At 47.3% G+C, this 60,000-nt stretch overlaps 1 protein-coding gene and 1 pseudogene across 1 annotated transcript; both read right to left on the reverse strand.

The window, feature by feature from the left end:
* Window positions 1-1,088: 1,088 nt before the first annotated feature.
* Window positions 1,089-41,269, reverse strand: LOC149438476 (IgGFc-binding protein-like). Its single transcript, XM_089659814.1, has 14 exons — window positions 41,191-41,269; window positions 28,133-28,473; window positions 20,734-21,295; window positions 16,367-16,965; window positions 14,874-14,960; window positions 13,839-13,913; window positions 13,551-13,655; window positions 13,065-13,169; window positions 12,734-12,838; window positions 12,074-12,178; window positions 11,355-11,925; window positions 7,725-8,320; window positions 3,530-4,097; window positions 1,089-1,096 (listed from the first exon to the last, which is right to left on the reverse strand). Exons 1-14 carry the CDS (start codon window positions 41,267-41,269, stop codon window positions 1,089-1,091), a joined length of 3,906 nt encoding a protein of 1,301 aa, XP_089515940.1.
* A 7,271-nt stretch (window positions 41,270-48,540) lies between these two features.
* LOC149438477 (protein mab-21-like 2) overlaps window positions 48,541-60,000 on the reverse strand; it is a 21,785-nt pseudogene continuing 10,325 nt past the window's right edge.

A 60,000-nucleotide genomic window follows, 5' to 3' on the forward strand; every position in this document is an offset into this window, starting at 1 on the left:
TGGCACGCGCACTTCAAGAGCGGAAGAACATCACTGGAAGACGACGAGAGAACAGGAAGACCTTCAACAAGCTCAAACCCTGCTATTTCATCATGGATACCGAGGTAAAACAAGGAGCAAACCTGAAATTCCGCAAGAAGCTGGGCAAATCTGCACAGAAATGTTTTCCATGATTTGGCAATTTACCGACGATGCTGCAGCGAGTCATTCAAGGTGTTTTGAGTGGCACGAGCACTTCAACCACGGAAGAACATCACTGGAAGACAATGAGAGAACAGGAAGACCTTCAACAAGCTCAACCCCCCTATTTCATCATGGATACCGAGGTAGAACAAGGAGCAAACATGAAATTCCACATGAAACTGGGCAAATCTGTCACGGAAATGTTTGGCATGATTTGGCAATTTTCGGGTGATGCTGCAGCGAGTCGTTCAAGGTGTTTTGAGTGGCACGCGCACTTCAAATGCAGAACATCACTGGAAGACGACGAGAGAACAGGAAGACCTTCAACAACCTCAACCTCTCCTATTTCATCATGGACACCAAGGTAGAACAAGGAGCAAACATGAAATTCCGCAAGAAGCTGGGCAAATCTGCGCAGAAATGTTTTCCATGATCTGGCAATTTTCCGACGATGCTGCAGCAAGTCATTCAAGGTGTTTTGAGTGACATGCGCACTTCAAGAGCGTAAGAACATCACAGGAAGACGGTGAGAGAACAGGAAGACCTTCAACAAGCTCAACCCCCCCTATTTCATCATGGATACCGAGGTAGAACAAGGAGCAAACGTGGAATTCCGCAAGAAGCTGGGCAAATCTGCCACGGAGATGTTTGGCATGATACAGCAATTTTCGGGTGATGCTGCAGCGAGTCATTCAAGGTGTTTTGAATGGCAAGCACACTTCAAGAGCGAAAGAACATCACAGGAAGGCGACGAGAGAACAGGAAGACCTTCAACAAGCTCAACCCCCGAAAAGACTCTCTTCCTGAAAGATGAAGATCCAGCTCAAAGGTCGCCATTTTGACAACATTGTGGAGATCCAGCCATTTGGCAAGTTTCACGCAGAATTTCACGTTTGCTCTTCTTTCTAACTTTCTGTCCATGATGGAATAGCAATCATGGTCAGAATAGCACCAGTTGCACAGCTCCCAGTGTACACAGGACGATGTCTTATGGCACACTGGCTTATGAAGGTTGGTGCTTCTTGTGACTGTGTGTGCAGCCTTGTGCTGCCAGTTGTTGGCGTGTTACAAAAATAGTCTTGACTTTTTTTGATACCACCTCCCACATGGAAAAAAAATATTTTTGAATTAAATTTTAAAAATATTCTTCCCAAATATATTGACATATATTTGAAATGCTACAATTTTAGCCATATTCAATATATTTCAATTTAAAAAAAAAATATATATATATATATATATATATATATATATATATATATATATATATATTGCATGTTGAAAAATGTATTTGAAAAATATTCTTCCCAAAAATATTGACATATACTTGAAATGCTAACATTTTGGCCATATTTTAATATATTTCAATAAATAAATGTATATATATTAAAAATACATTTCAAATATACTGTATGTCTTTATGAATACAAATCTACATTTTTGGAATGCATTTACAAATGTATGTAAAAACATATGTTAAAAAAAATCTGAAAAATCTGCAGCTACAAGTATCAACCCAGTATATTTTTTTGGGGGGATGGGCTTTAATGTAAAAGTGATCCTAGTGGCTAACTAGCCACCGCATCTCTTTTACAGGAGGTGAAAGGTGTCCGGTTCTGCCGGCTGACCATAGAGATGAAGGATGACTCGAACATCCCCAATCATGTCTACGGTCCCTGTATTACGTATCCCCCCCTTATGTATTATACATGGAGATCATACCCCCCCTTATGTATTATACATGGAGATCCTATCCCCTCTTATGTATTATACATGGAGATCATATCCCCCCTTATGTATTATACATGGAGATCATATCCCCCCTTATGTAATATACATGGAGATCATATCCCCCCTTATGTAATATACATGGAGATCATATCCCCCTTATGTATTATACATGGTGATCATATCCCCCCTTATGTATTATACATGGAGATCATATCCCCCCTTATGTATTATACATGGAGATCATATCCCCCCTTATGTATTATACATGGAGATCATATCCCCCCTTATGTATTATACATGGAGATCATATCCCCCTTATGTATTATACATGGAGATCATATCCCCCCTTATGTATTATACGTGGAGATCATATCCCCCCCTTATGTATTATACATGGTGATCATATCCCCCTCTTATGTATTATACATGGTGATCATATCCCCCCTTATGTATTATACATGGAGATCATATCCCCCCTTATGTATTATACATGGAGATCACATCCCCCCTTATGTATTATACATGGAGATCATATCCCCCCTTATGTATTATACATGGAGATCATATCCCCCTTATGTAATATGCTCACTTTAGCACCCTCAGCTTGGCATTGCATGCCATTATTAAGCTTGTGATCTACCAGAACCCCCAGATCCTTCTCCACCATTGACCCCCCCCCCAGATCCTTCTCCACCATTGACCCCTCCAGATCCTTCTCCACCATTGACTCTCCAGATCCTTCTCCACCACTGACCCCCCAGATCCTTCTCCACCATTGACTCTCCAGATCCTTCTCCACCACTGACCCCTCCAGATCCTTCTCCACCATTGACCCCTCCAGATCCTTCTCCACCATTGACTCCCCCCCCCCCAAGATCCTTCTCCACCATTGAACCCTCCAGATCCTTCTCCACCATTGACTCCTTCAGATCCTTCTCCACCATTGACCCCCCCCCCCCAGATCCTTCTCCACCATTGACCCCCCCAGATCCTTCTCCAACATTGACTCTCCAGATCCTTCTCCACCATTGACCCCCCCAGATCCTTCTCCACTATTGACCCCCCAGATCCTTCTCCACCATTGACCCCCTAGATCCTTCTCCACCACTGACCCCCCCAGATCCTTCTCCACCATTGACCCCCCAGATCCTTCTCCACCATTGACCCCCCAGATCCTTCTCCACCATTGACTACCCCAGATCCTTCTCCACCATTGACCCCCCCAGTTGTACACACCATAGTATGTATAATGCATGCATATTCTTAACCCCCAAGTGCAGAACCTTACTATTATCAACATTAAACCTCATTGGCCCCATTGGCCCCCAATTACACAGAGCATTGAGGTCGGCTTGTAAGTTGGAGACATCCTGTAAGGACGTTATTCCACGGCACACCATGGCCCCACCGAACAACCGTACATTTTTTCTCTCCATCAGCCCATCCCCCACAATTATTACCTTTTGAATCTCTTGATCCTCCCTCTTAGATTGCAACCCCTAACGAGCGGGGGCCCTCTGACTCCTCCTGTATCAATCTGTCCTTGTACTGTGTGCCCAAGGTGCGGTGTAAACCGTTGGCGCTACATAAATCCCGTATAATAACAATGACTTACCGCAAAACGTGGCACTTCTCCACGGCAAGACGTTGACACGAGCGGATTGGCAAGCCAGGACATAGCTGTGGATTATATTACAGAGCAGCTCCTTCCGTTTTTCCTCAGATTCAATGTCGCACAGATCTTTTTTACAATTACTGAAATACTCGTCCGGTTTAATCCGGTCGTAGCAGGCACTCAAGGGCCCATCGGGTTTAATCAAGAAGCCGCAATACGCTTCCGTTGCCAAAAGCGCTTTCATTGCCGAGCTGCACGGCCGGCAAATGTTAAAATAGCTGGTACAGTTAATACTGATTTCCCAGAAGAACGGGGAAATGTTCCATTGTTGCCCGGAGTTGGAGTTGTCTGTAGACAGTTGGACGTCGTCGCTTGGATTGCCATTAAAATTTCCACATAAACCCTCCACTTGACCTTGGTAAGCGGGCGAAATGGAAATCATGATGTTGTAGCTGAGATCGAAGCTCAGTTTGATGCCGGCATCGGTTGAGATGACGGATTTCGTGCCGTGGCTGAAGGCCTCTACCTTTTCTTCCTTGAATGGAAGATTGTTAAGCATGCCATTGACCTACGAGAAGGAAAGAGGAAGTCAATTTATATATATTAGTCTGTAAAATGTAGATTAACCCCCGGATCGTCCCGGCTTGAAGAGGAGTTCCTGCGCCGAGAGGTGGGCGGGACAGGGCGTGGCTTAGTGTCATGTGGCCGCCGTTACGTCACGGCCGGTCACTTGATCGGGAATGGTCCCGATCGAAAGAGCGGACTGGGACCTTTCCGTGAGTACCTCACATGTGTGCTGGGAGCGCGTAGGGCGCGCGCTCTCAGCACATATGTTTTTTGTTACATGAACGCAAATGTGCAGCCGCTCGGCGTCTAGGCGTGAAGGGGTTAAAGTGATTCTAATGGCTTTTTTTTTAACCCCTTTGCACCGGCGCCTCCCGGCCCTTTAAGGGTTTCAGAAGCCGGAAGGCAGGGCGGAGTTTAGGGTCATGCGACTGCAGTGACACGCCGTCACGGCGGTCACATGATCAGGAAAGATCCCAATCGAAAGAGCAGATTGGGACCTTTCCGTGAGTACCGGATATGTGTGCTGGGAGCGCGCAGGGCGCGCTCTCTCAGCACATGTCTTTTTTTAATAGAATGCAAATATGCGGCTGCTCGGCGTCTAGGCCCAGACGCCGGGAGGCCACACATTTGCGTGCGGCTGGCGTGAAGAGGTTAAAGTGATTCTAATGGCTTTTTTTTAACCCCTTTGCACCGGCGCCTCCTGGCCCTTTAAGGGTTTCAGAAGCCGGGAGGCAGTGTGGGGTTTAGGGTCATGTGACACGGTCACGTCACGGCGGTCACATGATCGGGAAAGATCCCGATCGAAAGCGCAGATTGGGACCTTTCCGTGAGTGACCTTTCCGTAAAGTATGCAGGGCGCGCGCTCTCAGCACATGTCTTTTTTTCAATAGAACGCAAATATGCGGCTGCTCGGCGTCTAGGCCCAGACGCAGGGAGGTCGCACATTTGCGTTCGGCTGGCGTGAAGAGGTTAAATAACAAACATGTCTATACTGTATGTTGAAATGCGTTTTTATTATAAAATATATGAAAAATATTTAAAAAAAAATACTTTTCATATATTTTGTAATATATAAAAAACGCATTTCAACATGTCGATTAAAGTGATTCTAAAGGCTTTTTTTTTTTTTTTTTTTTTTTTAAATGACAAACATGTCTATACTTACCTGATGACCCACGCGGAGGAAAAATAAATTTGAAATATATTTTAAAAATATTCTTCCCAAATATATTGACATATATTTGAAATGCTACAATTTTGGCCGTATTCAATACTTTTCAAAATATATTTCAATTAAAAAAAATAAATATATATATAGCTAGATATATAGATATATATATATATTCTGTATGTTGAAATGATTTTTAAATACTTTTAATATATACTTTTTAAAATACATCTTCAAATATACTGTATGTCTTTAAAAATACAATTAATCTACATTTTTGGAATGCATTTACAGATATATGTTAAAATGTCTTTAATAATTTTGTCCTGATGACCTCACCTGGTATACACCATCTTACATTATATACTATATTTCCAAAAGTATTGGGCCGCCGGCCTTTCCACACACATGACCTTTAATGGCCCCCCAGTCTTAGTCCGTAGGGTTCAATATTGAGTTGGCCCCGCCCTTTCCACACACATGACCTTTAATGGCCCCCCAGTCTTAGTCCGTAGGGTTCAATATTGAGTTGGCCCCGCCCTTTCCACACACATGACCTTTAATGGCCCCCCAGTCTTACTCCGTAGGGTTCAATATTGAGTTGGCCCCGCCCTTTCCACGCACATGACCTTTAATGGCCCCCCAGTCTTAGTCCGTAGGGTTCAATATTGAGTTGGCCCCGCCCTTTCCACACACATGACCTTTAATGGCCCCCCAGTCTTAGTCCGTAGGGTTCAATATTGAGTTGGCCCCGCCCTTTGCAGCTATAACAGCTTCAACTCTTCTGGGAAGGCCGTCCACAAGGTTTAGGAGGGTGTCTATGGGAAGGTTGGACCATTCTTCCGGAAGCACATTTGTCAGGTCAGGCACTGATGTCGGGGGAGGAGGCCTGGCTTGCAGTCTCCGCTCTAAATTATCCCAAAGGTGTTCTACGGGGTTGAGGTCAGGACTCTGTGCAGGACAGTCAAGTTCCTCCACCCCAAACTGGCTCCTCCATGTCTTTATGGACCTTGCTTTGTGCACTGGTGCGCAGTCATGTTGGAACAGGAAGGGGCCATCCCCAAACTCTTCCCACAAAGTTGGGAGCATGAAATTATCCAAAATGTCGTCTTAAGAGTTCCCTTCACTGGAACTAGGGGGCCAAGCCCAACCCCTGATAAACACCCCCACACCATAATCCCCCCTCCGCAAACTTTACACTTTGCACAATGCAGTCAGGCAAGTACCGTTCTCCTGGCAACCGCCAAACCCAGACATGTCTATTAAAATGCCAGAGAAGCGTGATTGGTCACTCCAGAGAACACGTCTCCAGTGCTCTAGAGTCCAGTGGTGGCGTGCTTTACACCACGGCATCCGACACACTTGGTGATGTAAGGCTTGGATGCAGCTGCTCGGCCACGGAAACCCATTCCATGAAGCTCTCTACGCACTGTTGTTGGGCTCATCTGAAGGCCACACCAAGTTTGGAGGTCTTTAGCTATTGACTCTGCAGACAGTTGGCGACTTCTGCGCACTGTGCGCTTCAGCATGCGCTGACCCCGCCCTGTCATGTGACGTGGCCTACCACTTGGTGGCTGAGTGGCTGTTGTTCCCAGTGGCTTCCACTTTGTTATAATCCCACTAACAGTTGAGCGTGGAATATTTAGTAGCTAGGAAATGTCACGGATGGACTTATTGCCCAGGTGGCCACCTATCACGGGACCACGCTTGGAGTCACTGAGCTCCTGAGAGCGACCCATTCTTTCACCAATGTTTGTAGAAGCAGTCTGCATGCCTAGGGGCTTGATTGTATACACCTGTGTCCATGGAGGGGATTGGGACACCTGAGTCACATGATTGGGAGGGGATTGGAACACCTGAATCACATGATATGGGGGGGAGTGGAACACCTGAATCACATGATATGGAGGGGATTGGAGCACCTGAATCACATGATATGGAGGGGATTGGAGTACCTGAACCCAATGATTGGGAGGGGATTGGAACACCTGAACCCAATGATTGGGAGGGGATTGGAACACCTGAACCCAATGATTGGGAGGGGATTGGAACACCTGAACCCAATGATTGGGAGGGGATTGGAACACCTGAACCCAATGATTGGGAGGGGATTGGAACACCTGAACCCAATGATTGGGAGGGCGGGGACAATACTTTTGGCAATATAGTGTATATTGTATCCTAAGGTATGGGTGAAGGGAGTCTTCCATTCCACAGAGGAGGGGGGGGAAGAGTTAAGGATGGCATCCGGTTTCTGCTACCGTCTTGTTTTTTTTTTATTTTTTTTTGTACTGTTGCTGTTCTACCATATACTTTTAAAATTACACAAAACTCATAAAAACAGAATTAAAAAGGAAACTCTAAGTCATTTTCTAGCCAATAAAAGTGCATATTTTTACATGTAAGCAAAAAGTATCAGAATCGGCCCGTTCTATTAATAGGATTTGTAAAACGACTTACTATAATGACGCCTTCTCTGTTGTGTTGTAATATAAAAACGAATCCATATATTTCCAGGGCCACAGACTTGGTGAGTGCCATGCATTCCTCTCCCGATCTTTCATTGTTGAGATATACAGCAAAAGGCACCAAGCGGGGATTCGATACGTTAGACGCGCTGAGAATATAGGCGCAGTTGCCCCCAAAGTCGTAGGTTACGCCATCGAAAGTCTTATAATGTGAGTTTCCAAATATGTAACATATGCCTGGCTCTTTCTTCGGCACACAACCTGGACGTCCTTTAACAATGGCGCATTCTTCATTTTCATTACAGGAAAATGCTTCGCATGCTAAATTTTCGGGAGCTGAACATGTGCAGGTTTTGTCACATCCCTCGGTGATGAAGGTGTCTCCCAGCTTGTAATACCGATCTTGGAAACTGCAGCCGCACTTGTCTGGAGTAACGCAATCTTCGCCGCTGAGGATATAGCCGTCATCGCAAACGCAACCCTTGGCGCATTTAGTGCTGCATCCCAATGGGGGGGAAAATGATTGACAAGTTGGTTGACAACCAGATGCGCAAACCCCGTAGTGGCTGTTTGGTGGACATGGGACAGCTACGAATGACAAAGCAGAATAATTCAACTGTCCACAAACATTTTGTCAAAATTTTCGTAACAAAAGGAATCTCGCATGTCTAATTAAAACATGTATTTTTTGTTTTCATGGTAACATACCATCTGCACATGTCTGACAGTACTTAACCACTTCCAGTCCGGACACTTTCACCTCCTTCCAGTCTGGACACTTCCGCCCCCCCTTCCTGTCCGGACACTTTCCCCCTCCCTTCCGGTCCGGACACTTTCTCCCCCTTCCAGTCCGGACACTTTCTCCCCCTTCCAGTCTGGACACTTTCACCCCCTTCCAGTCCGGACACTTTCACCCCCTTCCAGTCCAGGCACTTTCCCCCCCTTCCAGTTCGGGCACTTTCCCCCCCTTCCAGTCCGGGCACTTTCCCCCCCTTCCAGTTCGGGCACTTTCCCCCCCTTCCAGTCCGGACACTTTTACCCCCTTCCAGTCCAGACACTTCCCCCCCCCCCTTCCAGTCTGGACACTTTCACCCCCTTCCTGTCCGGACACTTTCCCCCCCTTCCAGTCCGGACACTTTCCCCCCCCCCCTTCCAGTCCGGACACTTTCCCCCACTTCCAGTCCGGACGCTTTCACCCCCTTCCAGTCCGGACACTTTCCCCCTCCCTTCCAGTCCGGACACTTTCTCCCACTTCCAGTCTGGACACTTTCACCCCCTTCCAGTCCGGACACTTTTACCCCCTTCCAGTCCGGACACTTCCCCCCCCTTCCAGTCTGGACACTTTCACCCCCTTCCTGTCCGGACACTTTCCCCCCCTTCCAGTCCGGACACTTCCCCCCCCCTTCCAGTCCGGACACTTTCCCCCACTTCCAGTCCGGACGCTTTCACCCCCTTCCAGTCCGGACACTTTCCCCCTCCCTTCCAGTCACTTTCTCCCCCTTCCTGTCCAGACACTTTCTCCCCTTCCAGTCCGGACACACTTTCCCCCCTTTCCAGTCTGGACACTTTCCCCCCCTTCCAGTCTGGACACTTTCACCCCCTTCCAGTCCGGACACTTTCTCCCCTTCCAGTCCGGACACACTTTCCCCCCTTTCCAGTCTGGACACTTTCCCCCCCTTCCAGTCTGGACACTTTTTCCCCCTTCCAGTCCGGACACTTTCTCCCCTTCCAGTCCAGACACACTTTCCCCCCTTTCCAGTCTGGACACTTTCCCCCCCTTCCAGTCTGGACACTTTCACCCCCTTCCAGTCCGGACACTTTCACCCCCTTCCCGTCCGGGCACTTTCCCCCCCTTCCAGTCCGGACACTTTCCCCCCCTTCCAGTCCGGACACTTTCCCCGCTTCCAGTCCGGACACTTTTACCCCCTTCCAGTCCAGACACTTTTACCCCCTTCCAGTCTGGACACTTTCACCCCCTTCCTGTCCGGACACTTTCCCCCCCTTCCAGTCCGGACACTTTCCCCCTCTTCCAGTCCAGACACTTTTCCCCCTTCCAGTCCAGACACTTTCCCCCCCTTCCAGTCCGGACACTTTCCCCCTCTTCCAGTCCAGACACTTTTCCCCCTTCCAGTCCAGGCACTTTCCCCCCCTTCCAGTTCGGACACTTCCCCCCCTTCCAGTCCCGACGCTTCCCCCCCCCCTTCCAGTCCGGACACTTTCCCCCCCTTCCAGTCCGGACACTTTCACCCCCTTCCTGTCCAGGCCAATTTTCAGCTTTCAGTGCTATCACACTTGAATGACAATTGCGCGGTCATGCAACACTGTACCCCTATGAATTTTGTAGCATTTTCTTGAGACAGATAAAACTTTATTTTGGTGGTATTTATTCACCACTGGGGTTCTTATTTTTTTTGCTATGTAAATTAAAAAGTCCAAAAATTTTGAAAAAAAGTGTTTTTGTTATAAAATTTTGCAAGTAAATAGTATTTCATCATAAATCTTGCCCAAAATGTATTCCGTTATATTTTTAGTAAAAAAAAAAAAAATATCCCAAATTGGTTTAAAACCAAAAATTATAATTGTTAAACTTTTTTTTATATATATATTTTTTTTTTATATTATTTTTTTTTTTTACATACTGTCACCCTAGCAGTACAGTATCACCATGGTGACACTGTACTACTTGTGGGGGATGATCAAGATTTTTTTTTTTTACACTGATTGCTTTTACACCCATAAAGGCTGTAAAAGCAATCATTTCTCCTTCTCTCTGACTGCATTCTTGCAGCCATTGAGAAATACTGAGTGAGCTGTGATTGGTCACAGCTTGTCACATGGTAAAAGGCTGTTGTGAATAGCCCTGTACCATGTGATCTCTGTGACCTCTGTGATCATTCACAGATTTCACATGTAGTAAGCAATGATGTCACAAGTGACATCTTGCTTACTACTCTTCATGTGATCACTAATTGGCCAATCAGTGATCACATGATCAGGACCTCGTACAGAGGTCCCGTCCGATGATCGGTGTTCCACTGTGTCCGGAGGACGCAGCGGGCACCGGATCGCAATACTGCTCGCTCCCAGGGACAAGCAGGATGTGGGGAGGCCATTTATAAACGGTCATCTGACCCTGCAGTGCCACCGTCCAGCCGTTTATATACAACGGCCGGATGGGAGGTGATTAAATACTGTGATGACGTCACAAGGGGGCTCCCTTGTGACATCATCATGCTCTGTGATTGGCCAAAGCATTGCACCTGACCTGTGGTCAGGGCCATTGCTTTGGCCAATCACGATGTGAGAGTTCGGTGGGCGAACAGCCTGCCAGACGCCCTTACCATTCATGTGTTTGCCGAACACGCAACTGACGTTCAACTCGAACATCTAGCCCCTTTCTAATGATAAGGAATATGGGATCAGATTTCCACGGCACAATTTAGAAAATGCCACATGAATGAAGTGAATGAAAGAAGCACCGGTCTCTTTAAACATGTAGAACATTTTACTGTAACATTCACCCGCCACGTTTCGGGGATCTGCTTCCCCTTCTTCGGGATTGATTGAGATTTGTAAAGAAAAAGTGAGGGAGAAGAAGATACTAGACATCTTGTCTACTCACGACAAAACAAGTCACTCCTCCATGGTTCGATGATTGCACCATATGCTTGGCACATAGTGGCATAAGTCGTTATGACTTGGCATATGGCATCAAGCCTCCCACGGTAGAAGCAAGCATCATATACGCAATCCTTAAACGGGTTCTCAGGGTTAATTTTTGCATGGCAGTTCCGGAAAGGTCCCGTTTTGTTCAATAATATGCCACAGCCATCGTTCATATTTCGCTGTTGTATTGTTATGTTTTTAAAATTGGGGCACACTGGAGGAGGAGGATCATTACATTCAGGTGGTTTACGCTCTACTGTCCAGCTCCTTCCAAAAACATCTGCGTTGGTAACAGTCACATTGTCTCGTGTTACAAAATCGTTCTTGGGGTTTCCATCGAAGCCACCACACAGCCCGCCGAGAGCGCCCGCGTATACGCCCGGGACCGTTACTATGAGGTAACCACGCCAGTTGAATACAACCTTCAGACCAAACTTCGTTTCGATAACTGCATCAAAGCCGGCTTTGTGGATGGAGAGGTCTTGCGAGTCCCCAACATAGGGGAAGTTAACAATTATTCCATTTACCTGGAAGAAGAATTATAGAACAATTTTTACTAGATGTATCATTTCTACCGTTACTAATTAAAAATTCAGGCAAAAATTTTGTGAATTGGAGATTTTGGCAAAAGAAAAGACAAAAAGTCCATCTAATTCAACCATTAAAAAAAAAAACCTTAAGACCCAACTTTGTTTCAACAATTACATCAAAGCCGGCATTGTGGATGGAGAGATCTTGCGTGTCCCCAACATAGGGGAAGTTAACAATTATTCCATTTACCTGGAAGAAGAATTATAGAACATTTTTTACTAGATGTATCATTTCTTCTGTTACTAATTAAGAATTTAGGCAAAACTTTTGTGAATCGGAGATTTGAGCATTTTTACTAGACGTGTAATTTCTTCCATTACTGATTAAAATTCAGGCAAAACTTTTGTGAATCGGAGATTTGGGCAAAAAAAGACAAAAAGTCCATCTAATTCAACCATTAAAAAAAAACAAAACCTTAAGACCAAACTTTGTTTCAACAATTACATCAAAGCCGGCTTTGTGGATGGAGAGATCTTGCGTGTTCCCAACATATGGGAAGTTAACAATTATTCCATTTACCTGGAAGAAGGATTATGGAACGTTTTTTACTAGACATCTATTATTTCTTCCGTTACTAATTAAAAATTGAGGCAAAACTTTTGTGAATCAGAGATTTGGGCAATTTTACTGGACCTATCATTTCTTCTGTTACTAATTAAATTTCAGGCAAAACTTTTGTGAATCGGAGATCTGGGTAAAAAAAGGACAAAAAGTCCATCTAATTCAACCATTAAAAAAAAAAACCTGAAGACCAAACTTCGTTCCAACAATTGCATCAAAGCCGGCTTTGTGGATGGAGAGATCTTGCGTGTCCCCAACATAGGGGAAGTTAACAATTATTCCATTTACCTGGAAGAAGAATTATAGAACATATTTTACTAGACATGTATCATTTCTTCCGTTACTAATTAAAATTCAGGCAAAACTTTTGTGAATCAGAGATTTGAGCATTTTTACTAGACGTATCATTTATTCCGTTACTAATTAAAAATTCAGGCAAAAATGTTGTGAATCGGAGATTTGGGCAAAAAAAGACAAAAAGTCCATCTAATTCAACCATTAAAAAAAAAAAAACCTTAAGACCAAACTTTGTTTCAACAATTACATCAAAGCCGGCTTTGTGGATGGAGAGATCTTGCGTGTTCCCAACATATGGGAAGTTAACAATTATTCCATTTACCTGGAAGAAGAATTATAGAATGTTTTTTACTAGACATCTATTATTTCTTCCGTTGCTAATTAAAATTTAGGCAAAACTTTTGTGAATCGGAGATTTGAGCATTTTTACTAGACGTATCATTTCTTCCATTACTAATTAAAAATTGAGGCAAAACTTTTGTGAATCAGAGATTTGGGCATTTTTACTAGACGGATCATTTCTTCCATTACTAATTAAAATTTCAGGCAAAACGTTTGTGAATCGGAGATTTGGGCAATTTTACTGGACCTATCATTTCTTCTGTTACTAATTAAAATTTCAGGCAAAACTTTTGTGAATCGGAGATCTGGGTAAAAAAAAGAAAAAAAGTCCATCTAATTTAACCATTAAAAAAAGAAAAACCTGAAGACCAAACTTCGTTCCAACAATTGCATCAAAGCCGGCTTTGTGGATGGAGAGATCTTGCGTGCTCCCAACATAGGGGAAGTTAACAATTATTCCATTTACCTGGAAGAAGAATTATAGACCATTTTTTACTATACATGTATCATTTCTTCCATTACTAATTAAAATTTCAGGCAAAACTTTTGTGAATCGGAGATCTGGGTAAAAAAAACAGACAAAAAGTCCATCTAATTCAACCATTAAAAAAAAAAACCCCTGAAAAACAAACTTTGTTCCAACAATTACATCAAAGCCGGCTTTGTGGATGGAGAGATCTTGCGTGTTCCCAACATATGGGAAGTTAACAATTATTCCATTTACCTGGAAGAAGAATTATAGAATGTTTTTTACTAGACATCTATTATTTCTTCCGTTGCTAATTAAAATTTAGGCAAAACTTTTGTGAATCGGAGATTTGAGCATTTTTACTAGACGTATCATTTCTTCCATTACTGATTAAAAATTCAGGAAAAAAGTTTGTGAATCGGAGATCTGGGCATTTTTACTAGACGTATCATTTCTTCCGTTACAGAATTAAAATTTCAGGCAAAACTTTTGTGAATCGGAGATCTGGGTAAAAAAAAAAGACAAAAAGTCCATCTAATTCAACCATTAAAAAAAACTTTGTTCCAACAATTGCATCAAAGCTGGCTTTGTGGATGGAGAGATCTTGCGTGCTCCCAACATAGGGGAAGTTAACAATTATTCCATTTACCTGGAAGAAGAATTATAGAACATTTTTTACTAGACAGGTATCATTTCTTCCATTACTAATAAAAAATGTAGGCAAAACTTTTGTGAATGGGAAATTTGGCCAAAAAAAGACAAAAGTCCATCTAATTCAACTATTAAAAAAAAACCCTGAAGACCAAACTTCATTTCGATAATTGCATCAAAGCCGGCTTTGTGGATGGAGAGATCTTGCGTGCTCCCAACATAGGGGAAGTTAACAATTATTCCATTTACCTGGAAGAAGAATTATAGAATGTTTTTTACTAGACATCTATTATTTCTTCCGTTGCTAATTAAAATTTAGGCAAAACTTTTGTGAATCAGAGATTTGAGCATTTTTACTAGACGGATCATTTCTTCCATTACTAATTAAAAATTGAGGCAAAACTTTTGTGAATCAGAGATTTGGGCATTTTTACTAGATGTATCATTTATTCCGTTACTGATTAAAAATTCAGGTAAAACTTTTGTGAATCAGAGATTTGGGCAAAAAAAAGACAAAAGTCCATCTAATTTAACCATTTAAAAAAAAAAACCTTAAGACCAAACTTTGTTTATTGCATCAAAGCCGGCTTTGTGGATGGAGAGATCTTGCGTGCTCCCAACATAGGGGAAGTTAACAATTATTCCATTTACCTGGAAGAAGAATTATAGAACATATTTTACTAGACATGTATCATTTCTTCCGTTACTAATTAAAATTTCAGGCAAAACTTTTGTGAATCGGAGATTTGGGCAATTTTACTGGACCTATCATTTCTTCCGTTACTAATTAAAATTCAGGCAAAACTTTTGTGAATCGGAGATTTGGGCAATTTTACTGGACCTATCATTTCTTCTGTTACTAATTAAAATTCAGGCAACACTTTTGTGAATCGGAGATCTGGGTAAAAAAAGGACAAAAAGTCCATCTAATTCAACCATTAAAAAAAAAAACCTGAAGACCAAACTTCGTTCCAACAATTGCATCAAAGCCGGCTTTGTGGATGGAGAGATCTTGCGTGCTCCCAACATAGGGTAGTTAACAATTATTCCATTTACCTGGGAGAAGAATTATAGAACATTTTTTACTAGACATGTATCATTTCTTCCATTACTAATTAAAAATGTAGGCAAAACTTTTGTGAATGGGAAATTTGGCCAAAAAAAGACATAAGTCCATCTACTTCAACTATTAAAAAAAAACCCTGAAGACCAAACTTAATTTCGATAATTGCATCAAAGCCGGCTTTGTGGATGGAGAGATCTTGCGTGCTCCCAACATAGGGGAAGTTAACAATTATTCCATTTACCTGGGAGAAGAATTATAGAACATTTTTACTAGACGTATTATTTATTCCGTTACTAATTAAAAGTCAGGCAAAACTTTTGTTCATTCAGGAAAGGAAGGGGCTGGTAAATGTGACATATTTACTGGACTCTTCCCCCACTCTCTGTGATGAAGGATCCTATTGTGTGCTTGCAGCTTCCGGTGGGAAGGAGAGGAGGGAAGCCAGCAGCACTGTGGGGGTGGAGGCACAAAGGTGGGCCTGGGCAGCAGGGGGTGCACAGGGAGGGTGATGGGTGCACCGGGGGGCAATTATTGGATCCAATCCTCTGTATGGTTCTCTCTCCAGCAGCTGAAAGTCAGCGGGAGGGAGAGGAGAAGAAAAAAAAAAGAGAGCCACGGGGAGTTCCAGTAATTACCCCTCCTCTATCCGACTCACCCAAAGCCATCTGAAGGGGGAGGAGAAGAAGCCGGCTTTCAGCTGCTGCAGAGAGAGCCATACAGGGGATCGGTTCCAGTAATTGCCCCCCTTGTACTATGCCGATCACCCTCCCTATCCATATCAGATTCCCCCAGCTGCCTGGGCCCCCCTGCTGGACTTGGCCCCATACAGGAGGACTGGTGGTACTCCTTTATCCACGGCCCTGATCTTGATGGATGGAAAGGAGGATTTCCATTGTTTCGTGTAATCTCCAGGAACACGCTTAGGATTTAACCTCTTGGAGACATTCTTACACGACTATGGCTTGTTAAACATGACACTTCCAGATCCTACCTGAACTTTGTCCACGTAGTAGCTGTTTAGGACAACTTCATAGTCGTAGACTTTCACTTTCACCAAATGTACGTAGGAAACGGCTCTGCTCCCTCTGTTTTTATTCTGAATGTACACCTGGAAGTCATTCAGACCGGTTCCCTTCTTCCACAGGCCTGTGAACAGGTAGGTACATGTGCCCTGGAAGCTGTAACAGAGCTTGTCAAAGGTGCGAAAATGAGGGTCTCCGTAAGCCGAACAATGCCCATTGGATAGGGACTGACATTTCTGTATGCCGCGGACCACGGTGCACTTTTCATTTTGCTTACAAGTCTCGTCGAAACAGATGATGGACCTGGTTGCGGCGTCACATTTGCACTTTCTTGTACAGAGTCGGTCATCCCAGAAGGTGTCATTAAGAGCAAGTACACGTCCTTTGTAAACACATCCGCAGTTGGCATTTGGTATGCACTTACCTCCTTGGAGTACATACCCATCCTTGCACTCGCAGGACTCCACGCATGGATCAGGACACAATGGCTTTATGGGGTCGTCATTGCATGTCTTGGGGCAGGCATTTGCGCACAGTTTGTACGCACTATTTTCAGGGCAATGTAAAGCTAAAAATAGAATAATAGAGTATATTTAAACTCAATGACAAAAAAATGTAAAAAAATGTGCATCTTACCAATTCTTAGAAGTGTTGGCTGCATCCGTTTTCTTACTTCGGGCTATTTATTACATTTTCTGCAAGCTCGGCAAAATACTGGTTGATCCTTAGGAAATCCTGCAACCTTTTAACTTCCTGTGCACTGAAGTGAATTTTAAATGTGATCAGCATTTTCAGCGTTCTTCTGCGAATTACATAACCCCTCCCCCCTTTGTGATAGACACAAGGAGATGAGTAGATATTTGTAATCCGAGTCAGGAGAGCATCTTAAGGTATTAAGTACACTATATTGCCAGAAGTATTGGGCCCGCCCTCCCAATCATTGGATTCTGGTGTTCCAATCCCCTCCATATCATGCGATTCTGGTGTTCCAATCCCCTCCATATCATGTGATCCAGGTGTTCCAATCCCCTCCATATCATGTGATCCAGGTGCTCCAATCCCCTCCATATCATGTGATTCAGATGTTCCAATCCCCTCCATATCATGTGATTCAGGTGTTCCAATCCCCTCCATGGACACAGGTGTATACAATCAAGCCCCTAGACATGCAGACGGCTTCTACAAACATTGGTGAAAGAATGGGTCGCTCTCAGGAGCTCAGTGACTCCAAGCGTGGTCCCGTGATAGGTGGCCACCTGTGCAATAAGTCCATCCGTGACATTTCCTGGCTACTAAATATTCCACGCTCAACTGTTAGTTTGATTATAAGTGGAAGCAACTGGGAACAACAGCCACTCAGCCACCAAGTGGTAGGCCACGTCACATGACAGGGCGGGGTCAGCGCATGCTGAAGCGCACAGTGCGCAGAAGTCACCAACTCTCTGCAGAGTCAATAGCTAAAGACCTCCAAACTTGGTGTGACCTTCAGATGAGCCCAACAACAGTGAGCTTCATGGAATGGGTTTCCGTGGCCAATCATGCTTTCCTGTCTGGCAATCCGATGGACGTGTCTGGGTTTGGCGGTTGCCAGGAGAACGGTACTTGCCTGAGTGCATTGTGCCAAGTGTAAAGTTTGGTGGAAGGGGGATTATGGTGTGGGGTTGTTTTTCAGGGGTTGGGCTTGGCCCCCTAGTTCCAGTGAAGGGAATTCTTAAGGCAACATTTTGGACAATTTCATGCTCCCAACTTTGTGGGAAGAGTTTGGGGATGGCCCCTTCTGTTCCAAAATGACTGCGCAACAGTGCACAAAGCAAGGTCCATAAAGACATGGAGGAGCCAGTTTGTGGTGGAGGAACTTGACTGTCCTGCACAGAGTCCTGACCTCAACTCCATAGAACACCTTTGGGATGAATTAGAGTGGAGACTGTGAGCCAGGCCTCCTCCCCCGACATCAGTGCCTGACCTGACAAATGTGCTTCTGGAAGAATGGTCCAACCTTCCCATAGACACCCTCCTAAACCTTGTGGACGGCCTTCCCAGAAGCTGTTATAGCTGCAAAGGGCGGGGCCAACTCAATATTGAACCCTACGGACTAAGACTGGGAGGCCATTAAAGTTCATGTGCGTGGAAAGGGCGGGGCCAACTCAATATTGAACCCTACGGACTAAGACTGGGAGGCCATTAAAGGTCATGTGTGTGGAAAGGCCGGCGGCCCAATACTTTTGGCAATATAGTGTATTTTTCACACTGGTTGCAGCACCTCAATAAAACTGCAGCACACTCTGAAAACATAAATAGAGACGTCAGAGGGCGCCAAACTAAGTGTCAGTATTTACTACACTGAATTTTGCGCCCTCCACTGTTTCTTTTTTTTTCCTGCACATACACCTACTGCTAATCTTTTCCTTTTTTAAAAAAAATTATATTACTAAATATATATAATATAAAAATAATATACAATTAAATATATAAAGAATTATTTTATCAAAGAACCTTTACCAGCTGGCATGAATCATTTCCTGACATTTCAATATTTTCAGTGACAGTACAATGTCAAAAAAAAAATCCCTTGAAAAGGAAATGTAGCAGCTTCAGCCCGGGTTCACGCCAATGCAGTGCGGGAAACGCTGCAAACCCTGTGCATTTCCCGCACCGCATTGAAATTGCATCGCGTTCATGTGATCTTGTCCGGGTGTCAATGATACATTAATGACACCCCAAAACAGATCGCAAAACGCGATGCATGGATGAGAATACCCTTGCGATGCGATTCAGGCGTGGATTTAAAAAAGGGTCCTGCATGTCCAGCACTGCATAGTGTGAACCCGGGCTTAATGACTTTACCTAGGCTGAGATGATGCCACCAGTCCGCTGCAGGCAGGAGGAAGCACCTGCCCTCCAAGCGATCGCTTAGATTCTAGATGGTAACTTTGCAGCAAGTCACAAGGTGAGAAGCTGTAGCAGATAGCTGACTTGTGTTTGCGAGAACAGTCAAGAACTGGTCAGGCACCAGGATTTACATGATTGGGTCATCACTGAGCCGGCATCTCAGTCCAGGAAGTAGATGGTGACCCTGGATGATGCCTGAACATAGGTGGCAGGGTCCTGGACAGGGGCGGACTGAGAGCTCATGGGTCCCCCGGGCAATAGGGGATCGTGGGTCCCCTGTGTCCTTGCCCACACTCATAGCACTCCCCAAAAACCCTATAAAATGTACCAGGGGCATTTCATGGGGCCCACTACTGACCCTGGGCCCTCATGCAGTGCCCGAGTTCTCGAATGGTCAATCCGCCCCTGGTCCTGGAGGGCAAAGTGGATGAAGTCATTGTCAGGGAGAGCAGACAATATGTACCAGAAGCTCCCCAATGTAAATGGCATAAAATGGATGACAAGGAAAGGTGATCTAGTCTCCCAACCTGGTGGCCAATCCAGAAGGGGAGGTGATTGCACAGCTGAGGGGGAGCAGGCGCATGCCGTAGCATCAGTGATGGTGAACTATCCACTGCGTTGGAGAACCGCCAGAAGTGCATCACCGCTGACACCTTCCTGGAGACCGGGAGCGTCCCAAAGTCTCTGTGGCAACGCGTTTCAAGGACCCCCTCTTTTTCAAGCTAAAGCCTTGAAAGACTCGTTTTTTTGGGTCCCCTTTCCTCTACACGACACAGCAGACCGATACAATCCCCCATGCAAATGGATGCTTCCATTTTTCAGGTACAACTGCTTACTACTTATTAGGTTTTCCTTGTTTGCCTCCTTACCAGTTGTGACATAGGATCGGCCAGGGGAGGACTGACCATTTAGAAACTCGGGCACTGCCAGAGGGCCTGGGGTCAGTAGGGGGCCCCAATAGATGCCCCTGGTACCTTTTTCATAGGCTTTTTTGAGTTTGGGCAAGGACACAGGGGCCCCATGATCCCCTATTGCCTGGGAGCCCCATGAGTTGCCAGTCCCCCCCTGGGATCGGCCACACGGTTTCTCCATATCGGAGCCCTTACTCGTCCATTGATGGAGGACTCATGTACTCTCTTACAGGACTTGGGGTGTATTTTTGTTCTTTGGGACTTGTTTACACAATAAAATTGTATCCTTTTTTATGGCTGTCGTCCATTTTACGCCATTTCCATTGGTGATCTCCTGGTACATATTGGGTCTTTGCAACATTACTCTGCATTACTATAGCTATGCAGTTTATATTTGGCTTTTATTTGGATACCTGGAGGTGATTTTGGTGAGCACTGGTTTCACACATATTTATTGCCGGGGGGGGGGGGAGTACCTAGAAGGGTTACATTGACTCATTTCTTTAATAGGGTCCACTTTATTAATTGAAACTCACGGCATGAGGTAAGTCGTCTCCAGTATTCAATCTTGGCTCCCCTCCTCTGGCAGATTGCTACATAGCTGCGCAAGATCTGGCACAACATGTGTCTGGCCCCATTGTTCTGGCATTGATCGCTGACACAATATTCGAAAAAGATTTTTGGATCCACCACATTGTGGCAGCCACTGAAAGGCCCCTTTTCTAACAGGATAATTCCACAATTTTTAACTGTTTTGTATTCCTTCCTCTTGTCCTCGGGACACTTTGTACATTTTCCATGGCAGTCGTGCGAACATTTCGGGTCACTTTCTGGGGTGGCAAAGCTTTTGCCTAAGGCAGTTGCATTCGCTTGGGGAATGATGGTCGGTTGCTGCGTATTTGTACTGCTGGCTGACAGGTAGCTCCCGCACATGCCTTGAACTTTCCCCGAGTATTTTGTCGAGAGCTGGATGATCAGTGCGGTGTTCCAATCATAATACAGATTTAGAAAATCAGTAGCTACGTGCGCAAAAATCCCAGATTGTGTTATGGTGACCTCATTTAAACGTACGGGAAGGCGGCAGCTTTGATAATCCACCTAAAACAAAAGAAATGAAAGAATGTAAATGTGGAGGAATTATAACACCGTGAGCGTGCTCTCGATTTGCTTGGAAGGTGGAAAATGGTTATGGTTTCAGTAATACAAAAAAAAAAGACAAGATACATTATAACTCATAGACTCTCACGGCTTCAACTACCACCTCCCCCTCACTGTTGGGGTCCCTCAAGGCTCTGTCCTCGGGCCCCTTCTCTTCTCCATCTACACCTCCTCCCTTGGCCAACTCATACACTCTCACGGCTTCAACTACCACCTCTATGCCGACGACACACAAATCTATCTCTCAACCCCCCACCTCACCCCCTCGGTCTCCGCCTAAATCACACACCTACTGAGCGACATATCAGACTGGATGTCGCTCCACTTCCTTAAGCTGAACCTCTCCAAAACCGAGTTTCTTGTTTTCCCCCCAGCCCAGACCCCACCCCCCATTGACTTCTCCGTCACACCCAACAACGCCACCATCAAACCCGCCCCGCAGGTCAGAGTACTTGGTGTCATTCTGGACTCCAACCTATCATTCCAGCCCCAAGTCCAATCTTTAACAAACTCGTGCAGACTCCACCTCCGCAACATCACCAAAATCCGCACGTTCCTAACCCCAGAAACCACTAAACAGCTCATCCACTCCCTCATCATATCACGACTCGACTACTGCAACTCCCTCCTCACTGGCCTGCCTCGCCGCTGGCTATCCCCGCTTCAGTCCATCCTGAATACGGCTGCCAGACTCATTCACCTTTCCAACTGCTCCGTTTCCGCCACCCCCCTCTGCCAATCCCTCCACTGGCCTCCACTCAGTGTCCGCTACCCCCCTCTGCCAATCCCTCCACTGGCCGCCACTCAGTGTCCTCCACCCCCCTCTGCCAATCCCTCCACTGGCCTCCACTCAGTGTCCGCTACCCCCCTCTGCCAATCCCTCCACTGGCCTCCACTCAGTGTCCTCCACCCCCCTCTGCCAATCCCTCCACTGGCCTCCATTCAGTGTCCGCCACCCCCCTCTGCCAATCCCTCCACTGGCTTCCAATTGCGCAACGGATCAAGTTCAAAATCCTAACACTGACGTACAAAGCCGTCCACCATACTGCCCCGAACTACATCACTGACCTAATATCCAAGTACCACCCAACACGCACTCTGCTCCTCACAAGACCTCCTTCTCTCTAGTTCCCTGGTCTCCTCCTCCCATGCCCGCCTCCAGGACTTCTCCAGGGTGTCACCCATTCTCTGGAACTCCCTGCCCCAACCCATCAGATTATCACCTACTCTCCTCTCCTTTAGGCGCACCCTGAAAACCCATCTCTTCAGGGAAGCCTACCCCACCCCCTGCTAACTTGACGACCTCCTCCACTCTACCTACCACTCCATCCCCCACAGCTATCTCCTCCTGTACCACTATCCCCTCCCTCCTAGATTGTAAGCTCCAAGGAGCAGGGCCCTCGATCCCCTCATGTATCACATTGTATTGGTATTGTTCTGTCACATGTTCTGTCCCCCTTTGTAATGTACAGCGCTGAGCGAACTATTGGCGCTTTATAAATACTGTATAATAATAATAATAATTATCTGGTTGACAGTTTGTTAACACTTGACCATCTGATCTATTATATGTGACCAAATATATGCCAACATATATATCTTGGTTATGTGCCGCCTTAGGCGAGAGTAAAATTGCGACTCCCTCCATTTTGGGGGGTGGGAGAGAGAGAGATTCCAGCACTCACCTGACGGCCACCGCAGGTCCCATGACCAGGAAAGCCTGATGTCTTCCTTCTGCGCTGATCTCTGATATAGATCCGGGAACGAGAGTCAGACACCCTTCAGCAGCCTGCAGCCTTCACTGCTGTGCTTCACCTGCTCCCCATCCTCAGTCACCGGCTGCCACGTGTCTCTTCTGCCAGGGATGGGTGTTGCCCTCCCTGAAAAATCCCGCCCTAGGCAAACGCCGTGTTGGCCTCGCGGTTAACACCCCCCCTGGTCCAGGGGCGGACTGACAACTTATGGGGCCCTCGGGCAAGAGGGGATCATGGGGCCCCTGTGTCTTTGCCCAAACTCAAAAAAGCCTATGAAAACGGTACCAGGGGCATCTCATGGGGCCCCCTACTGACCCCGGGCCCTCGGGCAGTGCCTGAGTTTCCAAATGGTCAGTCTGCCCCTGCCCTGGTCAACATTCCTCCATATGATGAAGTTCAGGTGTCTTCAGTGAAGGGTCCTGTCAAAGCAGACCTTCACCCTCTTCCACACCTTCCTTCCATTCCACCCCTCCTCCCATCCAGCAGCAGTATTTTGCTGTTTTTTTTGTGCAAAAATGTCTGGCCCTGCCCCCCCAGTATGTCACCTTAGGCATATGACTTGCACACAGCCATCCCCGCTTCAGTCTATCTTGAACACCGTGGCCAGACTCATCCACCTTACTGACCGCTCCGTATCCGCCACCTCCCTCTGCCAATCCCTCCAATGGCTTCCGATTGCCAAATGGATAAAATTCAAAATGCTAACATTGACGTACAAAGCTGTTCATAACACTGCCCCAAACTACATCACCGACCTTGTGTCCAAATACCACCCAAAACGTACTCTCCGCTCCTCACAAGACCGTCTACTCTCTAGTTCTCTGGTCTCCTCCTCCCATGCCCATCTCCAGGACTTCTCCAGGGCTTTCCCCATCCTCTGGAACTCCCTACCCCAATCCATTAGACTATCACCTACTCTCCTCTTCTTTAGGCGCACCCTGAAAACCCACCTCTTCAGGGAAGCCTACCCCGCCCTCACCTAACTGCCGATCTCCTCCACTCTTCCTACCACTCCATCCCCCACAGTTATTTCCTCCTGTACCACCATCCCCTCCCTCCTAGATTGTAAGCTCCAAGGAGCAGGGCCCTCGAACCCCTCGTGTATCGAATTGTATTGTTACTGTACTGTTTTGTGTACTGTCTCCCATTGTAATGTACAGCGCTGAGCAAAGTGTTGGCGTTATATAAATACTGTATAATAATAATAATCTGTGAGATATGCACTTCACATATCCCAGGATGCATAGTCTTTTATTTAAGGAAGGGAGGAGGGGACAGACCTATCGGTGTCTCTCTGAGAATCCTGCCTGCTGAAAACAGAAGAGCCTACAGGCCTCTCAGTGATGTCAGAGAGAACATGGCACTGTGTGGGACAACTCTGGTGGCAGGGCATGAGAGGATCTCAGTGGGACAACTCTGGATTCACTGGATGGGTGAGCATCTGAAATGTGCAGATACAACCTTCAGGTAAGCAGGGCAGAAAAAAAATGGGGGGTGGGGGGGGGAGTGGTCTGGAGGTCTGCTTTAATACTCCATCATACAACAACATTTTAGACAATTGTGTTCTTCCAACCTTGTGGTAACAGTTTGGTGAAGACCCTTTTCTGTTCCACCATGAATGTCCCCCTGTATACAAAGCCAGCTCCATAAAGACATGGTTTGACCAGTTTGGTGTGGAGGAACTGGAGTGTCCTGGAGTGAGCCCTAACCTCAACCCTACTGATCACCTTTGAGAGGAATTGGAATGCCAGCAGTGAGCCAGATCTTCTGATCCAACCAGGGGCGGACTGACCATTTGAGCACTCGGGCACTGCCCGAGGGCCCGGGGTCAGTAGGGGGCCCCATGAGATGCCCCTGGTACCTTTCATTGACTGTTTCATAGGCTTTTTTGGGTGTGGGCAAGGACACAGGGGCCCCATGATCCCCTATTGCCCGGGGGCCCCATGAATTGTCAGTCCGCCCCTGGATCCATGATCAGTACTTGACCTCACAATTGGGCACAAAATCTACAGACACCCTCAAAAATCTTGTGGTAAGTCTTCCAAGAAGAGAATGTTGGAATGAAATGACCAACAAGCTCATATAGGTGTGATGGTCAGATGTCCACAAATGTAGTGTAGATCAGGACTGTCAAACTCCATTTCTTCATGGGGCACATCAGCATTATGGTTGCCCTTAATGGACTTGTTCTATCTGTAGGACTAGATGTCCAGACAACCCGCACCATCAAAAGTCAAGAGGCCCCACCCTATCCTGCACGATAGTGCACCCCCTTACCTTGTGCTGCTGCCAGAAAGAAGCTAGGGGTGCATCTAGGAAGCAGAAAGCGCACCAGAGGGCTGGATTCAGCTATCGGTGTCTGCTGAAGGCTGAGACCAGGAAAGGAAACGAAGGGGTGCTGCGGCTACACAGGAGGAGCAGGATCTGTGGGAGGAGTTCTGTCTTCCTCTCTGCTGCCAACTTCTGAGACCGAGGAGAGGGTAGAGACAAAGCCTATCTGCAGCTGTAGGGAAAAGTGCAGGATCTGGTGGAGGAGCCCTGTCCTCCTCTCTGCTGCTGTCTAATGAGACAAGGTGGGGGGTGGAAACAAGAGGGGTGCCGCAGCTGCAGGAGAGGTTCAAGGGTCACATGAAATGGCCTGGCTGGCCTTGTGTTTAACACATGGGGTGTAGATGATAAAGAACTACATTGCACACTCAGTGAGAAAGTAAAAGGCATAAAACCATTAGATGTTTTGATCTGAAGGGTCTAACCCTTTGCCATTTTGTGTCATTGAATGCAGCTTGGCATGCCCAGTACCACTCTGTGTTAAAAGCAACAGTACACAAACAACAATAAAATGCACACAAAAGAAATGCCCGTAGCAAAAAAGAAAGAAGAAATGGTGCAGGGCATACATGACAAGGCCCAGAGTGGGGAAGGAGGAACAGAAAGGGTTAAGGCAGATCCAAGGGGTTTGTTTTGATAGTGGGGGTAATTGGTTGGTGGAAGGTTGAGAGTAGGTGGGGTTTCCTGCACCTTAGGGTGGGGGGTTTCAGTAAGGGGGCGTCAGTTGAGCTGGAAGTCAGGAGTGTGAGCTTCCCTCCCGCCCTCCCTGTTTTTGATGAGTATTGGGTCCCTCCAGGTAAAGGGGGGTTATGTTGGTTCCTGGGCGGTTGTTGGTCTTTGGAGGCGGTTCTTATCTTGAAAGATAAAAACAATGGTGTGGGACCCATCCGTGGTATGGGGGCCCGGGGACATTCCCAGTTAACCAAGGTTTAACTGGAAGGTGGTGGTGCTGCACTGCGGACGGTATGGTTGTCTCCGAGCTGGTTGGTTGCGGCTGGAGGCCTAGTGTATATGGTTGTCCGCAGGTGCATTTCGGATTGTTTGGGGGTGCCTTCGAAGACCAACAACAATTCTTTGGGTTTCTGTTATAAGGAATGGTTGGTGTATTTAAATTTGTGTTGTTAATAAAAGGCCATGTTGGCCATTTACTCCAAAATTGGTGTCATGTGTTTTGTAAGTGTAATTGGTTAAGGGGAAAGGGGGGTTTGTACGGATCGGTCATGGTGGTAATGGGGAGTGGACGAGCCTATCTCTGGTGCAATAGTCAAGTAAAATAAATACACTAGACCACTGGTGGGCAACCTTTTTTTTCAACTGAGCCAAATCTCGCCAAAACCACGATTGAAATTTATTTTGAGAGCCACATTTTTAAAACTGAAAATACATCCCCCATATAGTAATTCATCCCCCATAGTAATTCATCCCCCATAGTAATTCACCCCCATATAGTAATTCATCCCCCATAGTAATTCATCCCCCCTATAGTAATTCATCCCCCATATAGTAATTCATCCCCATAGTAATTCATCCCCCATAGTAATTCATCCCCCATATAGTAATTCATCCCCCATATAGTAATTCATCCCCCATAGTAATTCATCCCCCATATAGTAATTCATCCCCCATATAGTAATTCATCCCCCATAGTAATTCATCCCCCATATAGTAATTCATCCCCCATAGTAATTCATCCCCCATATAGTAATTCATCCCCCATAGTAATTCATCCCCCATATAGTAATTCATCCCCCCCATATAGTAATTCATCCCCCATAGTAATTCATCCCCCATATAGTAATTCATCCCCCATATAGTAATTCATCCCCCATAGTAATTCATCCCCCATAGTAATTCATCCCCCATATAGTAATTCATCCCCCATATAGTATTTCATCCCCCATAGTAATTCATCCCCCATATAGTAATTCATCCCCCATATAGTATTTCATCCCTCATAGTAATTCATCCCCCATATAGTAATTCATCCCCCATAGTAATTCATCCCCCATAGTAATTCATCCCCCATATAGTAATTCATCCCCCATATAGTATTTCATCCCTCATAGTAATTCATCCCCCATATAGTAATTCATCCCCCATATAGTAATTCATCCCCCATAGTAATTCATCCCCCATAGTAATTCATTCCCCATATTGTGTCAATTCACTTACCTTTGCTCCGCGCGTTCCTCTCGCCGTGTTCCCGCGCCGTTCTGGTCTTCAGGGCGGACTGTGAGAGGAGAGGAGTTCGTCACGCTGCCCCGCCTACATCCTGGCTGCCCCGCCTACATCCTGACAGCTGCAGACTCCTGACTTTTGTGGCGGCCGCCCGAGAGGAGGGAGCGGGGCGGCCGCCCGAGAGGAGGGAGGGGAGCGGGCGCCCGGCACACAGAAGAGCCGCATTTAAGTTTGTAAAGAGCCGCATGTGGCTCGCGAGCCGCGGCTTGCCGACCACTGCACTAGACTAGCCTTAAAGCCTATGCACTAAAACCTGGAAGCCGATTGGTTTCTCTGCAGAGTTGCACCAGATTTTGCACTCTCCAGTTTTAGTAAATTAACCCCATTGCTACTTACTAACCGATCTTTTAAAACCCGTTATTTAAACCTGATGAGTTGCATCTGTTAATAAAGTTTGGAAAATTCCAATGATATCCACAAAGTTTCATATATCAAAGGGCGACGCTCAGTTACCAACCTGCACGAACCCTCTCTCCTGTCTGACAAGAACAATCCTATAGCCATATACAAAGAGTTTGACCATCCCAACGTAGGAGACTCGACTGTTTCCTCTGTTTTCATTTTTTGCCTCGATAGTGAACGGGATCAAATCGTTCTCCTGGCTGGTGCATTTGGAGATAGTATATTCGCAGTTGCCTTCAAATTCGAATAGGGTTCCATCAAACCTCCCGTAATGGGGGTCACCGACTACCCAACAGTAGGAACCTAATGTCGGCACGCATGTCTCGGCCCCGTTATCCACTTGGCAGACTTCATTGGCATTGCACACTTTTGACTGACACTGAGGAAAAGCAACATCTGAAAGAAAAACCAGTCGAGAGTGAAGAAAAACTAGAAAGGTGTTATGTGGCTCATTGAAAGTAGACCTGAACCTGACCGCAAATCTGCTGTAATGAACCCGACGATATATGTACCCAACGATTCTACCATGAAGGCCCTTCTTCTGGTACTTGGGGACAACTCTCTATCTCCATCCTTTGCGTGTGATCCTGCACTGTAACCTCGCCATTTGCAGTTCCAGTGATGGCTATAAGCCGCCATGCTAATGCTCATGTTCCGCAACTGTCACTATGAGGAAGACCATCGTGACCAATGACAGACAACCACAGTCGAAGCTGTGAGCTGTGAACTATTTATTGAGCAGGTAGGAAAGACGGAAAGGAAGGGAAAGGAAAGGGAAAGGAAAGGAAAGGAAAGGAAAGGAAGGGAAAGGAAAGGAAAGGAAAGGAAAGGGAAGGGAAGGGAAAGAAAAGAAAAGGAAAGGGAAAGAAAGGGAAAGGAAAGGAAAGGAAAGGAAAGAGAAGGGAAAAGGAAAGGAAAGGGAAAAGGAAAAGGAAAAGAAAGGAAAGGGAAGGGAAGGGAAGGGAAGGGAAAGGAAGGAAAAGGAAAGAAAAGGAAGGGAAAGGAAAAGAAGGGAAGGGAAAGGAAAGAAAAGGAAAGGAAGGGAAATGAAGAAAAAGGAAAGGAAAAGGAAAGGAATGGAAAAGAAAAACGAAGGGAAGGGAAGGGAAGGGAAAGGAAAGGAAAGGAAATGAAAGGAAAGGAAATGGAAAAGGAAATGAAAGGAAGGGAAGGGAAAGGAAAAGGAAAGGAAAGGAAGAAAAAGGAAAGGAAAGGAAAGGAAGGAAAAGGAAAGTATAGGAAGGAAAAGGAAAGTATAGGAAGGAAAAGGAAAGGAAGGAAAGGGAAAGGAAAGAAAAGGAAAGGAAGGGAAATGAAGGAAAAGGAAAGGAAAAAAAGGGAAAGGAAAGGAAAAGGAAAAGAAAAAGGAAAAGGAAAGGAAAGGAAAAGGAAGGGAAGGGAAAGGAAAGGAAAGGAAAGGAAAAGGAAAAGGAAAAGGAAAAGGAAAAGGAAAAGGAAAAGGAAATGAAATTAAAGGAAGGGAATGGAAAGGAAAAGGAAAGGAAAGGAAAAGGAAAGGAAAGGAAAGGAAGGGAAAAGGAAGGGAAAGGAAGGAAAAGGAAAGGAAAGGAAAGGAAAAGAAAGGAAAGGAAAGGAAAAGGAAAAGGAAAAGGAAAGGAAATGAAAGGAAGGGAAGGGAATGTAAAGGAAAAGGAAAGGAAAGGAAAGGGACGGAAGGGGAAGGAAAGGAACCGAAAAGGAAAAGGAAATGAAAGGAAGGGAATGGAAAGGAAAGGAAAGGAAGGAAAAGGAAAAGGAAAGGAAAGGAAGGAAAAGGAAAGGAAGGGAATGGAAAGGAAAGAAAAGGAAAGGAAGGGAAAGGAAGGGAAAGAAAAGGTAAGGGAAAGGAAAGGAAAGGAAGGGAAGGAAAGGGAAGAAATAGGTACACAAGATACAGATGCCCAGTTACGGCACAGCACGGTTTTAGCATCCTACTCCATCGTCATTGATTTACAGGTACGGTGGGGCCAGTAAAGGCAAATACTTTTATTGTAACATCCGAGGCTTTTCTTCAATTGAATCAATGTAACAGCTCATGATCTACAATGTAACTAACAACATGTCACATAACACACTGGGGGATGATTTACTAAAACTGGAGAGTGCAAAATCTGGTGCAGCCGTGTACGGCGGCCAATCACCCTCTATCTTCAGCTTGTCAGTTAAGCTTTGGCAATAACCTGGAAGCTGATTGGTTTCTATGGGGGGCGGCTCTGGACTTTGCACTAGTTTCAGCAAATCAACCCCAATGCTCCTAACTGTGTGTTGTAAGATCCATCCCATCCCGGGTCAGAGAGGTGTACCGTGCAGTGCGGTGCAGTGCGGTGCAGTGCGGTGCAGTGCGGTGCAGTGGTCAGGTGTCCTGTCCCCGCACTTGTTGTGGTCATCCAATCTGTTGCATGGAAGAAGCTTGGAAGGCGCCCTCATGTCTCTACACTTATAGGGGCTGAACCCAAATATTAAACAATCTGCATCTTCCGGTATCGTACAATACACCAATGTCTGAGAGGATTGATAAACAAATAGCGGTCTAAACACTCAGTGAGAAGATCGTTTTCCTTTTTATTTTCTTATCGAACTTGCTGTAGGGCTAAATCATAACAATATTTTTTTAAATGGGAAAAAAAAATTTTGCTTACCAACCAAACAAGATAATATCAAGGACAAGTGGAAAATGACTGCGCCAGACATGTCTGCAAGCAAACCAAATAATAAATGCATGAATTGTGGATCGATTATGGAATGAAATATATATATATATTTTTTTTTTCTTTTGTTTACATTTCCATTTCTCCCACTGACACCAATAGCGGAGCTTTATACTTACCACTGACACCAACAGCGTGGTATAATTCCTCCAAATGACACCAGCGACGGGATACTATTCCTCCCATTGACTTCAATGATGTGGCATCAATCCTCCCACTGATTACGATGATGGGGCACTATTCCTTCCACTAACACGAAGGATCTGGCACTGCTCCTTCCACTGACACCAATGATGGGGGGATATTTCTCCTACTGACACAAACAATGGGACACTATTCCTCCTACTGATACCAAGAATGGGGCACTATTCCTCCCACTGACACCAATAATGGGGCACTATTCCTCCCACTGAAACCAATGATGGGGCACTACTCCTCCCACTGACACCAATGATGGGGCACTATTCCTCCCACTGATACCAATGATGGGGCACTATTCCTCCCACTGACACCAATGATGGGGCACTATTCCTCCCACTGATACCAATGATGGGGCACTATTTCTCCCACTGACACCAATGATGGGGCACTATTCCTCCCACTGACACCAATGATGGATCACTATTCCTCCCACTGATATCAATGATGGGGTACTTTTCCTCTCACTGATACCAATGATGGGGCACTATTCCTCCCACTGACACCAATGATGGGGCACTATTCCTCCCACTGACACCAACGATGGGGCACTATTCCTCCCGCTGACACCAATGATGGGGCACTATTCCTCCCACTGACACCAATGATGGGACACTATTCCTCCCACTGATACCAAGAATGGGGCACTATTCCTCCCACTGACACCAATAATGGGGCACTATTCCTCCCACTGACACCAATGATGGGGCACTATTCTTCCTACTGACACCAATGATGGGGCACTATTCCTCCCACTGATACCAATGATGGGGCACTATTCCTCCCACTGATACCAATGATGGGGCACTATTCCTCCCACTGACACCAATGATGGGGCACTATTCCTCCCACTGACACCAATGATGGGACACTATTCCTCCCACTGATACCAATGATGGGGCACTATTCCTCCCACTGACACCAATGATGGGACACTATTCCTCCCACTGATACCAATGAAGGGGCACTATTCTTCCCACTGACACCAATGATGGGGCACTATTCCTCCCACTGACACCAATGATGGGGCACTATTCCTCCATCTGACACCAATGATGGGGCACTATTCTTCCCACTGACACCAATGATGGGGCACTATTCCTCCCACTGACACCAATGATGGGGCACTATTCCTCCCACTGACACCAATGATGGGGCACTATTCTTCCTACTGACACCAATGATGGGGCACTATTCCTCCCACTGATACCAATGATGGGGCACTATGCCTCCCACTGATACCAATGATGGGGCACTATTCCTCCCACTGATACCAATGATGGGGCACTATTCCTCCCACTGACACCAATGATGGGGCACTATTCCTCCCACTGACACCAATGATGGGGCATTATTCCTCCCACTGATACCAATGATGGGGCACTATTCCTGCCACTGACACCAATGGTGGGGCACTATTACTATTGTTTACTTTACTTTTATTTATTTTATTTATTTTTATATTTTATATAAAGTAAAAAAAATTAAAATAAACTTTATTTTATTTATTTATATATATATATATATATATATATATATACACATTATATATGTATATATAAATATATATATATATATATATATATATATATATATATATATATATATACAATATATTTTTATTTATTTTTATTTATTTATATATATATGTATATATAAATAAATAAATATATACATATGTATATTTATATATATACACACACATTTTATATATACAAAATATTTTTTATCTATATATATATATATAACTAAAAGTTAAATAAAAAATTTAAATCAATAAAATAAATAAAAGTAGAATTAAAAATAAAATAGAAATATATATAATCAATACATTCTAACGTCTACTTCTCTGAATCATGAATACTCACCAGAAGCTGGCACATCTTCTATTATCCTCTCATCTCACCTTTTTATGGATTGTATATCATTTATAGTGGCAGGTTGGCTGCTTATTATTGGACGGTGCAGCCAGGAAGGCGTGGTCATGCTTCCCGACTAAGGTGATGAACATAAAAATGAAATCTACAATATTTTACAGCAACAGCAACGAGAAAAAGAAATGGTTTTGAAATAACAACGTATATTGTGGTATAAAACGGGAATCAACAAACGATCGATTTTTTAGCACTCATCATAAAATGCAACGCCTGATAAACTGCGCGGGTGTCAAAACAAACATACAGCAAAATAAAGAATATCGATTCATAAAACCAATATAAATAAAGTCCCAAAAAATACATTTGAAAAGTCCTAAAAAAAACTATAAAAGCGAGCGATCTTCTTCCAAAGTAAAATCCAGATGATCATTATTTATGTCATCCCTGAGAAGATCCCTCCACCTCAAATTGAAATTTCACTCAACCAACAACTCAACAAAATGTGACAAAACTCTATAACATCCGTGGAGTTAGTTTTCTCCAAACTGGCGCTTTGTTTGCCTTTGCTCCTTGGGGCACTATTCCTTTCAATGACACCAACAATGAAGTTCTATTCCTTTCAATGACACCAACAATGAAGTTCTATTTCTTTCAATGACACCAACAATGAAGTTCTATTCCTTTCAATGACACCAACAATGAAGTTCTATTCCTTTCAATGACACCAACAATGAAGTTCTATTCCTTTCAATGACACCAACACTGCAGTACTATTCCTTTCAATGACACTAAAGATGCAGTACGATCCTTTCCATTTCCATTTCTCCCACTGACACCAATAGTGGAGCTTTATACTTACCACTGACACCAACAGCGTGGTATAATTCCTCCAAATGACACCAGCGACGGGATACTATTCCTCCCATTGACTTCAATGATGTGGCATCAATCCTCCCACCGATTACGATGATGGGGCACTATTCCTTCCACTAACAAGACGGATCTGGCACTGCTCCTTCCACTGACACCAATGATGGGGTGATACTTCTCCTACTGACACAAACAATGGGACACTATTCCTCCTACTGATACCAAGGATGGGGTACTTTTCCTCCCACTGACACCAAGAATGGGGCACTATTCCTCCCACTGATACCAAGGATGGGGTACTTTTCCTCCCACTGACACCAATGATGGGGCACTACTCCTCCCACTTAATCCAATGATGGGGCACTATTCCTCCCACAGACACCAATGATGGGGCACTATTCCTCCCACTGACACCAATGATGGGGCACGATTCCTCCCACTGACACCAATGATGGGACACTATTCCTCCCACTGATACCAATGATGGGGCACGATTCCTCCCACTGACACCAATGATGGGACACTATTACTCCCACTTAATCCAATGATGGGGCACTATTCCTCCCACAGACACCAATGATGGGGCACTATTCCTCCCACTGACACCAATGATGGGGCACGATTCCTCCCACTGACACCAATGATGGGACACTATTCCTCCCCCTGATACCAACAATGGGGCACTATTCCTCCCACTGATACCAATGATGGGACACTATTCCTCCCACTGACACCAATGATGGGGTACTATTCCTCCCACTGACACCAATGATGGGGCACTATTCCTCCCACTGATACCAATGATGGGGCATTATTCCTCCCACTGACACCAATGATGGGGCACTATTCCTCCCACTGATACCAATGATGGGGCACTATTCCTCCCACTGACACCAATGATGGGGCACTATTCCTCCCCCTGACACCAATGATGGGGCACTATTTCTTCCACTGACACCCATGATGGGGCACTATTTCTTACACTGACACCCATGATGGGGCACTATTCCTTCCACTTATACCAATGATGGGGCACTATTCCTCCCACTGACGCCAATGATGGGGCACTATTCCTCCTACTGACACCAATGATGGGGCACTATTCCTCTCACTGATACCAATGATGGGGCACTATTCCTCCCACTGATACCAATGACGGGGCACTATTCTTCCCACTGACACCATGATAGGGCACTATTCCTTCCACTGACACCAATGATGGGGCACTATTCCTCCCACTGACACCAATGATGGGGCACTATTCCTCCCACTGACACCAAGGATGGGGCACTATTCCTCCCACTGACACCAAGGATGGGGCACTATTCCTCTCACTGATACCATTTTTACTCCTACTGACCACCAAGCCTACAATTGGCTTACTCCACCTGATGACGGAACATTTTCTACTCCCGTTGGCCACGGTCCAGTCCCCCCCCCCTTCCACGAGTTTACGAAGTTTGGTGACCCACTTCATAGGCCATGGAAATATAAAGTACTCATGGTGGAAAAAAAAAAGTCATAAACCAATGAGAACTGCCACCCAGAAATGAAGATGCCTAATTGGAAAATGAGTGGAGCGTAGGCAGGTGCGGGGGGTGTGCACTGCACCGGGTGACACCGACCGCACGGGGTGACACCGGACCCGCTCCACAAAAAGGTAAGTTGTAAAGCAAGCTGACGATCTCCGCAGGATGGATCGGATCTGCAGGCTGAGCATAAGGGATCGGAGTCCGATCCATTATCCTCCCCGATCCGCAGATCCCATCCATCCTGCGGGGATCGTCGGCATGCAACCTATATGGGGTGACACCAGACCCGCTCCACGAAAAGGTAAGTTGTAAAGCAAGCCGACGATCCCCGCAGGATGGATCGGATCTGCGGATCCGGGAGGATAATGGATTGAATCTGCGGATTGAGCATAATGGATGGGACTCCGATCCATTATCCTCCCCAATCCGCAGATCCGATCCATCCTGCGGGGATCGTCGGCTTGCTTTACAACTTACCTTTTCGTGGAGCGGGTCCGGTGTCACCCTGTATAGGTTGCATGCCGACGATTCCTGCAGGATGGATCAGATCTGCGGATCGGGGAGGATAATGGATCGGATCTGTGGGGATCGTTGGAGGGGGTGTCACCAAGTGTTATCGCACCCGGTGACACCAGCCCTAGGTGCGCCTCTGAGCGTAGGCATCAACCCCGAGAGCCTCAGGACGCTCTGTACTCACCCGCAGCTCCGTGACCAGGCTAGGGGCGGACTGACCATTTGGAAACTCGGGCACTGCCCGAGGGCCCGGGGTCAGTAGGGGGCCCCACAGGGGCGGACTGACAACTCATGGGGCCCCCGGGCAATAGGGGATCATGGGGTCCCTGTGTCCTTGCCCAAACTCAATAAAGCCTATGAAAAAGGTACCAGGGGCATCTCATGGGGCCCCCTACTAACCCCGGGCCCTCGGGCAGTGCCTGAGTTTCCAAATGGTCAGTCCGCCCCTGGGGCCCCATGAGATGCCCCTGTACCTTCTTCATAGGCTTTTTTTTGTTTGGGCAAGGGCACAGGGGCCCCATGATCCCCTATTGCCCGGGGGCCCCATGAGTTGTCAGTTCGCCCCGTGACCAGGCTCTCCGGTACTGGCGCATGTCCTCACCCCTGACCTCCCCCAAGGGGGTACCAAGCATCGGGGGGTCACCCATGGGGGACTGTGATTGGCTCGCTTAACACAATCTGTTAGGAAATCACGAGAACAGAAATTGCTTTATAATTTTCTTTTTTTGTAGCGTGCGGCGAGCAGGAATAATCAAACGCTCGTATTTGTTTTCCAATTCATTGTTCGGAGCTGAACAATGCGCAGAAATGTGTCGGGCTGAGGTCACCTGACCCAGATCCTTCACTCCGTATTTGTTCAGCTTTCACCCGATCCAAGAACATTCTGACAGAACACCCGACGTTCGCAAACGACCTTTTGGGGCCCGGGTCACACGACGTGCGTTTCAGTCGTGTTTTTTTTTTCCTGCATCCGAAAGTAGGTGATAGGGTGGTCGGTGTCAAAGTTCACATTAGCGGTTGCAGATAAAAAAAAATTAGAACGGGCTGCATTTTTCCTGCGCAGAACTGTACTGGAACGCGGTAGAACTCATCAAAAATGCTCTGGAACGCATGTGTCCCTATTTAAATTGAAGGAAAAGAGAGAGAGGTAAAAAATATGGACAGGAAGGTATAAAAACGCACCGGAACGCGTCAAGAACGCATCAAAATGCACTGGAAACCCACCAAAAACGCACTGGAACGCGGTAGAACGCATCTAAAATGCAGTGGAAACCCACCAAAAACCCACAGGAATGCAAGTGTCCCTATTTAGATTGAAGAAAAAGAGAGAGAGGTAAAAATTTAACCCGAAGGCATAAAAACGCACCAGAGTGCATCAAAAACACACCAAAAACACGCATGCAAAAACGCACTGGAACGCGTCAAGAACGCATCAAAAACATGCCAAAAACGCATCAAAAACACGCATGCAAAAACGCATCCGGAATGCATCTGCACTGCATTTCTATAGTGTGAACCAGCCCTCAGGGAGGGGGGGCGAGGGGGGAGGTGAGGAGAGAGAGAGGAGAGAGGGGGGGAGAGAGAAGGAGAGGGGGGGAGAGAAGGAGAGAGAGAGGAGAGAGGGGGGAGAGAGAGAGAGAGGGGGAGAGAGAAGGAGAGAGAGAGAAGGAGAGGGGGAGAGGGGAGGGAGAGAGAAGGAGAGATAGGGGGAGGGGGAGAGAGAGGGGAGAAGAGAGAGAGGGGAGAGAGAGGGGAGAGAGGGGGGAGAGGAAAGAGAGAGGAGGGAGAGAAGGGGGAGGTGGGGAGAGAAGGAGAGAGGGGGGAGAGGGAGAGAGAGAGAAGGAGAGGGAGGGATGGGGGGGAGGGAGAGAGGGGGAGAGATGGGGGAGGGAGAGAAAGAGAGAGAGCGGGAGAGAGGGGGAGGGAGAGAAAGAGAGAGGGGGAGAAGGAGAAAGAGGGGGGGGAGAAAGAGGGGGGAGAAGGGGAGAGAGAGGGGGGGTAGAGAGAGGGGGTAGAGAGAGGGGGTGAAGGAGAGAGAGCGGGGGAGCGAAGGGGAGAGAGAGGGGGGAAGGGGAGAGAGAGAGAGAAGGGGGTGAAGGAGAGAGAGGGGGAGAGAGGGGGAGAGAGAGAAAGAGAGAGGGGGAGAGGGGCGGGGAGAAAAAGAGAGAGGGAGAGAGAGAGAAGGAGAGAGGGGGGCGAAGGAGAGAGAGGGGGAGAGAGGGGGAGAGGGCAGGGAGAAAAAGAGAGAGGGGGAGAGGGGGAGAGAGAGAGAGAGAAAGAAAGAAAGAAAGAAAGAAAGAAAGAAAGAAAGAAAGAAAGAAAGAAAGAAAGAAAGAAAGAAAGAAAGGAAAGGAAAGGAAAGGAAAGGAAAAGAAATCAGTGAGGATACAAATCGTGAGCGATGATGCCACCTTCTGGATCTAAACAGGATTGCCAGCATCTCTTTGGATTGAAGATACCAGGCCGGCACCCTCTGCAGACGTTTTTTCGGCGCCCTTTTTCAGCGACTTGTCCTTTGCATGTTTGGCAAATGAATCCATAAAAACACATTTGCTGCCTCATTGATTTGAGCTTTTTTTTAGGAAAAAAAAAAGAGATCTTTATTATGATAGGCATGCACGGGCGCAGGAGATCGACAAAGCCATCACAATTTCTGAATCCGGATGACCGAATAAAAAGGCAGTCAACACGCTGGGATCACGCTAAACATCAGTTTTGTGTGATTTTAGCATGTTGATTTTTTTTTTATTTGAAGTAAATTTTTTATTTTAGGTTTATTTATCAGTTTTGCGGATTGCATGGAGACCATTGAATACTAGGCTGCTGTTAGAAACCACGGGGTCATTTTAACATATATATTTTACGTCAGGGGCGGACTGACCATTTGGAAACTCAGGCACTGCCCGAGGGCCCGGGGTCATTAGGGGGCCCCATGAGATGCCCCTTTTTCATAGGCTTTTTTGAGTTTGGGCAAGGACACGGGGGCCCCATGATACCCTATTGCCCGGGGGCCCCATGAGTTGTCAGTCCGCCCTTGTTTTACAAAATCTGTATCCGCTGACTTTTAATAAACACACACTCACCTGTCCCGGGGGTCCCTGCGATGTTCTCACCCGCGCCGTCCCTTCTCTCCTCCACGGCGCCGGCATCTCCACTGTGGGAACCAGGCTGTGACAGCTTGCGGCTTCACATGTGCGAATCGCGCTGTGCCCAGGGGTGTATTTACCACAAGGCATTTGCCTAGGGTGGCATTTTTCAGGGGGGCAGCACCCCCCCAAAGGAAGGGATGGAAGAAGGGACACACACAGCATGGGACCCAGGTGGGATGTGAGAGAGGCTGCGGGCTGCTTGATGGTGTATGCAGAGCCTGACTCTTGTTCCCGGGGAACTGTGAAGGTGAGTGTCTTATCTCTTGCATGGTCGGAGGAGGGGGCATTGCCAGTGCATGGGGGGCGGTGGTAGTGGAAGGCCTTCTCGGGAGGGGGTGGGGTGTTGTTGGTCAATGTCAGGCTTTCTTCATGGGGGAGGGGGGTGCAAGTCGGTGTCAGGCTCTCTTCATGGGAGAGGGGGGTGCTAGTCGGTGTCAGGCTCTCTTTGTGGGAGAGGGGGGTGCTAGTCAGTGTCAGGCTCTCTTTGTGGGGGAGGGGGGTGCTAGTCAATGTCAGGCTTTCTTTGTGGGGAGGGGGGTGCTAGTCGGTGTCAGGCTCTCTTCATGGGGAGGAGGGTACTAGTCAGCGTCAGGCTCTCTTCGTGGGGGAGGGGGGTGCTAGTCAATGTCGGGCTTTCTTCATGGGGGAGGGGGGTGCTAGTCAATGTCAGGCTCTCTTCATGGGGGAGGGGGGTGCTAGTCGGTGTCAGGCTCTCTTCATGGGGGAGGGGGGTGCTAGTCGGTGTCAGGCTCTCTTCGTGGGGGAGGGGGGTGCTAGTCAATGTCAGGCTCTCTTCGTGGGGGAGGGGGGTGCCAGTCGGTTTCATGCTCTCTTCTTGGGGGAGGGGGTGCTAGTCAATGTCAGGCTCTCTTCGTGGGGGAGGGGGGTGCTAGTCGGTGTCAGGCTCTCTTTGTGGGGGAGGGGGGTGCTATTCAATGTCAGGCTTTCTTCGTGGGGAGGGGGGTGCTAGTCGGTGTCAGGATCTCTTCATTGGGGAGGGGGGTGCTAGTCAATGTCAGGCTCTCTTCGTGGGGGGGGGGGGTGCTAGTCAGTGTCAGGCTCTATTTGTGGGGGAGGGGGGTGCTAGTCAATGTCAGGCTCTCTTCATGGGGGAGGGGGGTGCTAGTCGGTGTCAGGCTCTCTTCGTGGGGGAGGGGGGTGCTAGTCGGTTTCAGGCTCTCTTCGTGGGGGAGGGGGTGCTAGTCAATGTCGGGCTCTCTTCGTGGGGGAGGGGGGTGCTAGTCGGTGTCAGGCTCTCTTCGTGGGGGAGGGGGGTGCTAGTCGGTTTCAGGCTCTCTTCGTGGGGGAGGGGGTGCTAGTCAATGTCGGGCTCTCTTCGTGGGGGAGGGGGGTGCTAGTCGGTTTCATGCTCTCTTCTTGGGGGAGGGGGTGCTAGTCAATGTCAGGCTCTCTTCGTGGGGGAGGGGGGTGCTAGTCGGTGTCAGGCTCTTTTCGTGGGGGGGAGGGTGCTAGTCAGTGTCAGGATCTCTTTATGGGGGAGGGGAGTGCTAGTCGGTGTCAGGCTCTCTTCGTGGGGGAGGGGGGTGCTAGTTGGTATCAGGCTCTCTTATTAGTGGGGGAGGGGGGTGCTAGTTGGTGTCAGGCTCTCTTATTAGTGGGGGAGGGGGGTGCTAGTCGGTGTCAGGCTCTCTTATTAGTGGGGGAGGCTGCTAGTCGGTGTCAGGCTCTCCACCAAAGGCTCTCCTCCTGCAGCCAGCCCCAACCGAGCCACCCTGCCACCGCTTGCCAGCTGTTTTGGGAACCCATAGTCGGTGCTCACCAGCTTGACCCGATTCCAGAAAGAACCTGGAGCAGAGCTTCAGCTTGGGATGGGGTTAGGAGGAGACAGGTAAGAGGGAGAGTGGGACCAAGTCACTGGACCTTGGGCCCCTGGGTTGTACTTGCCCCCTTGCCCCCGGCCCTCCACGCATCTCCTTATACACAAGGGAACGGCCTAGACTCAAACCCATTTTAGTCCAGGTGACACCTTTGGTGGCCCAAGGTTTAGGTTTGCACCTTAATAAACACGATACGTCCCGTGATTTCCACACCAACACGGCTATGAGCTAAATCTATGACCGTGGGGCAAGAGTGGAGTGTTTGCGAAAAGATCCGAGGCACATCTATATGGCCAGAACCACAACAAAAGATTGTCATCAATCAAGGAACCTGTTATGTCAGCACCCCGGGGCAGGAATGAGCCAAGAGAGAAGAACCGGTCCAGCCAGCCAGTCAAGGAAAAGTTCCTCCATTTGTTTTTTATTGCCTCGGATCATTCTTTTCACCATATCTTCGGATATGACATCAAACATGACATACGGGCTTTGTGTAAACTCCAATATCATGGCTATGCCTTGAGCCAAGAGAAGATTAAAAAAAAAAAAAGTAATACATTAAAAAAAAAAACAGAAGAGAGATCCGTGACAAGATAAAAGGTGTGAAAGCAGATTCTTGAAAAGCAAATGCTGTATAGCGAGCGATGCGGTTTGAGTCTTCAACACGAGGGATTTGCTGAAATATGCAAAACCAGAATGGCATTTGAAACACTTATCCTACCCGTATGTAATAAATCTACTTTTATATAACTTCGTACGCATGGCCCATTCCGGACCAAAAGCCAGAAATGTTTCGTTTTAGGACAGTACATGCCTTGGGCGTTGTGTCTGAAATCATGCACTCAAAAAATGTGCTAAGGGGGCTGCAGTTTTTTTTTTAATTGCATTGTGAAAGAACCTGTACATGTATGTGTATGTTCCATGTTCAAGCCTACCGTGGATAGGTTTAGTGGATCATACAAACCCAATTTAAAAAAAAAAAAATATATATATATATATACATTGATGAAAAAAATATATAAATATATTGATGAAAAAAAATAAAGATAATATATATATGTGTGTGTGTGTATATATATATATAGATAGATAGATAGATAGATAGATAGATAGATAGATAGATAAAAATATATATATATATACACACACTACATTGCCAAAAGTATTGCCCGCCCTCCCAATCATGTGATTCAGGTGTTCCAATCCCCTCCCAATCATGTGATTCAGGTGTTCCAATCCCCTCCCAATCATGTGATTCAGGTGTTCCAATCCCCTCCCAATCATGTGATTCAGGTGTTCCAATCCCCTCCATATCATGTTATTCAGGTGTTCCAATCCCCTCCCAATCATGTGATTCAGGTGTTCCAATCCCCTCCCAATCATGTGATTCAGGTGTTCCAATCCCCTCCCAATCTTGTGATTCAGGTGTTCCAATCCCCTCCCAATCATGTGATTCAGGTTTTCCAATCCCCTCCCAATCATGTGATTCAGGTGTTCCAATCCTCTCCCAATCATGTGATTCAGGTGTTCCAATCCCCTCCCAATCATGTGATTCAGGTGTTCCAATCCCCTCCATATCATGTGATTCAGGTGCTCCAATCCCCTCCATGCACACAGGTGTATACAATCAAGCCCCTAGGCATGCAGACGGCTTCTACAAACATTGGTGAAAGAATGGGTCGCTCTCAGGAGCTCAGTGACTCCAAGCGTGGTCCCGTGATAGGTGGCCACCTGGGCAATAAGTCCATCTGGGACATTTCCTGGCTACTAAATATTCCACGCTCAACTGTTAGTGGGATTATAACAAAGTGGAAGCCACTGGGAACAACAGCCACTCAGCCACCAAGTGGTAGGCCACGTCACATGACAGGGCGGGGTCAGCGCATGCTGAAGCGCACAGTGCGCAGAAGTCACCAACTGTCTGTAGAGTCAATAGCTAAAGACCTCCAAACTTGGTGTGGCCTTCAGATGAGCCCAACAACAGTGTGTAGAGAGCTTCATGGAATGGGTTTCCATGGCCGAGCAGCTGCATCCAAGCCTTCCATCACCAAGTGCAATGCAAAGTATCAGATGACGTGGTGTAAAGCACGCCGCCACTGGACTCTAGAGCAGTGGAGACATGTTCTCTGGAGTGACCAATCATGCTTCTCTGTCTGGCAATCCGATGGACATATCTGGGTTTGGTGGTTGCCAGGAGAATGGTACTTGCCTGACTGCATTGTGCCAAGTGTAATGATTATGGCATGAGGGTGTCCCTTTGTGTCCTTGCACAAAGCAAGGTCCATAAAGACATGGAGGAGCCAGTTTGGGGTGGAGGAACTTGACTGTCCTGCACAGAGTCCTGACCTCAACCCCATAGCACACCTTTGGGATGAATTAGAGCGGAGACTGCGAGCCAGGCCTCCTCCCCCGACATCAGTGCCTGACCTGACAAATGTGCTTCTGGAAGAATGGTCCAACGTTCCCATAGACACCCTCCTAAACCTTGTGGACGGCCTTCCCAGAAGAGTTGAAGCTGTTATAGCTGCAAAGGGCGGGGTCAACTCAATATTGAACCCTACGAACTAAGACTGGGAGGCCATTAAAGGTCATGTGCGCGGAAAGGGCGGGGCCAACTCAATATTGAACCCTACGGACTAAGACTGGGAGGCCATTAAAGGTCATGTGCGTGCAAAGGGCGGGGCCAACTCAATATTGAACCCTACGGACTAAGACTGGGAGGCCATTAAAGGTCATGTGCACGGAAAGGGCGGGGCCAACTCAATATTGAACCCTACGGACTAAGACTGGGAGGCCATTAAAGGTCATGTGCACGGAAAGGGCGGGGCCAACTCAATATTGAACCCTACGGACTAAGACTGGGAGGCCATTAAAGGTCATGTGCGTGGAAAGGGCGGGGCCAACTCAATATTGAACCCTACGGACTAAGACTGGGAGGCCATTAAAGGTCATGTGCGTGCAAAGGGCGGGGCCAACTCAATATTGAACCCTACGGACTAAGACTGGGAGGCCATTAAAGGTCATGTGCATGGAAAGGGCGGGGCCAACTCAATATTGAACCCTACGGACTAAGACTGGGAGGCCATTAAAGGTCATGTGCGTGCAAAGGGCGGGGCCAACTCAATATTGAACCCTACGGACTAAGACTGGGAGGCCATTAAAGGTCATGTGCGTGGAAAGGGCGGGGCCAACTCAATATTGAACCCTACGAACTAAGACTGGGAGGCCATTAAAGGTCATGTGCATGGAAAGGGCGGCCGACCAATACTGGGGGCAATATAGTGTATATATATTGTATATCAATCACATTTTGGTATTCTTGTCTAGAAAGCTACACAGTCCAGAGTAGAAGCCCCCTTTAAGTTGATGTAAAGGTGAACATCTCTTACAGGAAGATCACACCCAGCCAAAGATTCTAAATCCCTCTGATCCATTCAAGTCTCTTTTGTCACCTTCTTAATCCTGAGAAGATTTGATTCTGCAAGGTAGGGATTTCCAGGGAGTGTCAATCGTCTTTCATCACCCGGAGAGCGCAGAGCTCTGCTATAGAGAAGCAATGATCACCCAGCATGTGATTAGGTCGTATATTGGAGAGGGTACAGGATCTATAGTCTAGCAGGGGTGGCTAACCTGTGGCTCTCCAGCTGTTGTGGAACTACATTTCCCATGAGGCATTGCAAAGATGGGAAGTTACTGACTTGCAGAGGCATGATGGAACTTGTAGTCCTGCAGCAGCTGGAGAGCCGCAGGTTGGCCACCCCTGTGAGGATATGGCAGAGGATCTATAGTAGGTTATGATACAGGGTATATATGGGGCGAACTGATAACCCCCCGGGCAATAGGGGATCATGGGGCCCCTGGGCAATAGGGGATCATGGGGCCCCTGGGCAATAGGGGATCATGGGGCCCCTGTGTCCTTGCCCACACTCAAAGCACACCCAAAAATGCCTATAAAAAAGGTACCAGGGGCATTTCATGGGGCCCCCTACTGACCCCGGGCCCTCGGGCTGTGCCCGAGTGCTCGAATGGTCAGTCGCCCCGGGTATATAAGATATTCTGCAGGATATATAGAATATGTGGTGTATGATATAAAAGGCGTGGTATATAGGATATACCCCCCCCCCACCCCATGTGACTTCCCACATGGAAGAAAGATACATTTGAAATACTACAATTTGGGCCGTATTCAATATATTTCAAAACATATTTCAATAAATAAATAAATATATATACTGTATGTTGAAATGCATTTTTGTTATGAAAACTGTTTTTTAAAATACATTTTCAAATATACTGTATGTCTTTAAAACTACAAATCTACATTTTTGGAATGCAATTACAAATATATGTAAAAATGACTTTTTTATATTTAAAAAAAAAAAATCTGAAGAATATATCTCAAAAAATATATATATTTTTTAAAAATATTTTTCATATAGTTTGTAATATATAAAAAACGCATTTCAACATGCAGTATATATATGAAATATATAGAATATGGCCAAAATTGCAGTATTTCAAATATATGTCAACATATTTGGGAAGAATCTTTTTAAAACGGGCAGCACAGCGGCTAAATGGTTAGCACTTCCGCCTGGCAGTACTCGGGTCCTTGGTTCGAATCCCAACCACGGCACCACCTGCCTGTAGTTGAGGGTTAGGGACCTTAGATTGTACGCCCTTTGAGGGTTAGGGACAGGGGCAGACTGACAACTCATGGGGCCCCCGGGCAATAGGGGATCATGGGGCCCTTGTGTCCTTGCCCAAACTCAAAAAAGCCTATGAAAAAGGTACCAGGGGCATCTCATGGGGCCCCCTACTGACCCCGGGCCCTCGGACAGTGCCCGAGTTTCCAAATGGTCAGTCCACCCCTGGTTAGGGAGCTTAGATTGTACGCCCCTTGAGGGTTAGGGACCTTAGATTGTACGCCCTTTGAGGGTTAGGGACAGGGGCAGACTGACAACTCATGGGGCCCCCGGGCAATAGGGGATCATGGGGCCCCTGTGTCCTTGCCCAAAGTCAAAAAATCCTATGAAAAAGGTACCAGGGGCATCTCATGGGGCCCCCTACTGACCCCGGGCCCTCAAGCAGTGCCCGAGTTTCCAAATGGTCAGTCCGCCCCTGGTTAGGGACCTTAGATTGTACGCCCCTTGAGGGTTAGGGACCTTAGATTGTACGCCCCTTGAGGGTTAGGGACCTTAGATTGTACGCCCCTTGAGGGTCAGGGACCTTAGATTGTACGCCCCTTGAGGGTCAGGGACCTTAGATTGTACGCCCCTTGAGGCTTAGGGACCTTAGATTGTACGCCCCTTGAGGGTTAGGGACCTTAGATTGTACGCCCCTTGAGGGTTAGGGACCTTAGATTGTACGCCCTTTGAGGGTTAGGGACCTTAGATTGTACGCCCCTTGAGGGTCAGGGACCTTAGATTGTACGCCCCTTGAGGGTTAGGGACCTTAGATTGCACGCCCCTTGAGGGTTAGGGACCTTAGATTGCACGCCCCTTGAGGGTTAGGGACCTTAGATTGCAGGCCCCTTGAGGGTTAGGGACCTTAGATTGTACACCCCTTGAGGGTTAGGGACCTTAGATTGTACGCCCCTTGAGGGTCAGGGACCTTAGATTGTACGCCCCTTGAGGGTCAGGGACCTTAGATTGGACGCCCCTTGAGGGTTAGGGACCTTAGATTGTATGCCCCTTGAGGGTCAGGGACCTTAGATTGTACGCCCCTTGAGGGTCAGGGACCTTAGATTGGACGCCCCTTGAGGGTTAGGGACCTTAGATTGCACGCCCCTTGAGGGTCAGGGACCTTAGATTGTACGCCCCTTGAGGGTTAGGGACTGATGTGAATGTACAATATATATGTAAAGTGCTGCGTATATTGACGGTGCTATAGAAGTACCTGAAATACATAAATAAAATCTATTTCTCTTCCATGTGGGTTGGTATGGTCCAGGTGGGGGTGCATGCTTCTCTCACCCCTTTCCTGGCAGGCCACATGCTCAGGTAAGTCACCGGTCACACGGCTGCGATTTAAAAATCACGCGATTTCGCGTGCGATTCCTGAAGACTTTTCTGAAGAATATTCTCATCTACGCCAGCTTCAGGGAGAGCAAGCCACAGATTTATATCATTTGTGCCAACTATTATTTGACGCCGATATTTGTTCTCGCACGAAGCGGTGACCATTGTGAATAGCGTGAAATCCACGCATTGTGCGAGTATCAGAGGAATTTTGCTGTCACACCCGGCGGTTCCTCCTACAACCCAAACACATTGGTCGGGAGTCACCCTACGGACGGTATATTTTCGGAGGTGATTTATGGCGTGTAAACGTTTCAAGCCATGTTATTGTGTTTGAGGAGCACGGGATGGTCCCCCTCCTCTGGGCTGACCTCCTGGAGTGTTTGATGATTGGATGACACATTCGTTAGACACGTATTTCTCTGGTTTTATATATAATTTGTTGTCTCAGAACATGCAGATAAATTCATTTTATTCATGATGTCATCTGTTTGGGTGGCTTGCTCACTTCTCTCATTATGAGGACATCAGACCAGGTTTGCCCGGCTGGTAATATTCCGTGACGGAGATCCCAACTTGCCATCCATGCTACAGCCACCGCCTATCAGTGCCCAGCAGTACCACCCATCAGTGCTGGCCAGCAGAGCCGCCCAACAGTGCCCAGCAGTGCCACCTATCAGTGCCCAGCAGTGCCCCCATCAGTGCTGCCCAGCAGTGCCACCCGTCAGTGCCCAATAGTGCCGCCAGTCAGTGCCATCAGTCAGTGCCCATCAGTGCCGCCTATCAGAGCCCATCATTGTTGCATATTAGTGCAGCATCATCAGTGCCGTCTCATCAGTGCCAGCTCATCAGTGCCGCCTATCAGTGCCAACTATCAGTGCCCATCAGTGCTGCCTATCCATGCCACTTCATCAGTGTCACCTCATGAGTGGCGCCTATCAGTGCCCATCAGTGTTGCCTATCAATGCCCATCAGTGCTGCCTATCCATGCCACCTCATCAGTGCCGCCTATCAGTGCACATCAGTGTTGCCTATCAGTGCCCATCAGTGCTGCCTATCCATGCCACCTCATCAGTGCCGCCTATCAGTGTCCATCAGTGCTGCCTATCAGTGCCCATCAGTGCTGCCTATCCATGCCACCTCATCAGTGCCACCTATCAGTGTCCATCAGTGCTGCCTATCAGTGCCCATCAGTGCTGTCTATCCATGCCACCTCATCAGTGCCGCCAATCAGAGCCCATCAGTGTTGCCTATCAGTGCCCATCAGTGCTGCCTATCAGTGCCCATCAGTGCTGTCTATCCATGCCACCTCATCAGTGCCGCCTATCAGAGCCCATCAGTGTTGCCTATCAGTGCCCATCAGTGCTGCCTGTCCATACCACCTCATCAGTGCCGCCTATCAGAGCCCATCAGTGCCGCCCATCAGTGCACATCAGTGAAGGAGAAAAATTACCTGTTTGCAAAATTTTATAATAGAAACAAAGAAAAACTTTTTTTTTTCACATTTTTTGCTCTTTTTTTTTGAAGCTCAAAAAATAAAACCCCCAGCGGGGAGTAAATACCACCAAAATAATGCTCTATTTATGTTAAAAAAAATTATAAAAATTTCATATGGGTACAGTGTTGCATGACCGCGCAATTGTCATTCAAAGTGCAACAGCACCGAAAGCTGAAAATTGGCCTGGGCAAGAATCGGAGGGGGGGGGGAATGCCCGATAGGCAAGGGGTTAAAGCCTCCTTAGAAGTCTATGGGAATGCTCCCTAACAGCCCCCCACCAGTAGACTGTTCTCATCCTCAGCGAACTGGAGCACCCCAGGCGTCACTCTCGGCAGAGCTCTGCTTGCTGTCCAGGGACAGAAGGTTGAAACATTCTGCCTTGACCTCTGCCACCCTGTTGGGGCCCGGCCAAGGGATGTGGGGAAGGGGCCACTGAGCATTGCTGCTGGGCCAGATGCCAGTGCACTTGAAGGCTGGCACACATAGCGCTCCCTGATCCACAGGCGGACCTTGCTTGTGTCGGCGATCATCTTCACCACGTTCTGGTAGCTGCACTTGTCCACAGCCTGGGCCACCAAAGTCTGGAAGTGGGAGCGGATCTTTCTGGCCGAGAGGTAGCAGGAGGCTGTGATGAACTCCGCCCACAGGGACATGCTCCTCTTCCAACCATCGCTCAGCCTGAGCATCATGGGAGCCACCATCCACAAACTCGAAGACCCCCATCTGGCTGAGGTAGACCAGCACCTCGAACTTGGTGGGAGAGTCCACCTCCAGACCCTCGTAGTGGGCGTCAATCTCAGTCAGGAAGCTGATGAAGAGGGGGTGTTAGGAAGCCAGCAGAAAGTAGGGAAACCAACAGCAGTGGCTGTGCCCTAGGTGGCTGCCTAGTTTGCCTAGCGGCAGCACCGGCCCTGCCCACAGTAGTTCATACAGGCACTATAACATACCTGTATGTTGGCCCCTACTTCAGGGTACGCGCGCCCGCCCCCTCTTCCCCCAGCTGACTCCCGCCGTGATTGGACACAGTGACTGAGTCGTGGCAATTAAGACGGCATTCGTCGAAACAAATGTGTTTTGACTTGTCATGCGACTTTCTGTGTTTAACCATTTGCCAACCACCCGCAGTAATTTTCCGGTGGGCGGGCGGTCCATACAAGGCATTATAACGTACCTGTATGTTGGCCCCTACTTCCGGGTTCAGGGCACGAGCGCCCGCCCTCTCTTACTGACGGGTGCTCGGCAAGTGATTAAACTAGTAATAGTGTGGATACAAGGCAGGATGGAACCATGCGTTCTTGTTGTTGACACCAAATTCTGACCCGACCATCTGAATGTCGTAGCTGAAATCGAGACCCATCAGACCAGGCAACCATTTTCCAATCTTGTTCAATTTTGTTGACAGGAGTGGCACCCGGTTTGTTCTTAGCTGACAGGAGCGGCACCCGGTATGTTCCTTGCCTAGTATGTGACCTGCCTGATGGACCTGCCTGGTATGTGACCTGCCTGATGGACCTGCCTGGTATGTGACCTGCCTGATGGACCTGCCTGGTATGTGACCTGCTTGATGGACCTGCCTGGTATGTGACCTGCTTGATGGACCTGCCTGGTATGTGACCTGCCTGATGGACCTGCTTGGTATGTGACCTGCTTGATGGACCTGCTTGGTATGTGACCTGCTTGATGGACCTGCCTGATGAAGGGGTCCTACGAGACTCCGAAACCTTGCCTTGCCGTTTATAAAACCTTTGGACCCATATTGGTGATCCTCGGTGTGCTGACGACATTCTCCCTTGACTGTGCTTCACGTTGCAGCACTGTGGACTAGGGCCAAGAGGGTAAGTGCACAATCCAAACGCACACATTCCTGCGTTAAAAATGGCTGTGTGTATAAGTGGGCGCTGCAGCGACCGTCGGCTGGAACCGATTCCAGCCGGTTGGTCAACTGCCTGATGAAGGGGTCCTGCGAGACTCCAAAACGTTGCCTTGCTCTAACTATGTAATCGTTCATTAAAACTTTTGGACCCATATTGGTGATCCTCGGTGTGCCGGTGACATTTTCCCTTGCTAGGGCCAAGAGAGCCTCATACAGGCATTCCTCAAACTGAAATAGAAGATTCTGGCCATCAACGACCACAACTGGAGCCTTTGAAGACCAACTTGGTCTTCTGCAAGATGTCAGATTGGTGTTTTTTTTTAGAAGGAATTCCCCATGCGCAAATACTAGATCCCCCCTCCCATCCTTGGTGTGGACGATATAGCACCTTGTAAGTACACAGGCATTAGTGGCTGCGTTGGCCTCTGTTCTTCATTCTTTCCTAAATCCTTTAATCCCAACACCCTCCCTGAGACAGCAGCACAGAATTGCTGTACAAACACGTTGATCGTTCTCAGAAACTCGACCCAGCTGTGTGTATGAACCCCCGGGACCTGTTTGCTTTGCAAACACTGGGGAACCACCAGTAGGTGACATGTCGGTGGTTTATGGTCATTGAGGTGTGTGTCACGCAGGGAGGGGCAGCCAATGTTCTGAAAGGAAGGCTATAAAAAAATCTAGCGGAGCTCTATTGACTTTCTAGGTGGATGTTTAATAGGAAATTCTTGTTCATATAAACATTGCTGGGACATTCCTCCTCCCTCGGCCCACACTCTTCATCACTCTTCATCACTATGACACTCTGTTATGGCATGGCAGGTGCCCAGCGAAGTGCGGAGTGCGAGGGCCCCGAATACGCAGACTTGTCTGGAATGGTTTAAAGCTGAACTCTAGTCTAGACGTGAATTAAAGGGATAATAAAGGCGTAAAATCAACTTACCTGCTGTGTGTAATGATTTCACACAGAGCAGCCCCAATCCTCCTCTTCTTGGGTTCCCTGCCGGCGCTCCTGGCCCCTCCCTCCTGCATAGTGTCCCTAGACCAAGCAGCTTGCTATGGGGGTAGCCAAGCAGGCTCACTCCTGAGCTGCTGCTCTGCCTTTGCATTCACACACAGCCTCCTCCCTTCTCATTGGCTCACTGGTTGTGATTGACAGCAGCGGGAGCCAATGGCTCCCTAATGGGGAGGGAAGGTCCCCGGACAGCCGAAGCTCTCGTGCACATCACTGGACTGCGATGGGGCTCAGGCAATTATCGGGGAAGTTGCTGCATACAGAGTGCAGAGGTCTGGAGTGCCTGTTTGCACAGAACGTAGGGGACAAGAGTTTGTAATAAAAAGAGAGCAGGGGTCAGGAATGCATATGATACAGAGTTCAGGGATCAGGAGAGCAAAACACACAGCGCAGGGGTCAAGAGTAAGTAAAGCACAGAGTGCAGGGTTCAGGAGTGTGTAAGACACAGAACGGAGGGGTCAGGAGTAGAGAATGTACAGAATGCAGAGGTCAGGAGTGTATATCACACAGGACAAGGAAGAAGAGTACATAATGCAAAGACAGCAGAGATCAGGAGTGTGTACCGTACACAGTACAGAAGTCAGGAGTGTATAACACACAGAGCGCAGGGGTCAGGAGTAAGTAAAATACAGAGTGCAGGGTTCAGGAATGTGTAAGACACAGAAAGGAGGGGTCAGGAGTGGAGACCAAAGAGAGTACAGGGTTCAGGAGTAAGTAAAACACAGAATGCAGGGTTCAGGAGTGTGTAAGACACAGTAAGGAGGGGTCAGGAGTGGAGAATGTACAAGATGCTGAGGTCATGGGTGTATATCGCACAGGACAGGGAAGAAGAGTGCATATTGCAAAGAGAGCAGAGGTTAGGAGTATGTACTGTATACAGTACAGGGGTAAAGAGTGTGTAACACACAGAGTGCAGGGGTAAGGGGTAAGTAATGCACAAAGTGCCGGGTTCATGAATGTGTAAGCCACAGAAAGGAGAGGTCAGGAGTGGATAATGTACAGAGTGCAGTTGTCAGGAGTATGCCAAACCCAGTAAGAAGGGGTCAGGAGTGGATAATGTACAGAGTGCAGGGTTCAGGAGTGGGCCAAACCCAGAAAGGAGGGGTCAGGAGTGAATAACGTACAAAATGCAAAGTGCAAGAGTGTATAACATTCAGAACGCAAGAGACAAGAATGCATAATGCAAAGAGAACAGAGGTCAGGAGTGTGTACCAGACAGAGTACAGGGGTCAGGAGTAAGTAAAGCACAGATTGCAGGGTTCAGGAGTGTGTAAGAAACAGAAAGGAGGTTTCAGGAGTGTGTAAGACAAAGAAAGGAGGGTTCAGGAGTGGATAATGTACAGAATGCAGAGGTCAGGAGTGTATATCGCACAGGACAGGGAAGAACAGTGCATAATGCAAAGAGAGCAGAGGTTAGGAGTGTGTACCGTACACAGTACAGGAATCAAGAGTGTGTAACACACAGAGTGCAGGGGTAAGGGGTAGGTAATGCACAAAGTGCAGGGTTCAGGAATTTGTAAGACACAGAAAAGAGGGGTCAGGAGTGGATAACGCACAGAATGCAAAGTGCAAGAGTGTATATCACTCAGAACGCAAGAGACAAGAATGCGTAATGCAAAGAGAACAGAGGTCAGGAGTGTGTACCAGACAGAGTACAGGGGTCAGAAGTAAGTAAAGCACAGATTGCAGGGTTTAGGAGTTTGTAAAACAAAAAAAGGAGGGGTCAGGAGTGTGTAAGTCAAAGAAAGGAGGGGTCAGGAGTGGATAATGTACAGAATGTAAAGGTCATGGGTGTATATCGTACAGGACAGGGAAGAAAAGTGCATAATGCAAAGATAGCAGAGGTCAGGAGTATGTACCATACACAGTACAGGAGTCAAGAGTGTGTAACACACAGAGTGCAGGGGTAAGGGGTAAGTAATGCACAAAGTGCAGAGTTCAGGAATGTGTAACACACAGAAAGGAGCGGTCAGGAGTGGATAATGTACAGAGTGCGGGGGTAAGGAGTATGCCAGACCCAGAAAGGAGACATCAGAATGGATAATGTACAGAATGCAAAGTTCAGGAGTGTGTATCACACAGAACGCAAGAGACAAGAATGCATAATGCAAAAAGAGCAGAGGTCAGGAGTGTGTACCAGACAGAGTACAGGGGTCAGGAGTAAGTAAAGCACAGATTGCAGGGTTCAGGAGTGTGTAAGACACAGAAAGGAGGGGTCAGGAGTGGATAATGTACAGAATGTAAAGGTCATGGGTGTATATCGTACAGGACAGGGAAGAAAAGTGCATAATGCAAAGAGAGCAGAGGTCAGGAGTGTGTACCATACACAGTACAGGGGTAAAGAGTGTGTAACACATAGAGTGCAGGGGTAAGAGGTAAGTAATGCACAAAGTGCCGGGTTCATGAATGTGTAAGACCTCATCTCATGAGGTCCAACATCAGCGGTGTCATCAACCACTGGCACCTGCCAGTCCTTCATCCACTTCATGCACTTTCTGTCCCACTACCTAAGGGGGCTTATATTGGAGCACTAAGAGGGGCCACACTCATCTCATGAGGTCCAGCATCAGCGTCATCATCATCCACTGGCACCTGCAAATCCTTCATCCACTTTCTGTCCCACTACCTAGGGGGCTGATATTGGAGCACTAAGAGTGGCCACCTTCATTTCATGAGGTCCTACATCAGCGGTGTCATCATCCACTGGTACATGCCACTCCTTCATCCACTTCATGCACTTTCTGTCCCACTACCTAGGGGGCTTATATTGGAGCACTAATAAGGGCCACCCTCATCTCATGAGGTCCAACATCAGCAGCGTCATCGTCCACTGGCACCTGCCAGTCCTTCATCCACTTCATGCACTTTCTGTCCCACTAACTAGGGGGGCTTATATTGGAGCACTAAGAGAGTGGCCACCCTCATCATCTCAAGGTTCCCCATCAAGGTATGTGATACCAACAAAGGATCCAACTGTTATTCAAAAACGAACTATTTTTGCTGGGACCGGCTTTAGCTTGTCCTTAGATTTAGGTTTTATCAGGTTTTTTTTTTTTATATCACATTATTTTATCAGCGAGCACCCAACACGTAAGGCTTGTCCCCACGAATAACATGTTCTTTGACCATATAGGAACCGCAGTTATAATTCTGCCAATTCCACACACCACCTCTGTACCAAACGGGATATTCCTTTTTCACACATTTTAAGTATCAAGTGGTATTAAGAGTTTTGACGAGTAACTGGCCAATGTCCAGGGGTCAGGGGCAGACTGACCATTTGGAAACTCGGGTCAGTAGGGAGCACCATGAGATGCCCCTGGTACCTTTTTCATAGGCTTTTTTGAGTTTGGGCAAGGACACAGGGGCCCCATGATCCCCTATTGCCCGGGGGCCCCATGATTTGTCAGTCCGCCCCTGCCAGGGGTGTATTTACCACAAGGCAATCAAGGCATTTTTCAGGGGGGCAGCAGCATTTTTCAGGGAGGCAGTGCCGTCCCCTGAAAGAAGGAAAGGAAGAAGGGACACACGCAGCACAGGGACCAGGCCAATGGTGTATTTAGGTTTTGTGCTTCCCTAGGCAACACAAAAATCATCGCCCCCCACAAAGAGAGCCTGACATTGACCAACAACACCATTGACTCCCTCCTGAGAGAACCCTCCACTACCACTGCCCCCCATACACCAGTCACCATCCCCCCATGGTGAGAGAGAGAAAGACACTCACCTTCACAGATCCGGATATCCCCAGGAACGAGAATCGGGCTGTGTGCACCGTCATGAAACCCACAACCTCTCTCGGAACCCACCAGGTTCCCATGCCGCGTGTGTCCCTTCTTCTGTCTCTTCTTCCGAGGAGCACTGCTGCCCCCCTGAAAAATGCCGCCCTCGGCAAATGCCTTGTTTGCCTTGTGGTAAATACACCCCTGGACCAGGTGGGATCTGAGAAGGGCTGTGGGCTGCTTGATGGTGTATGCTGAACCCGATTCTTGTTCCCGCGGAACTGTGAAGGTGAGTGTCTTATCTCTTGCGGGGGCGGGAGGGGGTTGCCAGTGTACGGGAGGCAGTGATAGTGGAAGGCTGTCTAGGGTGGTGGGGGCTGGGTTGTTGTTGGTCAATGTCAGGCTCTCTTCGTGGGGAAGGTGGGTTTTGGCCAGGGGCGGACTGACAACTCATGGGCCCCCTGGGCAATAGGGGATCATGGGGCTCCTGTATCCTTGCCCACATTCAAAGCACACCCAAAAAAGCCTATAAAAAGATACCAGGGGCATTTCATGGGGCCCCCTACTGACCCTGAGCCCTGGGGCAGTACTCGAATGGTCAGTCCGCCCCTGGTTTTGGCTGGTGTCAGGGTCTCTCCATGGGGGGGAGCCAATTTTTCTGTTGCCTAGGGCAGCACGAAACCTAAACACACAACTGCCAATGTCCCTGAGGCTTCTGTCCAAAAAATCTTGGCTGAACTTTTGACATTTCATAGCATGTAAACACCTTTTTACGAAAGACTGGGAATACAAACAAGGCTGACGCTGCTTACTTGAAAAAGCAATTATTTATTTATTTATTTATCGAGTTTATATAGCGCCAAAGGGTTTGCTCAGCGCTGTACAATAGAGGGGGGACAATACATGAAACAGAACAGTAACATCAAACAGCACACGAGGGGTTAGAGGGCCCTACTCTTTCGAGCGTACAATCTAGGAGGGAGGGGGTAGAGGCACAGGAGGAAACGGCTGTGGGGGATGGAGTGGTAGGAGGAGGGAAGGGCAGCGGCTGTTAGGTGAGGGTGGGGTAGGCTTCCCTGAAGAGGTGGGTTTTCAGGGAGCTCCTGAAGGTGAGGAGGGAAGGTGACAGTCTGATGGATTGGGGTAGTGAGTTCCAGAGGATGGGGGAGGACCTGGAGAAGTCTTGCAGTCGTGCGTGGGAGGAGGAGACCAGGGAGCAAGATAGAAGGAGGTCCTGTGAAGAGCGAAGGGTACGGGTAGGGTGGTACCTGGGAATCAGGTCGGTGAGGTAGTTAGGGGCAGTGTTGTGAATGGCCTTATAGGTCAGGGTGAGCAATTTAAATTTAATGCGTTGGGCAATGGGGAGCCAGTGGAGGGAGAGGCAGAGGGGGGTGGCAGAGGTGGAGCGGCTGGTGAGGTGGATGAGTCTGGCCGCTGAGTTCAGGATGGTCTGAAGCGGGGAGAGCCTGCACTGGGGTAGGCCGGTGAGGAGGGAGTTGCAGTAGTCCAGGCGTGAGATAATCAGGGAGTGTACTAGTAGTTTAGTGGTGTCTGGGGTAAGGAAGGAGCGTATCTTGGCGATATTGCGGAGGTGGAGTCTGCATGTGTTTGTGAGAGATTTGATATGAGGTTGAAAGGAAAGGTTTGAGTCCAGAATGACGCCAAGGACCCTGGCTTGCTGGGCGGGATTGATGGTGGTGTTGTTGGTAGTGATGGAAAGGATGGGGGGGGGGGGGCGCGGGCTGGGGGGAAGATGAGAAGCTCGGTTTTGGAGAGGTTGAGTTTGAGGAAATGGAGCGACATCCAGTCAGAGATGTCGTTTAGGAGGTGAGTGATGCGGGCGGAGAATGTGGGGGTGAGGTGAGGGGTGGATAGGTAGATTTGAGTATCATCGGCATAGAGGTGGTAATTGAAGCCGTGGGAGTGTATGAGTTTGCCAAGGGAGGAGGTGTAGATGGAGAAGAGAAGGGGTCCAAGGACAGAGCCCTGGGGGACCCCAACAGAGAGGGGGAGTGAGGAGGAGGTGGCACCATTGTAGGAAACGCTGAAGGAGCGTTGGGATAGATAGGACGAGAACCAGGAGAGAGCGGTGTCTCTGATGCCAAGGGAGAGTAGTTATTAGTAATTATAACATAGGACTAGCCGTAAGGAGGGAGGGGAGGTATTTTTCACCTCTAGTAAGTGCTGCTCTACTCTAATCCATGAGAGCACCAACACTGAAGATCACTGTAATGGTCAGACTGAGAGCAGGCCTCACCTAAAATTTAGCGACTCTGTCAAAAAAAGAGCAAGCTAATAGGTACATATTGCCATCACCTAGAGGTGCCCATACCCAAAGCAGCCATCTTTCTCCTCTGCAATGGTTGAATGTGGGCAAAGCTTTGGCACTTCCATTGCAGTTACCCATTCCCTCACATACATTCCTCCACGGAGGCAACCTATCATAATGATGGGCCAGTTTGGGTTGGAAGGAGTACTAGTGCGAGGCTTAGCCCAGTGAGCATTTGGCCATCACAACTACCTAGAAGGATGGATAAAATTTCAATAAAGGGTATTGTTAATGCTTCACCATACAAAGACATTTGGGAAAACTGTGCTCCTGGAACCTTGCGGTAACAGTTTGGGGGGAGACCCATTTCTCCTCCACCATGACTGTGCTCCTGGAACCTTGCGGTAACAGTTTGGGGGAGACCCTTTTCTCCTCCACCATGACTGTGCTCCTGGAACCTTGCGGTAACAGTTTGGGGGGGAGACCATTTTCTCCTCCACCATGACTGTGCTCCTGGAACCTTGCCGTAACAGTTTGGGGGGAGACCCTTTTCTCCTCCACCATGACTGTGCTCCTGGAACCTTGCGGTAAAGGTTTGGGGGGAGACCCATTTCTCTTCCACCATGACTGTGCTCCTGGAACCTTGCCATAACAGTTTGGGGGGAGACCCTTTTCTCCTCCACCATGACTGTGCTCGTGGAACCTTGCGGTAACAGTTTGGGAGGGACCCATTTCTCCTCCACCATGACTGTGCTCGTGGAACCTTGCGGTAACAGTTTGGGGGGGGACCCATTTCTCCTCCACCATGACTGTGCTCCTGGAAACATGCGGTAACAGTTTGTAGGGAGACCCTTTTCTCCTCCACCATGACTGTGTTCCTGGAACCTTGCGGTAACAGTTTTGGGGGAGACTCTTTTCTCCTCCACCGTGACTGTGCTCCTGGAACCTTGCGGTAACAGTTTGGGGGGGGGACCCTTTTCTCCTCCACCGTGGCTGTGCTCCTGGAACCTTGCGGTAACAGTTTGGGGGGAAACCCTTTTCTCCTCCACCATGGCTGTGCTCCTGGAACCTTGCGGTAACAGTTTGGGGGGGGGAGACCCTTTTCTCCTCCACCATGACTGTGCTCCTGGAACCTTGCGGTAACAGTTTGGGGGGGGAGACCCTTTTCTCCTCCACCATGACTGTGCTCCTGGAACCTTGCGGTAACAGTTTGGGGGCGGGACCCTTTTCTCCTCCACCATGACTGTGCTCCTGTATACATTGTGCTCACTTCCACTTTCAACGCCGAACATGTCGTCACTTTTCACACCTGCAAATCATGTAATGTTTCCATATTTTTGTCCACCCCCCCTGTAAATTGGTCACTTTAACTTGAAATCTCATTTTTTATTTATTTACTTTATTTGAATGTTTTTTTTTTTTTTTTAATGGTTTCCATTTCTGTATGTTTTTGGGTGTTGGACACAGGTAAAGTAGTCGTCATTTTCAGGAGAACCGGCTTAACAATGAAATGGAATATTTAACCTGGGCGAGATCCAGAATAATTTGGTGGAGCAGAAAAAGCGGTATCATTCATTTATTGCCATTTCGTGAGAATTATATAATCAGGGAAGGCAGAATGCGGAATATTTGACCTGGAGAAAGGCCACAGTCTCCCAGCAATTCAGTTATCACCATTTATTATTGGGTGTAAATAATGGACTGGCCCCTCCTGACCAAACACTGCAGATATCCCGTATCATTCTGATAGGCAAACAATACTGAACATTTAGTTAAAGTCGATCGCTTTGTAATGTTTGGAGTTCGTTTGATATGTTCATTGATTTGAAATTTACATTTAGCAATTTGTTTCGATTTTTTTTCTTTTTTATGGTTGAATAAATGACTTAAGTTTTGTTTGGCAAAATCAATAGTCTTCACCTGTGGTTTGGTAAGCCGGACAGCTTGGCCATCTTCCCACAAATCTTTATTCTTTTGGAGAACTTAAATGAACTGCTTTCATTTACCTTTTACATGATGTTTAAAATATTTTTGGGCAGCCGCCATTCTAGATAGGAATTAGAAGGAACAACCAACACATTATTGAGAATGATTTATTTGGCTGTCCTAAATTCACGGGAAACCTAATCATATAAAAAAACGCAGAAAAGCTCCTGAACTCGAGTTTATCAGCTGCAGTGTACATGGAGCCTAACTTGAAATCTCATTGGTTATTTATTTACTTTATTTGAATTTTTGTTTTTTTAATGGTTTCCATTTCTGTATGTTTTTGGGTGTTGGACGCAGGTAAAGTATGTGTCATTTTCAGGAGAACCGGCTTAACAATGAAATGTTGTACAGAATATTTAACCTGCGCGAGATCCAGAACAATTTGGCGGAGCAGAAAAAGCGGACTTATTCATTTATTGCCATTTCGTGAGAATTATATAATCAGGGAAAGCAGAATGCGGAATATTTGACCTGGAGAAAGGCCACAGTCTCCCAGCAATTCGGTTATCACCATTTATTATTGGGTGTAAATAATGGACTGGCCCCTCCTGACCAAACACTGCTGATATCCCGTATCATTCTGATAGGCAAACAATACTGAACATTTAGTTAAAGTCAATCGCTTTGTAATGTTTGGAGTTCGTTTGATATGTTCATTGATTTGAAATCTACATTTAGCAATTTTTTTCGATTTTTTTTTTTTCTTTTTTCTTTTTTTTATGGTTGAATAAATGCCGTAAGTTTGTTTGGCAAAATCAAAAGTCTTCACCTGTGGTTTGGTAACCCGGACAGCTTGGCCATCTTCCCACAAATCTTTATTCTTTTGGAGAACTTAAATGAACTGCTTTCATTTACCTT

The sequence above is a fragment of the Staurois parvus genome, unplaced genomic scaffold (genome assembly GCF_062004578.1).
Source record: "Staurois parvus isolate SC_StPar_1 unplaced genomic scaffold, SC_StPar_1.0 ptg001191l, whole genome shotgun sequence".
Taxonomy (NCBI): Eukaryota; Metazoa; Chordata; class Amphibia; order Anura; family Ranidae; genus Staurois; species Staurois parvus.

Coding starts and splice junctions, on each gene's coding strand:
- LOC149438476 (XM_089659814.1), bottom strand. CDS start 41,269: ATGATATTGGAGTTTACACAAAGCCCGTATGTCATGTTTGATGTCATA. Junction 13,656..13,838: donor TCCACAAAGCCGGCTTTGAT/GTAATTGTTGGA, acceptor TTCTTCTTCCAG/GTAAATGGAATAATTGTTAA. Junction 12,839..13,064: donor AAACAAAGTTTGGTCTTAAG/GTTTTTTTTTTT, acceptor TTCTTCTTCCAG/GTAAATGGAATAATTGTTAA.